A 72,089-nucleotide genomic window follows, 5' to 3' on the forward strand; every position below is an offset into this window, starting at 1 on the left:
CACATGCTAGTAAAGTAATGCTCAAAACTCTCCAAGTCAGGATTCAACACTATGTGAACCATGAACTTCCAGATGGTTTTAGAAAAGGCAGAGGAACATAAATTGCCAACATCTGCTGGATCATCGAAAAAGCAAGAGAGTTCCAGAGAAACATCTATTTCTGCTTTATTGACTATGCTAAAGCCTTTGATTGTGTGGATCACCACAAACTGTGGAAAATTCTGCAAGAGATAAGAATACCAGACCACCTGACCTGCCTCTTGAGAAACCTGTATGCAGGTCAGGAAGCAACAGTTAGAACTAGACATGGAACAACAAACTGGTTCCAAATTAGGAAGGGAGTACATCAAGGCTGTATATTGTCACCCTGCTTATTTAACTTATATGCAGAGTACATCATGAGAAACGCTGGGCTGGAAGAAGCATGAGCTGGAATGAAGATTGCTGGGAGAAATGTCAGTAACCTCAGATAAGCAGATGACACCACCCTTATGGCAGAAAGTGAAGAGGAACTAAAGAGACTCTTGATGAAAGTGAAGGAGGAGAGTGAAAAAGTTGGCTTAAAGCTCAACATTCAGAAAACTAAGATCATGGCATCTGGTCCTATCACTTCATGTCAACTAGATGAGGAAACAGTGTCAGACTTTATTTTTGGGGGCTCCAAAATCACTGCAGATGGTGATTGCAGCCATGAAATTAAAAGACGTTTTCTCCTTGGCAGGAAAGTTATGACAACTCAGGCAGCATATTAAAAAGCAGAGACATTACTTTACCAACAAAGGTCCATCTAGTCCAGGCCATGGCTTTTACAGTAGTCATGTATGGATGTGAGAGTTGGACAATAAAGAAAGCTGAGTGCTGAAGAACTGATGCTTTTGAACTGTGGTGTTGGAGAAGACTCTTGGGAGTTCCTTGGACTTCAAGGAGATCCAACCAGTCCATTCTAAAGGAAATCAATCCTTAATATTCATTGGAAAGACTGATGTTGAAGCTGAAACTCCAACAGTTTGGCCGCCTGATGCAAAAAACTGACGTATTTGAAAGGACTATGGGATAAAGCCCACTTGGTCATGATGTATGATCTTTTTAATATATGGTTGGATTCTGTTTGTTAGAATTTTGTTAAGGATATTTTGCATCTATGTTCATCAGTGATATTGGCCTGTAGTTTTCTTTTTTTGTGGCATCTTTGTCTGGTTTTGGAATTAGGGTGATGGTGGCCTCATAGAATGAGTTTGGAAGTTTACCTTCTTCTGCAATTTTCTGGAAGAGTTTGAGTAAGATAGGTGTTAGCTCTTCTCTAAATTTTCAGTAGAATTCAGTTGTGAAGCCATCTGGCCCTGGGCTTTTGTTTGCTGGAATATTTCTGATCAGAGTTTCGATTTCCATGCTTGTGATGGGTCTGTTAAGATCTTCTATTTCTTCCTGGTTCAGTTTTGGAAAGTTATACTTTTCCAAGAATTTGTCCATTTCTTCCAAGTTGTCCATTTTATTGGCATAGAGCTGCTGGTAGTAGTCTCTTATGATCCTTTGTATTTCAGTGTTGTCTGTTGTGATCTCTCCATTTTCATTTTTAATTTTGTTGATTTGGTTCTTTTCCCTTTGTTTCTTAATGAGTCTGGCTAACAGTTTGTCAGTTTTATCTTTTCAAAAAACCAGTTTTAGGAATGCAAGGATTCTTTAACATCCACCAATCAATCAATGTAATACACTACATTAACAAATTGAAAGGTAAAAACCATATGATTATCTCAATAGATGCAGAAAAAGCCTTTGACAAAATTCAACATCCCTTTATGATAAAAACTCTCCAGAAAGCAGGAATAGAAGGAACATACCTCAACATAATAAAAGCTATATATGACAAACCCAGAGCAAACATTATCCTCAATGGTGAAAAATTGAAAGCATTTCCCCTAAAATCAGGAACAAGACAAGGGTGCCCACTCTCACCACTACTATTCAACACAGTTTTGGAAGTTTTGGTTGCAGCAATCAGAGCAGAAAAAGAAATAAAAGGAATCCAGATAGGAAAAGAAGAAGTGAAACTCTCACTGTTTGCAGATGACATGATCCTCTACATGCTGCTGCTAAGTCACTTCAGTCGTGTCCGACTCTGTGTGACCCCATAGATGGCAGCCCACCAGGCTCCGCTGTCCCTGGGATTCTCCAGGCAAGAACACTAGAGTGGGTTGCCATTTCCTTCTCCAATGCATAAAAGTGAAAAGTGAAAGTGAAGTCACTCAGTCGTGTCTGACTCTTCACGACCCCATGGACTGAAGCCTACAGGCTCCTCCATTTATGGGATTTTTCAGGCAAGAGTACTGGAGTGGGGTGCCATTGCCTTCTGCGTGATCCTCTACATAGAAAACCCTAAAGACTCTACCAGAAAATTACTAGAGCTAATCAATGAATATAGTAAAGTTTCAGGATATAAAATTAACACACAGAAATCCCTTGCATTCTTATACACTAACAATGAGAAAACAGAAAGACAACTTAAGGAAACAATACCATTCACCATTGCAACAAAAAGAACAAAATACTTAGGAGTATATCTACCTAAAGAAACAAAAGACCTATACATAGAAAACTATAAAACACTGATGAAAGAAATCAAAGAGGTCACAAATAGATGGAGAAATATATCGTGTTCATGGATTGGAAGAATCAATATTGTGAAAATGAGTATACTACCCAAAGCAATCTATAGAGTCAATGCAATCCCTATCAAGCTACCAACTGTATTCTTCACAGAACTAGAACAAATAACTTCACAATTTGTATGGAAATACAAAAAACCTCGAATAGCCAAAGCAATCTTGAGAAAGAAGAATGGAACTGGAGGAATCAACCTGCCTGACTTCAGACTGTACTACAAAGCCACAGTCATCAGGACAGTATGGTACTGGCACAAAGACAGAAATATAGATCAATGGAACAAAATAGAAAGCCCAGAGATCAATCCACGAACCTATGGACACCTTATCTTTGACAAAGGAGGCAAGAATATATAATGGAAAAGAGACAACCTCTTTAACAAGTGGTGCTGGGAAAACTGGTCAACCACTTGTAAAAGAATGAAACTAGAACACTTTCTAACACCATACACAAAAATAAACTCAAAATGGATTAAAGATCTAAATGTAAGACCAGAAACTATAAACCTCCTAGAGGAGAACATAGGAAAAACACTCTCCAACATAAATCACAGCAGGATCCTCTATGACCCACCTCCCAGAATATTGGAAATAAAAGCAAAACTAAACAAATGGGATCTAATTAAACTTAAAAGCTTTTGCACAACAAAGGAAACTATAAGCAAGGTGAAAAGACAGCCTTCAGAATGAGAGAAAATAATAGCAAACGAAGAAACAGACAAAGAATTCATCTCAAAAATATACAAGCAACTCCTGCAGCTCAATTCCAGAAAAATAAATGACCCAATCAAAAAATGAGCCAAAGATCTAAACAGACATTTCTCCAAAGAAGACATACAGATGGCTAACAAACACATGAAAAGATGCTCAACATCACTCATTATCAGAGAAATGCAAATCAAAACCTCAATGAGGTGCCATTACACGCCAGTCAGAATGGCTGCTATCCAAAAGTCTACAAGCAAAAAATGCTGGAGAGGGTGTGGAGAAAAGGGAACCCTCTTACCCTGTTGGTGGGAATGCAAACTAGTACAGCCACTGTGGAGATTCCTTAAAAAACTGGAAATAGAACTGCCATATGACCCATCAATCCCACTCCTGGGCATACACATTGAGGAAACCAGAATTGAAAGAGACATGTGTACCCCAATGTTCATTGCAGCACTGTTTATAATAGCCAGGACATGGAAGCAACCTAGATGCCCATCAGCAGACGAATGGATAAGAAAGCTGTGGTACATATACATAATGGAATATTACTCAGCCATTAAAAAGAATCCATTTGAATCAGTTCTAATGAGATGGATGAAACTGGAGCCCATTATACAGAGGGAAGTAAGCCAGAAAGATAAACACCAATGCAGTATACTAACGCATATACATGGAATTTAGAAAGACAGTAACGATAACACTATATACAAGACAGAAAAAGAGACACAGATATATAGAACAAACTTTTGGACTCTATGCGAGAAGGCGAGGGTGGGATGATCTGAGAGAACAGCATCAAAACATGTATATTATCAAGTGTGGAACAGATCACCAGTCCAAGTTGGATGCATGAGACAAGTGCTCGGGGCTTGTGCACTAGGATGACCCAGAGGCATGAGATGGGGAGGGAGATGGGAGGGAGATTCAGGATGGGGAACACATGTAAATCCATGGCTAATTCATGTCAATGTAAGGCAAAAACCACTACAATATTGTAAAGTAATTAAAAGAAAGAAAGAAAGGACTCTGATGCTAGGAAAGATTGAAGGTGGGAGGAGAAGGGGACAACAGAGGATGAGATGGTTGGATGGCATCACCGACACAATGGACATTAGTTTGAGTAAACTCCTGGAGTTGGTGATGAACAGGGAGGCTTGGCGTGCTGCAGTCTGTGGGGTTGCAAAGAGTCAGACACGATTGAGCGACTGAACTGAAGTGAACTGAGGTTTGTCATAACTTTCCTTCCAAGGAGCAAGTGTCTTTTCATTTCATGACTGCAGTCACTGTGCACAGTGATTTTGGAGCCCAAGAAAATGAAAGTTGTCTCTGTTTCCACTTTTCCCCCATCTATCTGCCATGAAGTAATGGGACAAGATGCCATGATCTTAGTTTTCTGAATGTTGAACTTTAAGCCAGCTTTTTCACTCTCCCCTTTCACCTTCATCTAGAGGCTCTTTAGTTCCTCTACCATTAACGTGGTATCATCTGCCTATCTGAGGTTGTTGATATTTCATATTGAATAAGTGTAGATTTTACGAATTTAACTCTTAGATGCCATTTTCTTCCCGAATTTCTAAGTGCTTGGAGTAGCACACATTCTTTCCAAGTTCTACTCAAAAACTTTACAAAAAGGGACAAAAAGGAATACATTTTTCTTATTTAGTTAGTAATTTTGCATTCTACTTCATGAAATGTTGTTGTGTCCCCCAAATCAATATATCAACCTACTGTGAAGTAGTGAAAATGTAAATATTAATGACTGAAGTTGTACCCACCCATGGAATAGATAGTGGAACCATTTCTGACCTACAGAATTCCAGTTAAGCAACAGTTTTGGGGGAAAGAGATTAATTTTTTCTTGAACATGTTATGTTTTGCTTTCCTTTGAGACACCCAAGTATTTTCCAGAAGACAGTTCTGAGCTCAAAGGAGGGAACTGTTAATAGTGACATATGCGCCCCAAGGACTGAGCAAGGATGGAAACTATCCCCTTGTTTTGACACTTTATGTCATGGAATACCACATGAGAATGACTTTTATTGGATATGCAGCAGAAATAAGATTTCAGTGGGTAGAAGAGTAAATGGGACATATCTAAACAGAATATAGAAGAGATTCTTTCAAGAAGTTTGACTGTTAAGGGTAGGGAAAAAAGCAGGTTTTTGCTTGACAGATGCTGACATGGGAAAGGTTACTTTTTGTTGTGTTGTTTTTGTTTTGTGTTCTTTGTGGGAGAGACTTGGGCATGTTCAAATGCTGAATGAAAGCCTAAAGAAAAGATGTTAAAGATACCATAGGCAGTATCTTGAAATATTAATATTTCAAATATTTACACAGAGACTAAACCAATTGATGACATTTTATGCATTACCCAAATCTAAAGCAAAATCATGTGATGTTTTCTAAACAGGATTTTTTTTTCCTTTTTTTTTTTTTTTAAAGACAAAACCAAACCAAACCAGAGCAACAACCATAGTAAATTCAGAAGGGCTGCTCAAGGGCTCCAGGTGTTGTGGCTGGAGCTGTTTTATTGTATCAGGGTGGGTTTACACTGACTGTGGAAGTAGACTGAGCTTCAGCTGCCCAGATAATTTTCACTTACCTTGGGTAGTCATCCAAAGAAGCCTCTGATAATCAACACTGCTGTATGTTACACATGAAAATTGTCAAGAAAGTAAATCTGAAGAGTTCTCATCACAAGGACAAACTTTTTTTCAATTTCTTTGAATATACATCTTAATGAGATGATGGATATTCACTATACTTAATGTTATAATCATGTTAAGAAATGTTGTAAGTCAATCATTGGGCTGTGTATACCTTAAACAGTGCTGTATATCAATTTATCTTTAAAAAATGGGAGAAAAAGAAAAAGAAAGTTAAAGGGAGTGACTGAAATAAAAATACAAGAAGCCTTTTACTTTGACTTTATTCCTTCAGTTTTCTAAAGAACAGAACCCATATTTAAAGTTTGAAATCCAATTATATGAAGATGCAAAAGGCAGCCAAATCCAAGAACAGCTAACTCCAAGTCAGACTATATCTTTAGAAAAAGAAATCATGCAAACTCTTTTTTTTAAAGAAGCACTAATAAAAGACCCTGGAGGAGGAAATGGCAACCGACTCCAGTATTACCTGAAAAATTCCATTGACAGAAAAGCCTATTGGGCTGTGAGGTTGCAAAGAGTCAGACACAACTGAAGCATCTGAGCATTAATAAAAGAGTAGTGAGAGAGTTAATAATATGTAGGAAACCAAAATGACCTTGCTCTGTTTATAAAATTTTGGTTTGAAATCTTCCTAAAAGCTAAGAATGGTTCATATAGGTAAAGCTGATGACTATAAATCTAATTTAATTTAATTTAATTAGTTAATTTAATTAAATTGAAATCTGTCCACTAAAGGAGCCTAAAGCAATGACATCCCCGGGAACCCTTGAATAAATGACTGATTCTGGGGCTGGTATAGGCAGAGTTAAATATGACCCTTAAATATCTTTTGATGCCAGAAAGTAAGGAAGTACTCAGAAAAGGTAAGAGATACTCAAGGACACAGAACACAGCTCGAAGTAAAACCACAGGCCAATTTCGAAACAATCTGATTATCAAATTCAGATTGTGACAAATGAATTTAACTGCATTATAAATGGACATGACCTCTCTGAAGTAGGTGCAGTAGAAGGAACTGACCCAGGTAACTTTGGAAAACCATATTTTAACCAGATATTGTAAGGCTAAAGACAAAAGAACTGGGCATAAACATTGTACTCTGGTTTTCAAATTTGTTTTTCACTGGAGTATGTTTTAACAATTCTGAAAGTATATCTATACTAAGGATTAATAAATAGGTAAATTAATGTTAGATTATGAGAGCCAGGCTTCTTCTCACTATCGTAGAAAGAAATTAAAGTAACTAGAAAAGTCTAGAACAAACCATGTGATAACAGTTTAGAGTTGAGACATCAATATGAACTCATGTGTAGTTTTACTGATAAATTGATCATAGATAAATAAATGATTATAGGTTGTGTGAATACATTACTTAATGTATATTCCCCAGTACTCCTCACTAAAAGCTGCTGCTGCTGATGCTAAGTCGCTTCAGTCGTGTTCGACTCTGTGCGACCCCATAGACGGCAGCCCACCAGGCTACCCTGTCCCTGGGATTCTCCAGGCAAGAACACTGGAGTGGGTTGCCAGTTCCTTCTCCAATGCATGAAAGTGAAAAGTGAAAGTGAAGTCGCTCAGTCGTGTCCGACTCTTAGCGACCCCATGGACTGCAGCCTACCAGGCTCCTCCATTCATAGGATTTTCCAGGCAAGAGTACTGGAGTGGGGTGCCATTGCCTTCTCCGTCACTTAAAGCAAGGCTATGCAAATAACACCCAGGACTCTGACACCCAGTTCTTATTTCTAATATACTCTATAAAAAGAGAAATGGCTTTTCTAGGACTGCGGCAGAGGTAAGCCTCATACAGGATGGACCTGGAGCATCTTTAACAGAAGAAAGTAAATAAATGCTCAAAACACAAGAGGGAAGAGACATGTGAAATGTACACGCGAGTCATTCTGAAAGATCTCGCACTGGCCTAACCTAGAACAATTTGAGCAATACAATAAATATCAAACTATTGGATCGTAATCCAAAGCATAAAATGGGAGTTCATACTAATACAAATAAATAATTGAGGGAATAAATAAAAGAGGGAGTGGACTAATCCTCCTCAAAGGAGAATTAAAAATATGTAGATATCCTCCTCTAGGAGATAGAGGTTAATTCCCTCTCTCCTTGAGTGTGGGCTGGATATAATGACTCACTGCCAAGCAACAGAGTATGGATAGTTATTTTACAGTGAAGAAACCTGTTGTTGTTCAGTTCCTAAGTCATGTCTTACTATTTGTAACCGCATAGACTGCAGCACTCCAGGATCTTCACTGGCTGCCAGAGTTTGCTCAAATTCACGTCTATTGAATCGGCGATGCTATCTAATCATCTCTGATGCCCCCTTCTCCTTCGACCTTCAATCTTTTCCAGTATCAAGGTCTTTTCCAATGAGTCTGCTCTTTGCTGCAAGTGGCCAAAGTGCTGGAGCTTCAGTTTCAGCTTCAGTCTTTCCAATGAATATTCAGGGTTCATTTCCTTTATGATTGACTGGTTTGATCTCCTTTCTGTCCAAGGGACTCTCAAGAGTCTTCTCCAGCACCATAATTCAAAAGCATCAGTTCTTCAGTGCTAGGCCTTCTTTATTGTCCTACTCTCATATCAATACATGACTAGTGAAGAAACCATAGCTTAGACTATATGGACCTTTGTTGGCAAAGTAATGTCTATGCTTTTTAATAAGTTGTCTAAGTTTGTCATAGCTTTCCTTCCAAGGAGCAAGCGTCTTTTAATTTCATGGCTGCAGTCACTGTCTGCAGAGATTTTGGATCCCAAGCAAGTCAAATCTGTCACTGCTTCCACTTTTTGCCCTTCTATTTGCCATGAAGTGATAGAGGTAGATACCATGATCTTAGTTCTTTGAATGTTGAGCTTTAAGCCAACTTTTTCACTTTCCTCTTTCACCTTCATCAAGAGGCTCTTTAGTTCTTCCCTTTCTACCATTAGAGTGGTATCATCTGCATATTAGAGTCTGTTGATATTTCTCCCAGCAATCTTAATTCCAGTTTGTGATTCATCCAGCCCAGCATTTTGCATGATATACCCTGCAAAGAACTTAAATAAGCAGGGTGACAATATACAGCCTGGATATATGTACTCCTTTCCTCATTTTGAAGCAGTCAGCTGTTCAGTGTCTGGTTCTAATTGTTGCTTCTTGACCCACATACATATTTCTGGGGAAAGGAGAAGTGGGGTGGCCTGGTACTCCCATCACTTGAAGAATTTTCTACAGTTTGTTATGATTCACACAGTCAAAAGCTTTCACATAATCAATGAACCAGAAATAGATGTTGTTCTTGAACCCCCTTGGTTTTTCTATGATCCAATGAATGTTGGCAATTTTATCTCTGGACCCTCTGCCTTTTCTAAACCCCCTTTGTACATCTGGAAGTTCTTGGTTCATGTACTACTGAAGCCTAGCTTTAAGGATTTTGAGCATTATCTTGCTAGTATGTGAAATGAGTGCAATTGTACAGTAGTTTGAACATTCTGTGGCATTGCCCTCTTTGGGATTGGAAGGAAAACTGACCTTTTCCAGTCCTGTGGCTACTGCTGAGTTTTCCAAATTTGCTGACATATTGAGTGCAGTACTTTAATATCATCATCTTTTAGGATTTTAAATGGCTCAGCTGGAATTCCATCACCCATTAGCTTTATTCATGGTAATGTTTCCTAAGGCCCACTTGACTTCACACTCCAAAATGTCTGGCTCGAGGTGAATGACCACACCATCATGGTTATCTGAGTCATTAAGAACTTTCTTGTATAGTTCTGTGTATTGTTGCCATCTCTTCTTAGTCTCTTTTGCTTCTGTTATGTCCTTACCGTTTTTGCACTTTATCCTGTCCATCCTTGCATGAAATACTCCCTTGATATTTACAATTTTCATGAAGAGATCTCTAGTCTTTCCCATTCTACTATTTTCCTCTATTTCTTTGCATTTTTCACTTAAGTCTTCTTATCTCTCCTTGCTATTCTTTGGAACTCTGAATTCAGCTTGATATATCTTTTCCTTTCTCCCTTGCCTTTCCCTTCTCCTCTTTCCTCAGCTGTTTGTAAAGCCTCCTCAGACAACAACTTTGTTTTCTTCCATTTCTTTTGCATTTCCTCATAGTCAATAAAAGAATTCAAAATGCAGTACTTAGTTTCCACCTCAAAAATTATAGATTGATCTCAGTTTGTTTCCAAGGCAAACCATTCAACATCACAGAAATCCGAGTCTATGCCCCAACCACTGATGCTGAAGAAGCTGAAGTTGACTGGTACAATGATGATCTACCACAACTCTAGAACTAACACCAAGAAAGATGCTCTATTAATCATAGGGTATTGGAATGCAAAAGTAGAAAGTCAAGTTATACCTAGAATAACAGGCAAGTTTGGCATTAGAGTACAAAATGAAGCAGGGCAAAGGCTAACAGAGGTTTCTCAAGAGAACATGTTGGCCATAGCAAATATCCTTTTCCAACAATCCAAGAGACAGCCTTATACATGTACATCACCACATGGTCAATACCAAAATCAGATTGATTATGTTCTTTGCAGTTGAAGGTGAAGAAGTTCTATAGTCAGCAAAAACAACACCTGAAGCTGACTGTGACTCAGATAATGAACTCTTTATTGCAAAATTCAGGCTTAAATTGAAAAAAGTAAGGAAAACTACTAAGCCAATAAGTTATGACCTAAATCAATGATTGTACAGTGAAGGTGATGAATAGATTCAAGGGATTAGATGTGGTAGACAGAGTGCCTGAAGAACTATGGACAGAGGTTCTTAATATTGTCGAGGTTGCAGTGATCAAAACATCCCTAAGGAAAAGAAATTCAGGAAGGTAAAATGGTTCCCTGAGGAGGAAAGACCTGATAAACATGGTATTAATCGAGTAAATCAAGGTTATCATCATCAATGACAAATTATGCTGATAGCATATACTCCCTGACAGAATGTGATATTGTTGCTCTGTAAGAAATATCCTGGTTTTGTAGGTGGGAGATTAACTTTTTTCTTTAAATATCTGTGTATCATTTCACTTACTATAATTAGTGTGAACTACCATGGAATTTTAAAAAATTATGATAAACTACTAATCTTCTATCACATGGTTCAGAAAAAAATATACAAATACCATATAAATGTGTTTGTATGTGTATGTGTCCTGGAGAAGGAAATGGCAACCAGCTCCATTATTCTTGCCTGGGAAGTCCCATGGACAGAGGAGCCTGGCGAGCTACAGTCCATGGAGCTGTAAGAGTCAGACACAACTCAGTAACTAAGCCACCACCACCACCATGGGTATATATGAACAGAGAGAAAATGATAAACCCAGTTCCTGCCATCAGTAAGTTAACATTCCACTAGAAAAGGTAGGGAACAAAAAAAGAGAGTTACAATATAATATAATGAATGCTATGACAGAGAGGAGTATATGACCATAGAAGCACAGGGTAGAAGTCTTTAACCTAGACTGGAAGGGCTGTCTAGAAAAGAAATGATGATCAAGACAGTTTGTGAAAGATGGCAAAGTGTTAGTTAGGTGAAGAAACACGCTGTAGACAATGTGAATCCCACATGCAGAAACATGGAAATGGGAGAAAGTCTGACATTTTCAGGGCTGTGCTGGCACTCTTAGGATAATTTATTTTCCAGAAGACTCCTTGCTCCCTTTTACCATGTGACCTTTGTCTGGACCTGCATGTTAATCCACCAGACATTCAGGGATGTTTCTTAAACTGAGGGTTAATAGTTAAAATGTACAATGGAATCATGTCTGAGTAAAAATCAATCACATTGTTTAAAAGAGAATATGAAAGGTAAAATAAGAATAAAAGAGATAAAATCTAACTTCCTTGTCTTACAAAATGTCAGGAGGTACCATATTCCAGGTATTTGGTTGGTTCTGGGCCAACAACTAGAGTGGGGAGATAGTTTACCATCCATCATGCCAAGTAGAAGAAATTTGCACTAGTGTATTTGTGATTTGTGAGGGATGCAAATAACTGTCAAATTAAAATATGAGAAAACACAAGCCTTTGGCAGCAATTGACTGAAATAACAGGTGCTAGTTTTCCTAATGTGAGCCAATTCATTGAATTGTCTTTCTTTGCTGCAAAAACGGATCCAGAAAATATCTGATGATCACATGTCTCAGGTTGGTCATCCTGCTGGCCTAATAAGGAGAATGTTTGCCAGGAGTAAAACAGTCAGTTGTATTTTTGAGGTTCATATTTTAGGATCCCACTTTTTGGTATCCTCAGAAAATATACCTAATTTATCTTTAATTGACTTTTCTCCTAGATACAGAGTGTCTTACTTTAAGTTGAGAAATCAGCCAGTTATCCCTAAGCAATTTTGGATGTCAAAATCTAACTGATTTCATCCTACAAACAAGTTAAACAGGTTGCAAAATCTTGAGATTTCATCCTCATAATATGTACATGTAGCAGTATAATGTAGACTTGGCACACCAAGATAGAGGGTAAAATGAAAATAATTGGTCATCTAAATTTCTGTTTGCAGTGGGGTTGGATCTCAAAGAAAATTATTTTTTAGAGTATGAATGAAAAGGCATATGCTTAACCCCTTGCCTTTCATTCTTATTCAACTTCTTGATCAAGACTATTAAATCAGTCAAATGTTTTTAAACTCTTACCTTGATTTCATAAACATTATTATCTCTAGCTTCTCACCTTTTCACTTTTACCCTGGACTCAATTCAGCAGAGAAAAATGTTTTCATCTGTTGCTTAAATCATAGCAAACTGAGTTCTCCCTCGTGGCATTTCTTTTCTTTTGCATTAAGCCCAGTTGGTTTATTAGAGAATAATTTCTTTACTCAATATTACTTTTTGAAATAAATGAAAAAGAAGGTACTGAACAGATATGGTTTCTAGATTTTGTTTCAGAAAATATCTATGCAGAGAAAAATTGAAAATAGATAACTCCAGAAATTACTGGCTTATGTTAATCTTTTAGGTAAGAGCCTGTCACCCAAATCTCTGGATTTAGAAATCCACTTTTTGTTTTCAGAAAGTTTAAGGATCTAGGGTAATATTTGGAAGAACAAATAGGTAAGAACATTTAATAAAAATAGATTGTGAAATAGTAGACTGAGCTCTAAAATGTCCTTCTAGATAATAAAACCTATCTGAAATTAAAATAACTTTTATGACACCATTGTGACATAAGACTAGATACAGTTCAGTAAAACAGATTTGATGGACCAGAACTGACTATATTATATATAAATTATAATATAATACAAGAAGCATCAAATCAATCAGAAATAGATGGACAATTTAAAAATTGTTTGGCAAAAATTTCAATGCCATAGAAAGTTAGGAAGAGACAGCGACTTAAGAAACAAAACAAAATGCAACATATGAACTTTGTTTTGTCTCCCACGCAAAGAAATCAATTGTAAAAAGACAACCTTGAGCTCTAGATTGAGTATTAGCTGATATTAAGAAATTACTGTTAGCTTTGTTACATGTAATAAAGGCATGGTAATTATATTTGGAAAAAGAAGTGTCTTTCTTGAGTAGAGAAACACACTAGATTACTTATAGATGAAATGATCAGATATCTGGGATCTGTTTTTAAATGTTCAAGATAAAAAAAGAAAAATGGAGTGAAGGAAAGATGAAATAAGAAAGGCAAAATAATCATTAGGAAAAGTATGGGAATTCATTATATTATTTTTGCTAATTCAAGTAGTTTTTAAAATTTCTGTAACAAAAAGTTATTTTAAAAAAAACAAACACTGCAATCATTTCTTCAAAGAAATCTCACGTTGAAACAAGAAAAAGAGCAGAGTGCTTTGCTGAAGATAGAGAAGAGAGTTAACAAACTCCGACTTCTTCATCCTTTTCCAAGAGAGTCCCTGGAATGTCTTTGTGGAGCCTGGTATAAGGAAGGGGGCAGCCTTCAAATCCTACCTACAGCTGATGGATGGAAAGCACAACAGGGTCCAAGGTGGCTCTTCCCATCCCACAGCTAACCTGTTTGCGCTGGTCTTAGCTGCAGCATGCAAGATTTGGTTCCATGACCAGGGATTGAACTCTGGCCCCTGCACTAGGAGCGCGAAGCCTTAACCATTGGATCCCAGGGAAGTCCCCCACCAGCCCACCTTTTTATAGGAGTACTCATCTCCAGGCACAACCTCTTCTCACCTGCCCAGGTAGGGATCTCCCTTGTATACACTCTGACTTCAACCCTTGCCTTGCTCTTGGTGCCTGAGAATTTGGTAAATGTGTTAATCACCCTTTGATTTGTTGTTTTTATATGTAAAATATTTTTTATTATAGGAGTAACCTTAGTTTTCATCTTAATAAAGGATGCTTTTTAAAAAGAAAATAGAATAGAGGCAATCAATCGACTATTCAGATAAAAAGCAAAGGATGCCTTAAAACACATTCTACTCCAAAAATACAAGTAGTAAAAAATCATTTGTAAAATAAAAAGTGTAAAATGACCAGCTAAAGTAAAATTGTCATTGACTATCAAGGTAAAAGATATCTGGCGAAAGATAGGGTTTTCTAACCTTGAAAGTAAAGATCAAAATTTTTACTACACAAAATCTGAGAAATTTCATTCCCAAAACAGACAAGTATTTTAAAGACTTAATAATAACACATAATAAGCTAGAAAAATAATCACATAATGAGCTAGAAAAAGAGCCATTGCATAAAAAGACAAGTGGTTAAACTTTTTATTATTAAAAAAAACTCTTAAAAGTGCTAAGATCACAAAAGAGCAAAAGGCAAAGTTCATAAATAGTCATTTCATATGAGAAAAATATCATAGGCATCTCTATATAAAATCTATATTATTCTTGTCACCATTAACTAATATAATGTAAATTGAAATAAAAAAGAGAATTTTCACCTACTGAAACAGCAATAAAAATGTATCAGATATAGTTCATACTCAGTTCAAAAAAAGTCTTTAAAATATTCTAATTTTTTACTCTCTTAGAATTTATCATAAATAAACAAATCTTACTTAAAAAATAAATTTGTTCTTTAAATGTTACTTAGAGCAAAAAGTTGAAAACAAGTTAAATGTTCAACAATAGAATGATTAGCTAAACAATGATTTAAATGCTTAATGACATTTAAAAAGATTCTGTTAATGCAAACATGTTTACATTTTCAGGTTAAGTCTAAAAAAATTGAAGGTTGTAGATTTAATAAAAAAACTATCACAAATATTTTTAAAATAAAGACTAAATTTTTCATAGATTCAGAATATAATCTCCATGTTTAGTCATTTTTTTCCTTTGGATGTTGAAATTAAGTCATTCCTTTCTTTCTTGTTTTTTTTTTTTTTTTGGTTAACTTTTAAATTTCTCTCAAATTTTCTCTAATAAATATCCATTACTTTTGTAAGTTTGTTGAATATTATTTGGAAAAGATGTGTGCTCTATTTGCAACATAAACAACTGGTGTTTATTAGGAAAGAATGACATAGAAGTTTGGCAGTCTGAACTGTTCCTTGATTTTCACAGTGGTATAGTATGTCATACTGAAATTTATCTTGTCCTTTAATTATAGATCTTTGTATCAAAGCAGCTAGCTAGGCAGAAAGTGAAAAAAATTGCTGAGCACAGATGAAATAAAGGTCTCTGGCAGAGTTCTTGATTTTCCCTTAGCAAAATTCTTGGACATTATGAAAGATAATGCTTCTTATTATACTAAACCAAAAATTGCCATCATGATCAAGACATTTTCTATCATGAGCCAAACATATGTCAATAATGTTAACAACCATATACTGACTATGGAGCACAGTGAAATATTTGAGATATGCCATTGAGGGAAAAAAGAATATTCTGCCTACTAAAGTTTCTTCTTTTAATTTTAAAAACATATCTAGGATATGAATACAAGTATTGCAGTAATATCTGTAAAAATGACATATTGGGAAAACACTGAAATGCTCAACAGTACAGGGATAATTATAGTATTGACTACTCATTCTTATGGAATATTATAAGGCCATTAAAAAAGATGTAGGTCCACATGGAAATTTATTATAAAAATAAATCAAATAATTCACAAGTTGTATGTATATCTGTGTGTAGTTTGCTTCTCTTTAGGGAGTGGGTTGGAAGGGGACTTCATTTTTTACATACTTCTGCTTTTTTTTGCATTTGTGATGAGAAGATATAGTTGCTTCTATAAGTAAAAAATGAAGGAGGGGTAAGAAGAGGAGGAAGAGAGGAAGAATCAACAGTAACAGGAGCAGTAGCAAGAAAGGAAGGAAAAAAGAAGGAAAATTTGCAACTGATGCCGCCGTTGGATATAGAGCCATTCTCTAGAGTTGGTCTTGACTATCCACAGAGGGTGTCACACCACAGCAGGGTCTTAGGGAAATTCCTGTAGTCTAGGGTATGGTTCTACGTTTTTTCAGCTCAAATGTCAGTTTACCAAGAGCTGATCTATCTCCTGAATGGAGGACTAAGGTTTTCTCCAAATATGAGGCAATTGTAAAAATTAGGAAATCACTGCACATATTTACAATTAAAAATAGATGTAAATATTGGACCAGAGCCTCACATTCTCTCATCAGCCTGATCCTCTCACTAACAAGGGCATTTGGGAGAGTAGAGTGGGTGAAGATGTAGACACGGTTACAGAACTTAATCGGGTCACTTGCTGCTACTGACTTTGGTCACGTTTCTTAGCCTCAGTTTACACTTCTGTAATATGAAGATAATAATTCTGTCTCAGGTTTGTTGTGCAGAAGAGGGTATATGAGTGTACTGAGGAGGTAGTTTGATGAACATAGAAAATGGGGGAAGAATTTGATGTGGATGGCTAGTTTCATTGTATGTATCTATTTCCCTAATGGAGATATATTTGACTTAGAGCCAGAGAATTGTGTCTGCTACAACTGCATATATTAATTAGTGGTCAATATATTGCTTTGCCAGACAAAACACTAGTCATTATTGATAGAGCAGAGAAAAAGAAAAAAAGGCTCCTGTTTTCACACTGAGTCCCTGACTTACAACAGTTGGAGTTATTTTTTTACTTCATGAAATGCATTCAGTAGAAACCATACTTCAAATTTTGAATTTTGAGCTTTTCCTCAGTGAGTGATATACAGTACAAAGTTCTCTCATGATAATGGGCAGCTGCAGTCAGCTCTGCAATCATGAAAGTAAAGAGCAGATACACTTAAAAACATTTTATACCTGTACAGACGTTCTGTTTTTCACTTTCAGTATTCAAAAAACTACATGAGGTGTTCAACACTTTATCTTAAATTGGCTTTGTGTAAAGATGATTTTGACCAACTCTGGGCTAACAAAAGAGTGCTGAGTATGTTTAAGTTAGGTTAGGTTAAGCTATGATTTTCAGTAGGTTAAGCATATTAAATACATTTTTTACTTACAATGTGTTTATCAAGACATAACCCCATCTTAAGCCAAGGAAAATCTGTATTAGGGAAGCCAAACACTAAACCATTCAGTCCTTGTTGTAAAGAAGAGAGCAAGGTGCCATGGGAGTATAAAATGGGCAGCCCCAGAAAATCAGAAAGAGGTCCCAGGAAGGAGCAAGATTTCAGCTGAGAACTGAAGGGTGAGTAGGAGTTAGTAAAAGATGTAAAAAATTAATAAACAGAAACCTCAATTAAATAGAGTTAGAAGAAGACTCTCACACCTAGCTGTAATAGCAAAGCCCAATAGGAAGAAGAAAGATTCCTCTTCTTTCCTGACAACAACTCAGACAAGGAAAAGCCATGGACTGTTTACTATAGCCCTCCCAACTTCCTTTTCCCCTTTATGAAAGCATTCTCCTTTCCTTGCTGTGTGGGCCTTGCCTGTGACTTGCTGTGGTTGCAGACTTCAAATTGTGATTCTCTGCTGATCCCAAACAAACTTATTTTTGCTGGAGAAATAACTGGCAGTCCATCTGTTTTAGGTCAACAAAGAGAAAAAAGAATGTGACTCACAGGGAACCATTTGTGCAAGGGCCACAGGTGATAGAAACTGAGAGCTTTGGAGGTACTCGGAAAAGTCAAGAACAGTGTGAGTCAGAAGGCTATGAAGAGAGATGAGGTTGCAAAAAAGTCAGATCCAGCTGATGTCATGTCTTAGAGACATACTAAAGGATTGCAGCCATTATTTCCACAAAGACAAAAGGAGTCATTAAAGATTTCTAAACTGGAAATTCATTCTGTCTCCTTTCTCCATTCTTTTCCTTGATAGTAATAGTACTCCTAGTTGCCTTATGGTGGGGATGCATTCTGACCCTTATTCTTTATAAGCTTAATATTTATTCATAAGATTCTCAGAGTTCTGGAAGGGATTACGTGTCCCAATCTACTGTAGGAACTGAATTTATTTAAAGTATTCTCACCTTGTGTCTTTTCGTATTTATAGTGGTCTTTTCTAGTCCTTCTGTGTATTACTAAATGTGGTGTTAGACACTTAGGTTTGTTTCTCAATGGCTTTGTGATCACACCAATTGTCCTATCACTGTTTTACTTATTACAGTTTTTACAGAAGTAGAAAACACAGAGGTATATTTTGACACTCAGAATTTGACTATACTGGATTTTTCTTTTTTCCTGGCAGTACGACTTTTCCCTTTGTTCGTTTTCCTTGGGAGAGATCATAGCCGCTAGTTAATACCACCAATTTATCAAGGACTGTCCTATACAGTTCACTCACATCTCATTTAATCATCACAATAAACTTGAAGGGATGAATTTCTATTTTCTTTAGAGTTGGAGAACTGAGCCTCAGAGGTTATATATTTTGTTCAAGGTCACATGAAGAATAGGTGACAAGTACTTCCCCAAATAGTCAGTTTCAGTTTACCTTTACTTCTAACAACCTCAAAGATCCCTAGAACCATGAATGTAAAAATGTTTTTTCTTCTCTCAAATAATTCATGTTTGAATTTATGGGCACTGAAGAGTGTGAGAGGAAGAGTATTCTACTCCTCAAACCTTTAGTCCACAAACAACTAAAAATATGCAAAATCTGATCATTGATGGAAAATACACATTACTTGCTATAATGGAACTTAATGCTAAAAATAAAAGTAAGTACTCCACATCCAAACCATCAATACAGCTTTGCCCTGACATATGGTTGTGTTTATGGTTTGGGGAGATACTAAAAATAACAAGAAAGGGCATGAGTCTTGTTTAAAGCACCATCTTTTAAAAATGTGTAATGTGTAAGGATGAACATAAGACCAAATCTTATTTAACATGGCAAGAATTTTTTCAGATATCCTTTTCCTGTAAATCTCTCATCTAGCTCCACTTACATCATTTGTGCTTGACATATTATTTCAGCACAGAGCACTGTTTTATTGATTATCTGAGTTTTGTGCACACTTTTTAAGAGGCAACAGAGTTTCTGTCTCACAAATATTGGAAATTCCCCAGAAGTCCTGGGATTTTTGGAAAATGTTAAAACGTGCATGTTTCTAATTCTTGAAAACATTTGCAGCTTTATCGTAATACGGCTTTTAAAAACAGTGCCTGCTTTTTAAAGGTCATCTTGCATTTAACCACAAATTGAGACGACTTTTAAAAATATCTTTTAAATGAAAAACAAAACCCTGTCTAAATACCTGAATCAATCAGCTTATCTTTGTCATCACAAACTATGGGATTAGCACTTTAGTAGACTGACTCATAACAAACTTAAAGAGTGAATTTTTGTTTGTTTCCATGCTTTATTTCCAAAGCGTAAGTGCTGCTGCGAACAAATAAGAAAAGCTGTAAATTTCTTAACTAACTAGCTAACTACACTTTTTTTCCTATTAGAGTTACTGTTTTTTATCTTACAAGGTTAGCGTACTTTTATATGGATATGTTCCCACTCTGAAACCTTTCTCTCATTTGATGTTACTTATGACACATTATAGCTTCTTTAGCTCTTTTTCTGTCATGCATAATAGCTAATCATCGTGTAGAATCATCAGGATAGAGGCAGAGCTTGGCTGTAATGCTAACCAAAAAGACTGGCCAAATGCCAAATGACTCCATGAGTCCCACATTTGCCACGTTTGGAGTTTTGGGTAACCATCACCTACAGCACTGACCCTTTTTAATCACAAAGTGCTTCTAGTCCTCCAGACGAGTGAGGACCAGAGTAAAGATGAAAATTAAACAATTCTTTTGATCGTTTTTGATGATACTTTTTAATTACAAATGTTAACTCCTGCTAGATTATTCCAGAGTTACTATCGAAATGTTTAACTTGGCACTGGCTTGTTAAAAAGTAAATATTTAGGGGAGCAAGATATAAGGTATATATGAGAAAAAAGAAATATTTGATACCACAAATCAACAAACAGAACCCAATAACAAAACTGTTCTAAATGTGTGTAAGAATAAGAAGAAAAGGAATTTGTGAAAATGGAGAAGAAATATGATTGAAAATTCTAAACTGAAAGAAATAACTTTAATCATATTATAATTGTTGTTAAATTATAAATTTAACTTAAAAATTATAAATCATAAATAAAAATTATATAATATTTCAAGTATACAGAAATAATGTGACAGGCAAGTCTATTATAGTTTTATATTTACCTTGAATTACAGATGATACGATGCTGGATATAGTTACATTTAACTTCCAAATTACTCTAGTCACTGAAATTTGGAACTCATGAAGGTAAAGTGGTTCCCCCCAAATATTTTTAAATTACCTGCCCAAGAAAAGGCAGTCATTGACAAGCTTGGCCAACATATGGAAAATTGTCTCAGAGTAAACATTTTCTTTAACTAGCTCTTTGGTTGTGTCTATCTTTGATTATAGTGAGTAGTCTGAATGATTAGAAAGTAATATGCTAGTAAATTATAAATGTCGATTTAATTCCAGTTGCTCTGAGTTGAGAAAAACTTGAATACAAGCCACAGTCACATCAAAAGCAATATCTGATTTATACTCTACGACTCGGTAGAGTTGAGCCTTCAAGTAATGTTTTAAAGAATCTCAACCTTTTACGCTTTACCCTTCAGAGTTCTTTTAGTTAACCTCAGTTGAAGCTTTTTTTCTCACAGTTTAAGCTTAAGGTTAGTTTACATTTTTGCAGGGAAGGGTTTCTAAATTAGTTAACTGTGTTCAAAGTTAATAAATATACCTGAATATATGAAATACAGAACTCTGACCCATTCTGTTCAAAGCAGAAGGCAGTCTTAGATTTCTCTAGATTTACTTTCCAAAATAAAATAACCCTCATGGTTTCTGCTACCATAGTAACTAAAATCTCTCTTACTGTCTATACTAATTCTGATGAACAGTTTTGTAAAAAGCAACTGGGTAAGAGATTCCAGCACAAATGCCCCCCCACCCCCACCCCCCAAGCTGTTTCATTCCATATCTCATAGGGACAGATGGCTTGTTGTATTAAATAAGACTTGAGCCCAGGGTTTGCTTTCTAAAGTGGGTTCCTCTTGAGACAGTTTTTATATTCAACAGGAAAGTGTGTGGGCATTGAAATTACTCTACACGTCACAGCCCAAATAAGCATTTGGTCATTGGAGAGAAACATCCGGAGACCAGAAGAAATCATCTGACTTAAAATTTCAACACTTCTGAAGACCAGGAAACAAACGCAAACTTTTTCCTCCAAATTTGCTTTCTTCTTTACGTGATATTCTTCTTACTCTCTTCTCCTTGAAGCAAAGTTCCACATCTGCTCTTGAGTTCTGAAAATTGCCAGCTGCAAATTCTGACCTGCCAAGGGCTCAGCTATATTTGCCCAACTGAGAAAAGGTAAAAACAGAATCTTGGAGCCAGTAAAGATTATAAACATGTTTCTGCAGCGTTGGTGTGCTGTTTATAAAAATAACTCACTTGAAGACTTTAATAAGCCCCCAAACTTCATTATTTTTCTCTCCCTCAAGTACAAAGCACAGATGTCTTGGCATGCTGGAATTTGAAGTTTGGAATTTTTAGGAGAAGCAGTGTGTAGGCAGGGAACTAGCACCCTGGGCAGGTAGAGCTTCAGCAAGTCTCCTAAAATAAGGTGAAAGAACAATCCGTGGCCTAGAAGCTTCGTGAAGACACACAGGGGCTAGGGTGCAAACGTACTGAACCAAAAAAGGGCACTGAACGTCGATATTTAAAGACTTTAGACAATCTTACCACTTTTAAAAATAGGCAGCACTAATTTGTGTATGAAATTCTGAAGTAAAACAGTGGTAATATAAAATACATGACTATCTAACAAGACTAGAAAATTTCATGTAACAATAGAGGCTTTGCTTAACCTAAGAGTTTTTTCTATGTTTACAGAATAAGACATACTATTATAAGACTATAAAAAGGACCCCAAAATTTCTCTTTCCTCTTTTTATAACATGACCATCCTCTTCCCCATTTCGACCCAATATTTTTTTTCTCCTAGCAGACTCTAGAATTGTACTGCCCAATTTGATAGCAATTAGCCACATCATCTATTTAAAATTAAAATAATCCTTTTCTTCAGACTCACTAGCCATTTCAGTGCTTCAATAGCCACATGTGGCTAGTGGCTACCGTAGTGCACAAAATAGAACATTTCCACAATAGAAAGTTCTGCTACTCTTGGAAGATTCGAAATTTTCCAACTTTGTAAACATGGAATTTTATGCCAAAAATGAGTATCTAATAAATATTTGTAGAATGAAATTTCAGCTTTTTCATAATTTTAAAACATAGCTCAATTCAATTTTTAGTTGTGGAAAATAAGTGACCAATTAAGATATGTAAAATAGCATTTACATTGAAAGGATGGATTTACATTGTAAGTTTCATAGGGCATGGGACTATGGGGTCATTCTAATAATCTCCATTACTTAACAAAGTATCTGATATATGGTTGGTGTCTGAAACTTTAACAGTGCTTTCCAATGGAATTAGAACTTCTATGATGTCTATGTTGGAGAATGAGGAGGGGTGAGATTTGATTTTCCATTTCATATACGTTTTCAGTTTTAAACTGTGCATTTATAATATGCTTGGACTTTTTTTTTTAAACAGTGACAAGCTTTATAGTTTGGGAAAAGTTTAAAATAGATTATTTTTTAAAGCCCTGTTTGTATTTGAATATACACACACATTCAAAGAAACCATGTTTCTCTATTTTCCACAGTAAATGCAGACACAAACATGCACAGAGAAAATTTGCCTCTCCCTTCAGATTCTCAGCCAGCTGAATGGTAACACTTGAAGAAACGTTGATACTACCAATTATATTGACTCTGAGACTGATTAGATAATCCTTTGACTTTAGGCATATCTAGCCACCAAATTTAACCAGGTTATATCTAAACTAGTAATATTTTTATGCTCAGAAATCTACTAGTTTGCTTTGCGGTGAGTATTCAGGTAAACAACTTTAGTAAGTTAAAAAGCTTTTAGGACTTCCCTGGTGGTCCAGTGGTTAAGACTCTGTACTTCCATGGCAGGGGACACAGGTTTTATTACTGTCAGGGAACTAAGATCACACATGCTATGCGGTGTGGCCAAAAAATAAAAATAACTTTCTTGGAATGTGACTTAGAAGTGCTAACACATTTTATATTTTAAATTACAGCAATACTTTCAGTTGCCCAGAATTGATCTTGTCCCTCTGAATGGTTTAATTTTCCTTGGGTGTTAAGAATTTTTAAAATCAATTTTTCTGTGTTTTCACAATGTTTTGGGATAATAGAATCTGTTTCATTCTTTTGTCACAGAGCATAACCATACTCAAACGAACCCTGCTCTTTTTTACCTGGAAGGCCCTATAGTTTTAAAGTTTCAGCACCCTCTTTCTAGTCTTACTTCTGTCATATATAGACCTACTAAATTACTATTATCTTACTTTAAACACATCTCATTAATTTTGGGGGGCTTCCCTGATAGCTCAGTAAAGAATCTGCCTGCAACGCAGGAAACCCTGGTTCAATTCCTGGGTTGGAAAGATCTACTGGAGACAGGATAGGCTACCCACTCCAATATTCTTGGGCTTCTCTTGTGGCTCAGCTGGTAAAGAATCTGCCTGCAATGAGGGAGACCTGGGTTCAATCCCTGGGTTGGGAAGACCCCCTGGAGAAGGGAAAGGCTACCCACTCCAGTATTCTGGCCTAGAGAATTCCATGGACTATATAATATAGCCCATGGATCACAAAGAGTCAGACATGACTTTCACTTTCATTAATTTTATATTAGAAATTCATCATTCTTACCCTTTATCTTCTCTGTTGAATAAATACTCAAAAATGTTAATCAATGTTGCACTGAATCTAGTTAACAATAAAAACTATTCTTTTAAAGGGGCTTCCCTGGTGGCTTACACAAGAAGATTCTGGAATCTTGTGAATCTTTTTTGTCCAAATCCTCCTAATCCATGGAACTGTCTTTGATAATTGTGAATAGATGCAATAGAAGTTTTAAAAATCACACGGGCTAGAAAGGCTATCTTTATACTAAATTAAAACTTTATTGAATAAAGAACACTCTCCAGAACACATGATTGATGGACTAGGTCTACATTACATGCAATGAAGCTGAACATGACAGTAGTTTAACATGGAATGTCAAACAAATTAGTATTTCTCATTGTACAAAACTCTTTATGTAGCTGACATGCAACAAGAAAAGTATGATATTTTGTATTTTCCCTAATCATCTGTGATGAATTTTTAGAAAGCATTTGAAGAAACTGGTAGATTTCTTTAGGATAGACTTCAAATAAATTAGTTACATGTGCATTACTGAAACCTCTTTCAACCTCTCTTGCATTCCAAATAAAATCTTAGTGCAAACATCAAAGTTGATGGTTACTCCAAAAGACTGTCAAACTCAAAATAGAATACAAGTTCTGAATTAATGTGTATTAAGTAGGACAAAACCAAGAATACCAGTTACTGCAAAATTCATTTAGGCACACTTAATAGTCCACTCTAAGCATTTCTTCTAAGTCTCTCACATTAATTACTAAAGCCTGTTTACAGTACTAAAATTCTATCATTCAAGCATCAATGATTATATTTCAGGAAAAGAAAATCACTCATTTCAGCAATAGCATTACTGCTATATTCTAAAAAAAAAGAAAAAAGAAAAAAAAAAGAATCTAAATTAAAAAAAAAAAAACAGCATCCTTAATAGGATACATGGAGAAAAAACATTTTAGGGAAAAAAAAAATGTGCTTTATTTGCACAGCAGGAATTATAAAATGTAAACACCATATTGGCCCACACCACAAAATCCATGAGAAAGGTTCAAATTTGAACACCATGTGTGCATTATTTTCAAATCTGTGTTTGTGAGTTTATACTGCATCTGTTTGTACCAATACATGACAAATAAAACACACTCTTCCACACACATTCACAGACAAGTGACTGTTAAATATTGAGCATGGCTTGCTTCCCTGACTCTAACTCAAAAAATGTTAAGTGATATCCCAACTGCTTTTAAAATGTTTACAGAAATCATTAAACGAATATGAATAGTAGTTGAGGAATGATGCAAAGTGATGGTAATACTATATGCAAGTGAATGTAAAAAAAGAATGTACAGATAACCAGCTGAGATTTGCAATTGCATGGAAAGTCTTCTTTTGTGGGCCTTATCTGAACTCTTAACTGATACCACGAAGAAAAAATCTAGTAGCGCAAGTTCATTGACACCTGGAGGGTCAGGCCTACAAAGCTTACCTTCAAAGTGCAAATTTTAACAATGGAATGTTTTTAGCAGGGACAGAAAGACAATCATCTGTCTTTTTCTTGATAAAGTTAAATGTTCAGAAAGTATTTTCTCCTGGTCAAACTTATTTCAGTTTCTTGGTAGAACAAAAAAATATTTAGCCAAAAATATCACTGACTCTTTCACATACACAGAACTATTCTTAGGGGTGTGTGGGAAAGAAAAAGGCCTTACCTATGGATCACCTAATGCAACTTTTACTTAGAACTTAAGCTTTTTGAATCAACTACATTAAATACCGACATGTACCTCCCTCAGCCCCTCCCTCTCCACCCGCCTATCCCTAACACCCCCGATGAACCAGGTATTCTAATATCTTCCTGTTTTCTAAGCCTCATGACAAGGCTGTTGAGTACCACCTCCAATGGAACAAAATGAACACCTAAGGTGCATTTTTTATAGCACCTGTTTCTTCTCCACAACTGAGTGGGATCTCAATTGGACCTAGATCTCCAGGTCATCAGGCCGGGGTCGGCTGCTGGCGCGACTGCTGGCTCTGCTGGAAGGCCGCTGGTCCACAATGGCTAGAGGCTGTAGTTCGTGGCCAGCATCAAGTTTTTTAGAATTCTGGTGGTCATCTGGGAAATCAAAAGGCTGTGCGTGGGAGTTAGAGATGGTGCTGCCTGCCTGCCCCATTCGATTTTGTTCTGCGCTGTAATTGGCCCAGTTTTGCTCACTTGCTTGTTTGTTGTAATTGCGGCAAGAAGAATTGTTTCTGTCTCCGGTGACTAGCTTGTACCCGGGAGGAGACATGGGCGAGAGAGGAGCGGTTGGGGAAGAGCAGCCATTGAAATAAGCATATTTTGGAGATCCACAGTCTTTGGAGGGGCTCAGTGGGCCAGTGGTAGCGTGGTAAGGATCGCTCTTTCCCTTCACACGATCCTTAACACCCTTGAAGAAGACATAGAAGAGTTCGATGATGTTCAAGGCAAGCGACACCAACGACACGACCAGCATGAAGATGATGAAGATGGTTTTCTCCGTGGGCCGAGAGAGGAAACAGTCCACCTGATGCGGGCAGGGATCTCTTTTGCAAGTGTAAACAGCACTCAAGCTGAATCCGTAGATGTACCACTGGATCAGCAAGAAGGCCACCTCGAAGACAGACTTGAAGAGAATGCTGATGATGTAGGTTCTCAGTAAGCCCCCTCGCATCTTCACTTTGCCATGCTCTTCAATGCCATACTTGAACTTCTTAATTTCAATCTGCTTCAAGTGCATGTCCACATTGGCACCATCAGTTTGGGCAACTTTGAGTTCCTCCTCTTTCTTGTTCAGTTTCTCTTCCTTTCGCATCACATAGAACACATGAGCCAGGTATAAGAGTGTGGGAACAGACACAAATATGATCTGCAGGACCCAGAAGCGCACATGAGAGATTGGGAAGGATTTGTCATAGCAGACATTTTCACAACCAGGTTGTTGAGTGTTACAACGAAAGGCGGACTGCTCATCACCCCAGGCTGACTCAACTGCTGTCCCCAATAGCAGGATTCGGAAAATGAAAAGGACGGACAGCCACACCTTCCCTCCAGCGGTGGAATAGGCTTGAACCTTGTCAAGGAGTTTGCCTAAGGCACTCCAGTCACCCATGTTGCCTGGGTACCGCCTGAAAAGAAACCAAAGGACAACTAAATAATCACAGATCCAAATTATTAGTTTCATATGCAGTTTCTTTAAGCCAACAATCAAAATATTATAAAATATTTCCTATCGTTCTAGCATCCTTCCAAACACAAAAGCAAAAAAAAATAGCCCACAAGTGCAAATAATTCCATTTTCCCCTGAAAAGAGGTCTCAGATTTTCTTGATATATGCTAAGTTTTAGAAACAGCAGAGCCTATGTGCCAAGTAAAGTGAGATCTTAACCTTGTGAAGAGGTATTACTTGCTCAACCACTGTCTCACCTTGTTGCTTGAGAAGCTGTCAGTGCTAAATGTCTCTGCTTATTTCATTGCCTGAAAAATAAGGATCTTTCTTGCCTGATAGGCCTGTATCTGCATGCTTACCTAAGCAAAATGCTGATGTGTGATATTCAAAACCTATGGGTACCTAAGAATTGAGGTAAAAACTCCCATACCCTTGCACATGTACATAATCTGTTAACCTCAATACTATTACATATAGCACGTTATTCCTAATTGTAAACTGAAATGTTTCTCCTTGTTATTTCAAGTGTTTTTGTGCATACTCTATATTGTGGTTATTTATACTTCTGTTTTTTCTTAAGCACTGACTTATATGGTTTGGATATCTGTCTTCCACCCAGAGGCAAATATGTTGCACTCAAAGGTACCATCGTGACATACTGTGTCCCTAGATGCAGGAACCTACTTGGAAAAACAAATACTAAATGCACATCACATTTCAAGTAAGAGTTCAACTGACCTCAATACTAATTATGGCCTGCGAAATAAAAAGTAATCTGTTATCTGTAGTAAAAATGGTTGTTTTTCATCTTTGGATTGCTGTATACTTTCAAGTTCCTTTACTGGATTTTGAACCCTCAGCCCCACACTCTTCTTAACTTTCTATCACTACCTTGATATCTTAAGCCTAGGACTTTCCCATTACTGGGGATGAGAAATAGCCTCAAGTGTATACAGATGACAGGAATCCCCAAAGTTATTAGTTCAATTTATACTTTTAATTGCCAGTAGTCCATTCAACTGATGAAAACTGAGGTCCTTAAAAGTGTTAGTGACTCAGTCATATCTGACTCTTTGTGACCTCATGGACTGTAGCTGGCCAGGCTTCTCTGTCCATAGAATTCTCCAGGAAAGAATACTGGAGCCAATAGCCATTCTCTTCTCCACGGGATCTTCTCAACTCAGGGATTGGACCCAGGTCTCCTATACTGCAGGCAGTTCTTTACCATCTGGGCCACTAGGGAAGTTTTGGAAATATTCACCTATCAGTAAGGCCAGAAAAAGACTTTCAATCCCAAGACCAAGGCTTTCCAATGCACAACACTGGTCTTAAAATTAAAGTTAAGCTGAGTCAAAGTTAGAAACATTCTCATGCTTTGATATATACAATCTTAGCAGGGGCTGAAATCTGGGAAGAAATGAATTAATACTGCATGAGGCAGTCATAGAGAATACAGTCTAATTTTCAGCAGAGAGTTATTGGAGGGTTCAGAACAGGATGAAACAGTCAAAAATTATTTTATAATTAAAAACAAGCAAAGCAAAGACTTCCCAGGAACTTACTGAATTTTAAAGAGTATAACTAAAAGTAGGATTAAATAGGTTTCCTAGAAATAAGTTTGCTATCTTAATAAAAAGAAGTTTTTCAGCTGGAATTAAACTGTGAGCCTGTTCTCCTTATGTGAAGTAAATGAAATCCAGGGGACTCTTCTTCCCCACTAAGCAATATTATACTTCTGTCTGCTGCTTGTACCTCCTGGCTATAAAGGCCAGAAAAAATGAATTGGAAACCTGGCCTGGGATTTCCTGGATGGAACAAAGAGGAGATGGCTGATCCATAAAGTGAAACTCTTATTAGCTATCTAAATTAGCAGTCAGTGTGTATTTTTTTATGACAATCCAGAGACTGGTGCCAAAGACTGACTGGGGAGGTGGGGGGTGTAATGAGTGGAGATGAGTGGGCAGGTTATAGGAAATAACGCCCTTCTGTCAGTGGTCATAAAGAAAAGGAGCTTCCCCACTAGGAAGGGCCATTTTAGATGGTGAAGTGACAGTGAAATTGATGTATGGAATGAGCAGTTAAGCAAGAAAAAAGGCTTGTAGGATTGACAAAGAGTTAAATAGCCAGGGAAAGGCTTGAAGTGAGAGGGAGTAATTTAGCTTTGACAGACAGTTTGATGTGAGAGAAGGTAAAAGAAAAAAACCTACAATTTAGCAGAAGACACTGCACTGGGAATGAAGAAATACAGTCCGTGAGGGTCAAACAAATACAGCAGAATTTTTGGAGCTCTATCAATAGACAGTTTCGATGTGATGATGTGTAAACTGGCCCTGATTCTGTTTGTAGAGAATTTCACTATTTTGCCAGTGTCATCTGCTTTTGCTCAATACTCCAGTTGTGGAGGGTAGGGAAGATGAACAACAAAAACAATCAAGTATAAAATGATAAACTGCACAATCTCAACACATTCACACGATTGAGCTCAAGAAAAAATAAAAAGTGTTTCAGGCATAATGAGAAGTTATTTTTAGTCAATGTTTCATTACTATTTCAAACAAAATATACTGATGCTTGTGGCAAATAATTACTAAGTTTCTTTACATACTCTATGGAAAATAAAACCTGACTACCATATAGTTCTGAGATTCCACAAAAATAACCTATACTGCCACCAGTGTGTGAAGTGGTTACTGGGCAGCTCTTCAAGTAGTAGCAAAGTTGTCTTTTATTTAAGGAGCCATACAGTTGTCATTTACATTAATTAAGTGAGTTACACTCTTTCATCTGTTGATATGAATTATCCAGTTGGACAACTTGTATCCTGTAACATGTAGATACCTGTTATTAGCACTATCTTAGAGACTGTCAGATAGTGGTTAATGTGATGGCTTATAATGCTTCTGATTTTCAAAGAGAGGTAACAGAACCTTTTTGGTACTTATTCACTTTGCTGTGAATTAGAAATTCTACTAACTGTTTATCCCCTCATCCCCATTATTGGTTTAATTTTTCCAAGTCATAGTTGAAAAATTAATGCCTTTTTATAAGCAGTCATGAAAAAAAAAAGAAGCAGTCATGATTATGTTTACAGAATCCCCTAGCATTGATTTACAGACTATATACCTTACATTCAACAGTATGAGATAAGTATACTCATTTGATACTTTAGAAAATCACGGCAGTTGAGCATATATCCTGTATACTCATTTCTTCACTGCTATGTTCCCAAGGTGGAAGTTTATATATAGATTAAGGTCTAGGTTAAGAAGCTGTACAAAGTTCTCGTTAGAAGCAAATGCTTGACAGCAGTTGGACCATGTCCTCTACGTACCATGTTAGATCACATTTTTCATGGCTCTTCACGGCCCTCTAGACTAGAAGCCAAAACCTCAGTCACCCTAAGGGTGACCTGCCCAAGCACCTTTTGGACTCTGCAGTGTGGGAAGGGTTCAGTGTGAGGAGCAGAACTCTCTGGGCACCTGGGAACAGAGCTTACCTGTTACTCTACAGCCCCTGACCCTCTACCTCCATTGGCTGCTCCCCGTGAACACAAAGCCTCAAATACTTCATTCAAAATGGAAAATAAACCTTCAATTTTACTTTTGACTGTCCCTGTTTTCAGAGACATAGTAACATATCACTGTGCCAAAGCTATAATCAAGATACTATGTCATTAATGTCCTAATAATGATTAGGAGAATTAGAATACATTTTACTTTCAATTTTAAAGATTTTTCCTAAGAAGAGATACTGTAACCAGTTGAGTGAGTGAAATATAATAAACAGGATTGTTTCCTGATAAAATCATTCAATGGATTTGGGTTGGGGGGGGGCAGGAATCAGGGAGGAGGAAGTGTCATGTGTTTCTAATATCCTAAGCCAAAAATTATAAGCCTCTTGGGACTTCCCTGGTGCTTCCACTGAAGCAGGGGCCAAGGGTTCCATTCCTGGTTGGGCAACTAGGATCTGGCATGCCAGCTTGCCATGATGGAGGAGGGCCCCCTCCTCCAAATTACAAACTTCAAAACTGAACAGTAAATTCTAATGTTTTTCTTTAACTTTTGTAAGAACCCCCTCTCCCCTGTGGTGAATGACTTTGAGTGGGCTCAGTTGTGACCATTCCTCTATAATTACAACAGCTAGATGTGCTTTGGGTAGTATTCACACCCACATTCAATTAACACAACCCATGTTCAATCTGTCAGCAAATGCTATAGGCTTTGTCTTCCCCCCAAAACAGATTGGGAGTCTCACCACCACCCCAGCTCTTAGCCTTCTCTCAACCATCACCAGGTTACACGTCACCTCTCTTCAGGTTACACATCGAGAGCCTGTTACCCTGCTTGCCAATCTACTCCCCTCAAACAACCTGGAAAAAACAAACAAGCTGATCTGCCTTGATCAACTCTGTCCCATCCCCATGGCTCATTCTGGTCTCGCCTCTTCAGCCAGTACTCCAGGCCTGTCACTGGCTACTCCCCCTGTTCTTTTTTTGTTTTTTAATGGTCTTTAGCTCTACTTGACATATTATATATATTTATCTGTTTATTGTTTGTCTGCCTCCATGACAAGGACTTATATCTGCTTTTCTCAACTAGAATGTGAATTCTATATGGGAGTTTCTTGTGTCCACTGCTGCATCTCCAGTGCTTAAGAGAGTTGAGAGATACCGAACATCTATTGAGTGAATTAAAAGGGGCCTGTAACAAAAAAGTCACCAGGTTTCACCAGTTTTGTTTGTTTGTTTACTACCTCCTTGGGACTCTCTTAATTACAGTTACCTATCCCAAACTTCTGACGTTTCAAATTAATTAAAAAGGGACACACACAGTTAAAAAAAGTATTGTCAGTATCTCATATGACAAAAACTATTCAATTTTCAAGTGATAATTGCTGTAACAGAGAACTGTCTGTTGAAGCAATATATTTTAAATGATTCCTGAGCAAGTAATATGATTAAATTAAGAAAGCAGGCTCTTTAACAAAGAATTTGTTAAACAGGGTCTTGAATTTATTAGACAAGATCATAGTGATTTGGAATTCTTGCAAAATGTATCAGGTATCATAGATATTTATGCAGTTTCACTATTATGCTGTTTTACAGGTCAAGCTTTCAAAGAGACAACAAAAAACTTGTGTTTTTGTCCAATTCCGCAGGATTTTAATTCTGACTGGACTACACAGTTCAACTGTTGCCGAGAGAGATCCCACGGTGTCTTGCAGTGCAAGAGATAACCTGTTAAAACTTGTGTTTATTTCAAGAATGATACATCTTGGGGAAAGATTGGGGCTCTTAGCAGAAGAGTAACAGCTGGTATCAATCCCAGTTAATGTAACATCTCTACACAGGTTGAGGGTGTGTTAGGCAGTTCAGTGATTTGAATCAGGTACTACGAAAAATATATATTCATCAGATAATAAACAACCTTTGCTTCCTTATATGTGGGGAGTCAGCCTAAATCTGAGGTGTGCTAGTTGTTCACGTCCAACTCTTTGCAACCCCATAGACTGTAGCCCTCCGGGTTCCTCTTGTCCATGGAATTCTCCAGGCAAGAATACTGGAGCTGTTAGCCACTCCCTTTGCCAGGGGAACCTTTCCGACCCAGGGATCAGACGCAGTTCTCCTGCATTGCAGGCAGATTTTTTTACAGTCTGAGCCACCAGGGAAGCCGTGGTGTATCAAACCTATTTCGTGTAAACATCTATTCTATTTAAAATTCTGCCCATGGCTCCATGATTAGCCTTAGATTCTTTTGTAAAGAATGAAATACCGCTACATTTCCTCGGGTGGGGTGGGGAACACATGTGCCTTTTTGCCTTGGCTCTCACCTTTTTTCATCACATAGTCAATCTATATCAGCCTCCACAGAACAGTGACATGAGATGGGAGTTGAGGAGTGAGGAACTCCATCCAAAGAGACGATGACACCTACAAAATAGATTTTCCTCTCCCTAGTCCAACAGCTATCACTCAACTCCCCACTAGCAGAAGTTTCTCATGGTCACTCATGGTGATAGAAGAAAGAGCCTAAGTCAGAGCTGTGGGCTAAAAGCTGTGTTCTTAGAATGCCATCGGATGGAGGTGAAGCCCTCACAAGTGGATTAAATCTTCTTTCCTCAATGAACACTGAATGAGTAACTCATGAACATGAAGCTCTTAGTAAAAGCTCAAAAAAGTTTCATTCCTCTTTAAATGAGTTTTAGATATAGCTATAGCCCTTTTATTTTCTAACTTTAGTATTCTTTCCTTTAGCAAAATAATAACTAAGAAGTGATTAACATTTTCCTAATGGTAACCAAAAGCTCCTGAAATGAGTACAATAGCAACCTCAAAGAGACTGAAACAAATTTACCCTTTATCAATTATTGGAGAGAAAAGACCATGAGAAAGGTCTGCCTGTCTTTGTGTTTCTATTTGGAGACATCTTCTCTAAATCATGGAAAAAGTCATACACTAGAGAATGCATCTGCCTTACAGAAATTGCTAAAATAAAAACACTACGTATTTTCTACATTACTGTGAATTTTAGACATCCCATAAAACACTTTCTTTTTTTGACAGTGCCACGTGGCATGAGGGATCTTAGTTCCCCCACCAGGGATTGAACTTGCACCGCCTGCAGGGGAAGAGAGGCATTTTCACCACTGGACCACCAGGGAAGTCCCAAAACACATACCTTAAAGAAAGTATTTAGACAGCTAGGAAAACTTGGATGTGAAGGTTACCGAAAATTAAGAAACTCTTATGGAAAAATTTATATACATAAAACTTCTATATAAATGGCTTAGCATGGTCTGTGTTTTACCTTTGGCAAAAGACAGTATGTACATACACAGGCAAATGGTGAACCTAGACAGGCAATGTGGAGACAAAGTAGAGAATTTAGGTGGTTATCTGAAGCGGGTGGGGGGTGGGAGAACTCCCACTGAGGGATTTTTTTTGAAACCTGACTTATCTATATTGAATACTGGCATTAATGGTAAACACTAGATAATAACTTGTCTCTCCAGAACTGAACTAACGTGTGTAAATACGCTTCAACAATCTCAACAACTGAGAATCTTGAAGGGAAGTCAGAACCGGAAAGGTGGAGTAGGAGGTATTAATCACTGGTGACTTTCCTATCATTCCCTTCCCTCGGGTATCATATATTTAGAGGCGTTGAGGCTCATACCCAGCTGCATCTCTGGACATCACCAGAGAAACGAAGGAATGCACTTCATTGTGAGTTCCCATTCTCCTCTAGGTAGGAATGGAAGACATCTAAGTAACAAAACAACTCTCAATATGTGAAAACACACCCTTTCAGATGCTTGCTTTGATACTGTGTTTTCAGGAGGGGTGAGCAATGTAAGAACTACACTGTAAAAGGCCAGGAACTGAGTGGATAGGGCAGCAGTGATCGACTATAAAAGGTAGCAGAAAAATATGGAACATGGTAGGATCAAAGCTACTGCAGTAGGATCACTGCATTTTGCAGGCAAAGGACAGGTGAAAACTGTACTGACTTTGGAAACTAAAAGGCACCACAGACACACGTTGCCAGGACAGGGGAAATTTCAGGCGACCTGGCCTACATAGAGGAATTAATTACTCTTTTCCATGAAGTGTTTTTTTCCCTGAATTTTTTCATTCTTTGAGATGTAGTTAATTTAATGAGATCTCTGCATTACTAGAGGCTTTTATTCTCAGCAATTCCTGGACAAGTTAGGCCTTTAAAATTTTTTTCATAATCTATTCTTCAAAGTGCCCAAGGAATTTTAGACTAACTTCATATGTGTCCAGTTTTCAGAGGGGGAAATTAAGCATCTTTTCATTACCAACTTGGTTTGGGAAGCAAAAGAAATTAAACCCACCTCCAAGTAAAGCCATGTCTGTTTTTCCAACAGTTTATATAGCTCTCCTCTTCCCAACCCCACTTTGTACCCCTAGAGAGAAAAATAGGCACGCCCTAGGGTGAGGATGAGGTTGGTTTAAGGAGAACTTTTGATAAGCTTTATCAGAGATGCTCTGTAAATATTTGGATGACTAGCCAAACGGATAGGGTGGGCGAGCCGCTGCTAGGAACCGAGGAAGATTTGAGTTCCCGAATTCTGGAACGGATTTGCCTCTGGACACGTCATTAGCGCTTTACTCATTTCATGATGGGGCTTCCTCCGCTGTCCCCACTCCACCCCCATTCCTGAGAAGTTTCGAGAACTTACAGAAGAGTTAGAAGTGCCATTTAGGTACGGTAGGTAATTCCCAAGGCACTCAGGTTTCCTTACGGTTTATACAGTAGGATTCAGCAAGTTCAAAAGAAAAAAAAAAAAAAAAAAAGGACACTGCGGGAGGGGGTGTTGGAAGGGAAATTAGATTGATACAGTTAATTCAATTAATCATTTGCTCATCTTTTTACTATTTGGCACAGTCCGTCTCGCTCCCCCCCACCCCCCGGCCGCCCCCTGCCGCTCTCCCCCTCCCTCTTCCTTCGCAGTGGCGGAACTCGGACCTGCGCCGAGTTAGACTAGAGAGGATCGGAAGAACTCCTCTGAGCAAACCTTTCCAAGTCGCCAAGGCTCAGACGGCGCAGGAGCCCCGGGCGAGCCGGGCGGATGCTAAGATGGCAGGAGGCACCCCGCGCCCGCCGGGCCCCAGGCCCCCGTCCTCCTTCCGCAAAGCTTTCATTTTTCTTTGCTTTTCAACCTTCTAGGGTGCAAATACTTCAAACTGCAGAGTCACATCAGAAATTTAAACTAAATAGTCTGTGGAGTTAGATCAGACAAAACCCCTAACGGACACGAAAACGCAAGGTTGTATTTCTAGCTAACAGAAGGTGTGTTACCCATAAGAGCATGTGAGACATTGAACCCTTTTAAATAACAAATCCGCGTTATCTTTGCCTACTGGCAGCACTCAGCGACTCAAAAAAGTTGCCCCAGAGGTCTGAAGTTTGTTACAGGTTCGGACAAGTGGAAGGTGGGGTGGCGTGGGGTGGGGGGAGCTCCCTCCAAGGGGCTGTTTTAAGAAATTTCGATTCCTATTCTTTCTAGGAGCCCCTGCCTTACGAGACCTTTAGGAAAGCACCCAAGCATACACTCTTGTCTAGATTTCTGTTCTCCCTCTGTTCATGCTTTGTAAGTGACCATCACCCATTCAAGGGATTTCACCTCCTGAACTGCCAGCGTGGTCGAGCCAGTGGTGGCTCTCTTGCGAGTCTCAAGATTTTTCCATAGTGCAGCTAACATAAAGTAACCCTTTACTGTGGCTTTAAGAACCTCAATATCACAACTCTGATTTTTATACCTTTTGTTTACTGGGTAAAATTCTAGGAAGGAACCACGTGGAAGTCAAGTAACCGCAGGATCTTAACAAAGCACTTTGTTAAGAAGTTTGCTTTGCAAGGCTATAGAACATCAATCAAGATTTCCATATGAAAAAGCACAAAGCGTAGAATTCTATATCAAGCACGCTAAGCAAATTTGCACTTTGATTTTTGTATTGTTGTCAGTCAAACCCCCAACCTAGGCCCCTAACCTCGCCCCCCCCCCCCTAGAAATTACAAAGCACCTAGACTGTTACTGATCACCCCCAAAAGTAAAATTATAGTCTAAAATGGAAAACGAAATATCCAGTAAATTAGTTCTTTATTCTCATCAGATAGATCTGAATCTTATTTACCTGTTGCATTATTAAAAGAAAAACTTTTCAGCAGTCAAAAAGTAAATACCGTAAGTTTAATTTTAACTTTAAAACTAACAGACATTTTCAAGTTCATCATTCCCTTTATTGTGTCATATGAAAGCTACATTTAACACATTTACAAACTTTAGAAAAGTTTTACTGCTAGAAAAAGACACGGTTAGGTAAAGTTCTTTTAAAAACTTACTCTTTCTCTTAAAAGAAGTGAAGTAGGCAAGCCAAGTGATTGAACTCCTCAGAGGATGAAGTAAGATGAAAAAGCAAGCCCAGGCACTCAGACCTGTCTATTTAAAGTTTAAAAGTCTGCTGCTCTTTAGCACTTCCCTCACTCCTTCCCCCTAATGAAAGAAAAGTGCTGATACCTCGTAAAAGCTTTTTTCTTACTTGGAGCACAGAGCTTTTAAAAGTTTCAAGCCACGGACTCAACAGGGAGGAGGGGCTAGAAGAAAGGGGAGGAGAAGAGGAAAGGCGGGCAGGGGGTGGAGAGCCGGCCGGAGAACGTGGCCGGGTGGGGGGAAGGAGGTCCAGACAAAGTTGTGCTGGAAATGTGCTGACGAGACGAAGTAGCAATAGAGACGTGAGTGCCACTTCTTAAGTCACTGCTTACAGATGCAATTATGGGTTTCAGTTAGTGCTTTTCTCACCAAAAGTTCGGGGATTAAAAAAAATAATAATAAAAGTAGTGTGTTTTAGAATCATACACCCTTTTCTCAAATTTTACTTCCTGTAATGTATGTATGCTGTAGTAAGTTAAAGTGGTGGAAAAGAATAGAGCCAGGGCAAACTTTGCTTCCTACTGGACAAAGGTGTGTGAAGTTAAAGGTTGGGTGGGTGTGAGTGAGTACTTTCACGAGCGAATTCCTTTCTTCTTAGTTTAAGTAGGGACAATGAACAAAGGAAATGGTGATGGGAGAGAAATTTCAAAAAGGAACATTTCATGCTCATATACCCATCCCAAATCCGCCCTCCAGCCTCTTGACAGCTTTGAATTTTATTGTTTTCTGCAGTTTAACGTTTTATAAAACGTTAGATATAACTACTTTATATGTAATACATTTTGACTATGAAGATCTAGATAGCTGACCTCTACCAGATTTCCAGGGAACTGAAAATTTATACTCTCTCAGCCCCATTTGTGCCAACTCACAAAAAATGAAATCTCTTTTGTAGTGAGATGGCAGGTTATTTTTTGTGAAATACACACATGTTAAGTTGACATTGAGTTGGTCCCGAAACTTTCAACTTTTCTTGAGACCATCTGCCTTTTTTAAAACCCACTGGATAGTTCTCTGCGTGATGACAGCAGAGCTCCACATAGAGTTTTTATGTGCTTTCCCACCACTTCCACGGTCCTCCCTCTTCAGCCCTCTGGCTTAGGATTTATAATAGCCTGAGTCATGTGGCCTCAGAGTGGGTAGATTCTTTGAGGACTCTCCAGATGCCATGCTAGAAGGCTGCGGTAGGACACTTCCCATAAACTGGCTTCACTGATGCTCCTGAGACTGGGCAGGGAATTCTCTGGAAATTATTGGCCATTATTTTCTGGAAACAAAGCAAGCTGATCCAGCTTTAATACTCTTTACTCTTTTGTCACTAGTACAAATATCAGAATAGAAGATGATCACAAGTCTTTTCTGATAGATACCCTCCCCTAAATTTCATTTCATTAAAATAAGACACCTTAATAGGTGTTACTAAAACACCTTCTGAAATGTTGTAGTATTAAGACACAAGTTTGCTCTTATTTGCTGACTATGCTATTTCTAAGGGTACATTTTTCTTTATGTTAAATAAAGGGAACAAAGAAGTAGAAATAATAATCTGATTTTCAGGTCTTCGAGATCAGTAGTCCATGACTATTGCTTCAGTCTTATATTTATATTGTCCTTTCTTTCAAATGAGTCTGTTTTGTCCTAACTAAAAATTACTTCCCTTGATTCAGAACACATTCATGAAAATATGATTTACTCTCTTTATTTTAAGAAAATATGCTTTCCCTCCCTCTTAAAAAAAAGAGAAGAAATCTGTGCTTCTTTTAATTTATGTAACTATTTAGCTTATTTTTGTAAGAGGACTTATCAAGTCCAGTTATTACTGAAATCATCCACTTTATGTTTTAAAATTTCCTAAAATGCTAATTCAGAATTAGTTACATTATAGAAAAGTTGCAATTGGCTATTTTACAGCAGGGTTTTTTTTTTTTTTAATGAAAAATTGTGTCTGTTTCCAATTCTGTTTTGTTAGATGTATAAAAGGATATTGTTATCTAAGTGTTTTGGTTCCTTTTCTTTTCAGTCTATTGCTTATGTGACCAACTGCAGAGAAAGAAAGAACCTCTTTATACCAAATTAAGTTATTCATGAGAATCACTTGAACTGTTTTCTAAGCCCAAGAGATTAGCTATAGCGTTAGCCAGTAATTAAATAAGTTCTCTTAACATATGGGCTGTATTGTATCTTTTATTTCTGGAGTGATTTCCACAAAAATCATTCATAAAAGAGAAGAAGACATCCTCTGTGATCCTCTCTTCTTTTGAAATAATACCACCAAGATTTGATCCTATGAGTAATAGTATTCAGGAAGAGCTAGGCCACTGAATGGCTTCTCTGTTAGAACCTTGACCACAGTTATCTTTCATGGTCACCTGGAAGCTTCTCCAAATGTCTAGTAGCAATTCCTATTATATTTCATAGTGTAGCAGTGCTGGTAAGTTATATTTTGACCGATAATATGTTTTCTATAAAGTATCCCATTTATCTGACCTTAGACGTTTATCTCCATTGGCATCTTTTGCAAAAATTGTGGATAATTTTTTTAAACATGTTTTCCTCAAATTCTCAGAAATACCATTTCATTAATATAAATACTGGCTTTACAGAACTATATATTCTCTGATTTTCCTGCCTTGTCAATGCAGAAGAAATGGATGTGGCCTGATTTGCTGGCTCTGCTGCCTTATGAGGGATGAGAGGCATTCTCAATGTCTTTGAGAATTCTGTCATCAGCAGAGTTCTTTAGGCACCACAATGAGCCAGAATCCACAGTGGATTCTTGTTTTATCCATGTTGCACAATGATGAGCACACTATTTTTTAGAATCCTGAGAAGTATTTCTTAATGTGAAAACCAACTGCATTTTTTAAATTTTTACCATTGTTTCGAAATAGCAATTTTTGAAATGTTAAGAGATGAATGGATTAATTTTTAAGGCTTTTAAGTGCTTATCTCACACCAACTCTCCCACTTCAATGAGTAGCATGAACATTAAAAAACAACTGATGGCCATAGATTGAAGACTAGTAAGGAGAATATTGTAATAGTACAGGAGTGAGTTGTAAGAACCTGAGGAACCTGAATTAGGGGACTAGGAGTAAAAAAGGACCAGAAAGTACTCTAGAAAGTACTTTCTAGCCCTAGAACTTGATGACAGATTGAATGGGGAGGACAAGGGAGAGAAATGTGAAAACTCATTTTGGAGTTTTGATTGGGAAAATATTACTAACACAAAAAAGTAAGTTGGTAGGAAGAACTGATTTGCTGAAAGAGATTTAATGATTTCAGTTTGGAAAATTTAGTTCGAAGAACTGAAACATCTTGGTGAAGATACCTGACTGGCAGTTTAAAACATGGGTTGTGAAGTTCAGGTTAAAATTGTTGTAAGATTTGGGATTATATTCATAGAATTGATATTTGAAACCACAGGTACGGGTAATATAACTAAGAGATAGGTAGGGTATAGGCAGTCGACCAAAAAGAGCACACACACAGACTCAGTGGATTTCCTCATTTAATAAGACAAAGAAAAAGAATGAAAGAAGAGGCAAGGTGGAATCAGGTAAAGGAAAGTGGGCTTATTTGTAAGGAAAATATCACCCTGGTACTTGGGGGAGCCTTAATTTTGCAAAGGGAATGGGTTTAGTTGCTAAGTCATGTCCAACCCTTGTGACCTCATGGACTGTAGCCTGCCAGGCTCCTCTGTCCATGGAATTCTCCAGGCAAGAGTACTGGTGTGGGTTGCCATTTCCTTCTCCAGGGGATCAAACCCTGGTCTCCTGCATTGCAGGCAGATCCTTTACCGACTGAGCTACCAGGGACTGCTTGAAAAAGGCAATTACTTCTTTAAATCGAGAGTGAATGCAGACCATAAAGGGAAAAAAAAAGTTTTAAAGTGGAGAGTATGTGCTTTAGGAAGCTAGAGTTTGAAGGTAACTTCTCAAATAAAGTAGGTGAGGTTATCAGCTGACTCAGAATAGAACAGATTGATCAGAGTTGAAGTTTGCAGTACCTCTGCAGGAATACAAAGTCATCTTTAGAAGAATAAAAAGATTATCTAAAACCGGGGTTTGCCGAGGGGCGGGGGCAGCGGGGGGGGGGGGGGGGAGGGATGGTCTGGGATGATTTTGTATTGGATTAAGATAGCATTGTCTTATGGGTTTCCTTTCATTAACATCAGTAATTCTATCCAGGCACCAAATTTCCATTTTATCTAACATTTATTGAACTGAAAGGGAAAAGTTAATTTGCAACCTCAAAAGTATGTATATTCAGAAATACTCTACCTAAACTGATAAAACTAGCTAGAAAATGTGTTCTTAAAGTGACAGTTGGTCAATCATATTTCCCTTGGAATAGTGTAGATTTCCCAGCATTTTACTGACTTGTGCTAGCATCCTTTTTCAATATATAAATATTTCTGGGGTCTGATAATGTACTTCAGAATATTCACTTACCTGAAACTTGGTTACCATTTAGTTATCTATCATCCGTGTGAGTGATTTACAGATAAAAGACTATCTCTACCTGGGTAAAATCTGAACTTATTCTGTAGCCTACAATTGTTTCCAAGTCAATTCTACTGTGAGACTGCACACAGAAAAAGTATTTGTCAAAAAAAAGACTTATTTGTTTTGTTTTGTTTAACAGGAAAGAATCCCAGCCAGTAGATGAATATGTCTTTGGCTCCACCTTCTGTACAGAGTGAAAATCAGCATCTAATTCTTTCACTTTAAATTTCTTCACCTTTTTTTTTATTAAGCTTGGCTAATTTTTATGATCATTTGTGAATGTTTACATTCATTTATTCAGCAAATATTTATTTTGTCTCAAGAACCATTCTAGTGAGGGTGTTTTAGTTATGCAAGAAAGACAAAAACAGTATCAGGTTGAACTTTATTCAGCTTCAGGCTTTGGCTTTGCTTTAACTGAACTTTGAAAAAGTAAGCACATAATGGTAAGAAAAATAATACTTGTTTAAGACTTTTTTCCAAAAGGACATGTTCTTTTTCTCTATGTTGACCATGAAGGGAGCTTGCATTTTTAAACACCCTGTTAATGGTGTGCCCACTTAAAAAAAATAAAAAACAAACAACGAAAATATTACCAGAAGCAAAGCTGGAGGTTTTGGATCTGAAAGTCTTGATTTTGCACATAGGTTAGTTCTGATTATGTTAGAAAAGACAATGTGGCTTTTGTATGGACTGACAATTAATTGTTTGCTCTAACAATTTAAGTCAGCTAAATATTATCTTTCAAATGAGAAAATATTATAATATTTTAGGATGAGTAGAATAAACATTTATTTTAGGACAAGTAGAATAAAAATTAATTGCAAATCATTCAATAAAGTAGTTATCTTATTAGTATAATCATTCGCCATGATTATACTATGTTTATATTATGTTTGGCCTTGTAGTAGATGCAGTGGAAATTTGGAGAACATAGAGAACATTTTATAAGTCCATGTGATTTCTTTATGTGCAAAATGTTTGCAAACAATCGAGAACATGAACAAACATATAATTATAATAACAAATGTATGAACCTACATAGTTGTTGAATTGATGCCAAAGAAAAAGAAAAGACTTAACATTGCTTCAAAAGTCAGCCAAGATAAAAATTCTCAAATAAAAAAAATATTTATATGCTTAGTTAAAGCACCACTTACCAAAGTCGTTAAAATGCCTTTCTGTTGTATGTCTAAGTCCCTTGGTGCAGAAGAAAAAGTACCTATGGACAGCTTTATACATCTCCTTTTAGCCATCACAAAATTTCATAGAATTTTATTTAAAATAGCATGAAACAGCACAGTTATCTTTAAGGCATCATGCTTCCTAGTAATTATAAAGTTTATATGTATTACAAAGTAATATAGTACACATAGCTCTAAGAATGATGAAATTAAAAAACCCCAGTTGATTTTTAAGAGAGACTCCTATTTTCTTAATAATTATTTGCTACTGGAAATGAGTAGTAGGTGTCAAGTGATGACTGATATAAAAACAAGATCCAGATCTGTCATAGCAGACTTAATATGTTTGGAAGGTTTATGTGACTTTTTTAATTCTTGGAGATTGATGTGGTCACCTATAACAAAACTCTTGAGGTCAGGGTCAGCCCAATATAAAGTCAGAATATTATCACCCAGTGAAGTATAGCTTAAAGACATCCAAACTTCTTTCGGATCCAAAGCATCTGACCTAGTCATTCTGTTTGGAGGCTGGATTTTCCATCATTAAGTTTGATTTTTAGGCTAAGACATTGGAGTTTTTAAGAAGGTGAAAATGGAAATGAAAGTGTTTTTTTGGAGAAGGTAAAAGAAAAATGAACAAAAATTAGTTTACCATTGTGACTTACAAAGATAATTTTAGAAGACTGAAAATATAAATTCTTACAGAATACACAGAAATAGATCAAGGGGCCTAGGAACTCACCTAAATTTGATCTAACTGACCTCTAGTTCTTTTTGGCATATATTAGTGATCATCACAATAACCTGAGTTGTATTAAAGTTATTCCCTCATGACACTAGTACCAGCTCAAAATAAAACAAGCCTTAGATCATGTTTGACTTCATATTTAAATATTTATTTAATAAACACTTATTAGTAAGCAGACCCTAAACTTTTCATACAAGTTGCTTTGCATTCTCTACAAAGTCCCAGCTCTCTGTTCTTTTTAGGTGCTGAGACCACCACCTTGCATGAAAAGTTCTCTTAAAGCAGAAGTGACAATATTCCAGAAACTGCACTTGATTGTTATAGAAAGACTCAGCCACCAGGTATCCTCCCAACCAGTAACTGGGTACAGGGCCATTTGGGGGTCAAGTAACTTGTTTCTTAAACCCTATTCATGCCAAGGTCTCTAAATTAAGCCAACCTACAAAAATTGAATACCACTCATTTTACCAAAGAGAGCCTGTTTCTACCATTCATTATGCTAATTAACAAATCATTAATTTTGTCAGTAAAAATCTATATCTGGCATTCAGGATGCTAATTAGAAAATAACGTGTTTTTCAAAGACATGAATACAGAAGCGCTTGTAGTCTCTGAGCTTGCCTTTTTGATGTATGTTTGCCACCCATGCCAAACCATGACTTCTTTATTTATTTTTTAAAATTTATTTTAACTGGAGGCTAATTACCTTACAATATTGTAGTGGTTTTTCCCGTACATTCACATGAATCAGCCATGGGTGTACAGGTGTTCCCCATCCTGAACTCCCCTCCCACCTCCCTCCCCATCCCATCCCTCAGGGTCATCCCAGTGCACCAGCCCTGAGCACCCTGTCTCATGCATCAAACCTGGACTGGTGATCTAGTTCACATATGATAATATACATGTTTCAATGCTATTCTCTCAAATCATCCCACCCTTACCTTCTCCCACCGAGTCCAAAAGTCTGTTCTTTACATCTGTGTCTCTTTTGCTGTCTCGAATATAGGGTCATTGTTACCATCTTTCTAAACTCCATATTATTCCATATATTCCACATTAATATACTGTATTGGTGTTTTTCTTTCTGACTTACTTCGCTCTGTATAATGGGCTCCACTTTGATCCACCTCATTAGGACTGATTCAAATACATTCTTTTTAATAGCTGAGTAATATTCCATGGTGTATATGTACCACAGCTTCCTTATCCATTCGTCTGCTGATGGGCATCTAGGTTGCTTCCATGTCCTGGCAATTATAAACAGTGCTGCGGTGAACATTGTGGTACACATGTCCCTTTCAATTCTGGTTTCCTCGGTGTGTATGCCCAGAAGTGGGATTGCTGGGTCGTATGGCAGTTCTATTTCCAGTTTTTTAAGGCATCTCCACACTGTTCTCCATAGTGGCTGTACTAGTTTGCATTGCCACCAACAGTGTAAGAGGGTTCCTTTTTCTCCACACCCTCTCCAGCATTTATTGCTTGTAGACTTTTTGATGATGGCCATTCTGACCAGCATGAGAGGGTACCTCATTGTGGTTTTGATTTGCATTTCTCTGATAATGAGTGATGTTGATCATTTTTTCATGTGTTCCTGATTAAGTATCCGGACTGTGTATGTAACAACCAACCAACACACACATTTATAGTACTGCATCTTTGGTGAAATTTTTAAAAGTAAATTACAGACATAAAACAGGGAAACTGTACTGCTTATATAGTGCAATTTAGTACATTGGAAAATGGAATTAGCTCCTGGATTCCTGATGTTAAGAGATACAAGCAAAAGTCGTGAGTTGAAAGAAGATGCCAGAAGAATTGGCATCTATAAAAAAACAGCATATTGTGTATTTAGACTAAATTCTAAAATATAGTCAGCTTTAATAGACATTTTCAATGAATTGACTGCTAAACCAGATAGGACATAAAATCAATCTTTATTTTAGACCTTAATTAGGCATTGAAAACTAATTTTGGATTCAGATTCAATAAACATTTATGTAAAGCCTATTATTTCTTTAGTATTTCTTTGGTTTTATGTACAGGTAATTCTAATATAAGCCCTCTGTTTGGTGGGGGGGGGGGCGGGTTTTCCAATGTTCTTAACAATGAAGACATGCCAAAACCATATTATAAAATGCTTGATAAACTTTAAAATTTAAATTAGTTAATAATTTTAATATAAGCCCCCAAAAGATATATAATTTTGCTATTCATATCATAAGTTATAGGATCTACTAAAACAATATAAAATTGTCCAATAGTCTATCATGAGCAGGATGAGCTGGTAATGTTTAAAGATATTTGATGAACATACTCTTCAAACTGTCAGTTTATCTCCTATCTGTATATATAATCTTATTTGGAAATGATATAAAAAATTCTCATTTGAGACCCTTCCTGAACAGGAGACCCTTCATAATAATGGCCTTTTTGTCCAGCCCTCACTGTGTTCCCAGTCTCTGAGTGAAAGAGTCTGGATTCCAGGCTAGAAGTTAGAACTCTTCCTTTGCCACTGACTTGCTCTTTAATTTTTCTTTGGATAATTCCTTCTGTCTCTTGTTTTATACCAACTTCTTAATATATAGCATACTTAAAGAAGAAGGAACAAATATCAAATGTGCAGTTTGATATATTTTTTCAAATAAAATACACTTGTTCAACCAGCGATTTTATCAAGAAATAAAAAATTACCTCAATAGCATCCCTGTAGCTTTCCTTGAAGACACTTCCTTTCATTAATACATCCCCCATAAGAGTACTCACTATCCATTCTTTCCTATTTTTCTCCTTTCTTTAATTAAATTCAATCTTAAAGAATGTAATTTAAAAAAAAAAAAGAATGATTTTTTGTGTGTCTGGCTTCTTTCATTTTCATCCATATTCTTGCAGGCAGCCATAGACCATTCATTATTATTGTTATGTAATATTCCTCTGTGGGGAAACAGTGTCAGACTTTATTTTTGGGGGGCTCCAAAATCACTGCAGATGGTGCTTGCAGCCATGAAATTAAAAGACACTTACTCCTTGGAAGGAAAGTTATGACCAACCTAGATAGCATATTAAAAAGCAGAGACATCACTTTGCCAACAAAGGTCCACCTAGTCAAGGCTATGGTTTTTCCAGTGGTCATGTATGGGTGTGAGAGTTGGACTGTGAAGAAAGCTGAGTGCCGAAGAGTTGATACTTTTGAACTGTGGTGTTGGAGAAGACTCTTGAGAGTCCCTTGGACTGCAAGGAGATCCAACCAGTCCATCTTAAAGGAGATCAGTCCTGGGTGTTCATTGGAAGGACTGATGCTGAAGCTGAAACTCCAATAATTTGGCCACCTGATGTGAAGAGTTGACTCATTGGAAAAGACCCTGATGCTGGGAGGGATTGGGGGCAGGATAAGAAGGGGCCGACAGAGGATGAGATGGCTGGATGGCATCACTGACTCGACGGACATGAGTTTGAGTAAACTCTGGAAGTTGGTGATGGACAGGGAGGCCTGGCATGCTGCAATTCACGGGGTCGCAAAGAGTTGGACACGACTGAGCAACTGAACTGAATTGAACTGAACTGAATATTCCTCTGTATGTCACAATTTCTTTTCTACTGTTAATGGACCTTTGGGTGATTTCTACTTTGATGATCCTCTGAACATGCTAGTACAGGTCTTTTGGGTTGTCTGTCATTTTGTAGGAATTCTTTATTTATTCTATGAGTACTTTGCTAGATAAGTGTATTGTGAATAGCTTTTATTTTTCTGGGTTGCCTATTCACTTGCTTAGTTGTTTCTTTTGATGTAAAAAAAATAGATGTAATATAGTCTAAATTATCAATTTTTCTCCATAATTAGCACTTTTTAGAATCTTTTAAGAAATGTTTGCCTACCTAACCAAAATCAAGAAGCTATTCTCTCCTGTTTCCTTCTAAAAGTTTTACTTACTTTTAGTTTTACTTTTACCGCCTAAAACTTTTGCCCACACAAAACCCTGAAAATCATTATTTATAGACTTATTCATAATTGCCCCAAACCTGAGACAACCAAGATGCCCTTCAATAGGTGAGTCAACATATATACACAGTGGTTCACCCATACAATTGAATATTAACTAGTGATAAGAGAAATGAACTATCAGGTCACCACAAGAAATAGAGAAACCTTAAATGATTACTACTAAATGAAAGAAGCCATCTGAAAAGGCTACATCTTTGTGATTCCAGCCATATCACATTCTAGAAAAGGCAAAACTATAAAGATATTAAGGAGATCAGTGGTTTCCAGGGATTTGGGGGAGGGAAGAAGGATGATTAGTTGAAGCACAGGGGATTTTTAAGGCAGTGAAACTATTATATATGAAACTGCAAAGTTAGATAAAGGATATTATGTCTTCTTTAAACTCCGTGGAACTGTACTATGCAAAGAATTAATCTTGATTTAAATTATGTCTTTTAGCTAATAATACTAAATCAATATTGGTTCATTCATTGTAACAAATTTACCATACTAAAGTGATGTTGATAATAAGGGGAAATGTGTGAGGGAGTTGGGAGTACATGGTGATGCTCTGTACTACCTCTTTAATTCTCATGTAAATTTTTTATCAAAATGTTCTAAAATAAACATTTATTCATTAAAAAATATTTTATTGGCTGGACTTGACTCTGCACTTCCATATGATTTTTAAGAATCATCATCTCCATTTTCCTGTATACACAAAAGGTTAACAATGAAAAAGAATTTAGGACTTTGATTGAGATGACATTGGGATAATTCTATAGATTTTATTCTTTGTTTGCCTTTAGTTTCAAGAATATCTTTTAGTGCATATAGTCTAGAGTTGACACTTTTTTTCTTTAAGCATTTTTTCCCCAAAAGCTTATATTTATATAAATTTGTATTCATTTATTTTTGGCTATGCTGGATCTTTGTTGCTGCTCAGAGGCTCCTCTCTAGTTGCAGTGCACAGGCTCTCATTTGGTGGCTTCTCTTGTTGAAGAGCCCAGGCTCTAGATGCACGGGCTTCAGTAGTTGTGTTTCATGGGCTCTAGAACACAGGCTCAATAGTTGGGGCACACAGACTTAGTTGCTCCATGGTATGTAGGACCTTCCCAGAACAGGGATAAAACACTTGTCTCCTGTGTTGTATCTCAGAATTGCTCATAACTGATTTCTTTTCTATTGGCAATGTTTTCCATTTAGCTGGTTTCTCATATGTCAGGCAAATTTTAATTATACTCTAGGAATTATAAATGTTAAGTTGTTGAGATTCTGGATTCTATTACTTTCCCCTGATGTGTGCTATTTCTTTTGTTTCAGAAGGCAATTCTCTCATTGGAATTTGTGAGGATAAAATTGTTTTAGAGCTGGACTAGACCAGCTCTATGTTTATCTCCAGGGACATCTGGCAGTCTGGCACCTTATCTTGGCCAAGAAAAGGTCAGTGAGCTAACTAATGATTTATAATATTCCAAGTTCAAAGCCTCCCTGGAGGCACCCAAGACTGGCTTGTTTATTGATAAATTACACCTGCCATGACCAGTTAAACTTTTGGGCTTGGCTTTCATACCCAGAAGAACAGAAAAGGACTTTCTGGAAACTTTTGGGCCGCTCTCCTGAAACTAAGACTTATCAGAGAAATCTTGGCAATTCAACCCCAAGATGAAATACATATTCATTTGTGAATGTAACAGACCCTGGGGAGCTGTGCCTGGAGGTTTCAAGCACCCTCAGGGCTCTCTCTCTCTCTCTTTTTTTTTTTTTTTACCTTTTTTCCTCTTACTGTACTATATCTTTGCCTTTAATAAAAGTTGTATATGAGGACAATCATTCGTTAGTGTCCTTGGAGGACTGGCCCAACAGATACCAAAATCCAATGATACTCATGGACTTTATATAAAGTGATATAGTATTTGCATATAACTTACCTATATTCTCCCCTATACTTTAAATCATTTGTACATTATTCTAATACTTGATATAATGTGAACACTATGTAAATAGTTATAAATAACATGTAAATGCTATGCGGATAGTTGCTGAAAGTGAAAGCGAAGTCGCTCAGTCTTGTCCGACTCTTTGCGACCCCGTGGACTGTAGCACACCAGGCTCCTCTGTCCATGGGATTCTCCAAGTAAGAATACTGGAGTGGGTTGCCATTTCCTTCTACAGGGGATCTCCCTGACCCAGGGATCGAACCCAGGTCTCCCACGTTGCAGGCAGACACTTTACCCTCTGAGCCACCAGGGAAGCCAGATAGTTGCTAGTGCAAGACAAATTCAAGTTTTGCTATTTGGACTCACTGGAATTTCTCTTTTTCTGAATACTTTTGATCCATGATTGGTTGATTCCACACATGTGGAGCTCACAGATACAGAGGCCAACTGTGACTTCTGTGGAGTCTTGTAAATCCTTTCAATTATCAATCTATGCAAAATTGAATTACAAACTTTATTTCTTGGGTGGCAGCTCTAGTCTCCTTTCACATGTATTACTATTGGCCAAGATGCTTTCTGTTTCACACATATGTGATTAATGGGTCAAAGATATGTGTGGGAACAATTTCAGAGCCCCCTTTCTGATTTTTTTTTTCCTTCCAAAATTTACCTGTTCTCTTTCATGAGCAGACAGAAGAGCTTCAGTTTCATGACCTTCAGTTTTCTGGTTTACCTGACTATTTTCAATCTTGTCTTCACTGTTTTCAGCACCATTTGCCCTTGGCCTTGGGATGAAAGTTTCAAAAAATGAGAACTCCACTTTTCCAGAGGAGTATGCTCCATCATAATCTCTCCTTCTCTTTACTTTCTAGTGCTTTTGTTGTTGTTCAGTCACGTCCAGCCCTTTGCAACCCCATGAACTGCAGCACACCAGGCTTCCCTGTCCTTCACCACCTCCCAGAGCTTGCCCGAGCTCATGTTTATTGAGTTGGTAATGCCATCCAACCATCTCATCCTCTGTCGACCTCTTCTCTTCCTGCCTTCTATCTTTCCAGCATCAGGGTCTTTTCCAATGAGTTGGCTCTTTGCATCGGGTGATCAAAGTACTGGAGCTTAAGCTTGAGCATCAGTCCTTCCAATGAATATTCAGGATTGATTCCCTTTAGTTAGGATTGACTGGTTTGATCTCCTTGCAGTCCAAGATACTCTTAAGAGTCTTCAACACCACAGTTCGAAAGCATCAATTCTTTGGTGCTCAGCTTTCTTTATGGTCCAGTTCTCACATGCATACATGACTACTGGAAAAACCATAGCTTTGACTAGACAGACCTTTGTCAGCAAACTAATGTCTCTGCTATTTAGTATGCTGTTTAGGTCTGTCATAGCTTTTCTTCCAAGGAGCAAGCATCTTTTAATTTCCTTGCTAGTTACTATTTGTATTAGGTTCATTTTTATTATTGTTTTCTGTGGAGGATTCAGTCTTGTTTGACCTTTTCCATCATCATTAGAAGTAGAACTGCTTCCATGAAATTTAAAAAATATTGCCTTTTCCCATTAAAAGCTGTTTTAAAACTAAAAAAGTTACATTTGTTTGTTTGGTATACAACATCTATTACATATCTTGAGCTAATGGAATATTTAGAACCAGAGCATTTAAAAGAGAGGCTGTCTCGTGTTAAGAATAATCATGAATCTTTTTTTTAAGACCAGGATGGTCATAAAAAATATTTTTATTAAAAAAATAAATAGAAGTTTCCCCTCACCACCACAAATCTTTATCAGTTGATTGTTAATTATAACTTAGTGGTCTGATCATGTATTTGATGCTCTCACTGAAGTCCTGGCATTATTGAACAATGACAAGTTGATGTCAATGAAATCTAGAAAGATTGCTGTGTAATACATGACCATGATCCCTTTTTCCTTTCACCATGTTAATATGCTGTCTTATTTAATCATATTAATTCAGTTTGGCAAGCATTATGTATCTATTTGTGCACCACAACTATGGATTTCCCCAGGGGCTCAAGTAGTAAGGAATTTGCCTATCAATGCAGCAGACACAGGTTCCATCTTTGGTCTGGGAAGATCCCACATGCAACTAAGCGAGTGCACCAGTCCTACTGAGCCTGTGCTCTAAAAGCCTGGGGGTTGCGACTGCTGAGCCCATGTGCCGTGACTGCTGAAGCCCGTGCACCTAGAGCCTGAGCTCTACAAGAGGAGAAGCCACTACAATGAGAAGCCCGTCCACTGCAACTGGAGAGGAGCTCCTGCTCACCACAACTAGAGAAAACCTGAAGAGCAGTGAAGACCCAGCACAGCCAAAAATAAATAAAATTATATAAAAAAGAAATAAAAGATGCAGATTTGCATCAGTATTTATTACAGCTTTAGTTATATATAAAGAAAGCTGAGTGCCAAAGAATTGATGCTTTTGATCCGTGTTGTTGGAGAAGACTCTCGAGAGACCCTTGGATGGCAAGGAGATCCAATCAGTCAATCCTAAAGGAAATCAGTCCTGAATTTTCATTGGAAGGACTGATGCTGAAGCTGAAGCTCCAGTACTTTGGCCACCTGATGCAAAGAATGGATTCATTGGAAAAGACCTTAATGCTGGGAAAGATTGAAGGCAGGAGAAGGGAATGACAGAGGATAAGACGGTTGGATGGCATCACTGACTCGATGGACATGAGTTTGAGCAAGCTCTGGGAGTTGGTGATGGACAGGGAAGCCTGGCATGTTGCAGTCCATGGGGTCACAAAGAGTCAGACATGACTGAGCAATTGAACTGAACTGATAATGTTAAAAAACAGGAAACAAACAAACAATAAAAAACAGACTTATTGCCCAAGAACAGGGAAATTGTAAATGAAAGAACTTCAGTGCTTTAGGGAGCTATTAAAATTATATTTTTAAATGTTTTTTAGTGCTTATAAGAAAAGAATATTTTATAATAGAAAGCCATAGTGGCAGAATAAGATAATTTAGAATATGATCTCACCTCTGTAAGAAATTGTGCAGAAAAAATGAGGAAAAACTTATTAAAATAATAATTAGCTCTAAGAAACTTTTGAAATTCACTTATTCAAAAAATATTTTTAGAATAATTTATGCAAGAATTTTTATTCTGACTATGATTGTCTCTATAATTTCTGTATTTTTATATATGTTAAAATAAGCAACTGAGAGGTGCATTACATTTAGATTGAAATTCTAATGACTTTGCTTAAATCCTTATTATGTTCCAAACATCATTCTAAGGTGCTTTTAGTTACACTGTTTCAATTGGTGTGTTCCTTATGAAATTAGTTGTCAGGTCTATTTGCTCCACAGGAGTATTTTCCTTCTAAAGGAGTCATAAATCTGTTGAGTGGCAGAGTGATTCATTTGTTCACTTATCCAGTCACCACCTATAAGTTGTTGAAGGGATTAGAAAATAACCCCTGAAGAAATTTCTCAAAATTGGAAAGGTAAGAAAGCCTTTAAATTATCATAGGTCAGTGAACAGATTTTTGCTGTGATTACAAGATGTTAATTATTCTTTGCTTTAAGTAAATAGTTACATGAATGTCAGCAATTTTGTCAAAGTTACTGTGTGTAAAGAGATTATGATTATGCATAGTAGCATTCAGTTGCAATCATAGAATTCATTTATTGTGTAAATGGTCTTTCTGCAAGATTTTGGAGTTATTATATTGTATTATTAATGTTTAAATGTATTACTAATGCATATATACATTATATGTTAAATATATTCAGAGTTAATTTATTTTCTACACACGAAGTTAAAAGACTCTTGCTCCTTGGAAGAAAAGCTATGACAAACCTAGACAGTGTATTAAAATGCAGAGACATTACTTTGCTGACAAAGGTACAGCTAGTCAAAGCTATAGTTCTAGTAGTCATGTACGGATATGAGAGTTGGACCATAAAGAAGGCTGAGTGCCAAAGAAATGATGCTTTCAAATTATGGTACTGAAGAAGACTCTTCACAGTCCCTTGGACTGCAAGAAGATCAAACCAGTCAGTCCTAAAGGAAATCAAGTCTGAATATTCATTGGAAGGACTGTTGCTGAAGCTGGAACTCCAATATTTTGGCCACCTGATGCAAAGAGCTGACTCATTAGAAAATACCTTGATGCTGGGAAAGATTGAGGGCAGGAGAGAAGGTGGCAACAGAGGATGAGATGATTGGACAGCATCACCGAATCAATGGACATGAGCTTGAGCAAACTCTGGAAGAGAGTAAAGAACATGGAAGTCTGGCCTGCTGCAGTCCTCATTGATGTCACAAAGAGTTGGACACGACTTGGTGACTGAACAACAACAACACATTTACTTATGAATAATTTTCATTCCACCTGCTGGCTCAAAGGTAATAAAAGGTTACAAAGTTGTCTGACTAAAGGATCTTCTGGTCAGATTTTACGGCTTGCACACCCGGAAATTTCAGATCATGAGAGGACATTATCTGGGGAGGCTGTGCATCCAAAACCTCCAAGGAGACTGCTGTGGCCAACTCTCACAAGAAAAAGATATAGGCAGAGGTTTCCAGCTTGAGACCTCCAATGGGATTGCTAACAGTAACCGCGGGATGTTTCTATAATGTCACAACCAGGCACCTTTGTGTTACAATGGCCTGGGGTAGTTTTTGAGCAGGCCAGAGGGGAGGCACTGTATACGTCTTATTTTTCCCACATAATGCAAAGCAAGAAAGTGACAAATGCTGCCTGTCCAAATAACTTAATGTGCATTATATCTGCCATTTATTGAATGCCAAACACCATTCTTAGTGATTCACACACAACAGTTCACTCACTTGTAACTAAACCATATAGGATAGGTACTATTACACAGGAAAAGGAACTTTTTTCTTTCTTTCTTTTTTTTAACAAATGAAGAAACTGAGGCTTTGAAAAGTTACTTGACCAAGATCATACAGTTACTAAATGTCTGAGCTCATATTCGTGCTCTGAATCCAAGGGTTTCATCATAAAAAATGAACAATTTTTACACTGTAACTGAATAAATAATTTTTTTTTCAAGCTGATCTCATGGTGGTTTTTTTTTTTTTTTTTTTTAAGTTCTGGTGTGTTTTTAAAATATATATTCTTGGGACTTCCCTGTCAGTTCAGTGGTTAAGATTCCATTCTCCCAATGCAGGGGGGCACAGCTTGGATCCCTGATTGGAGAACTTAACATCTCACATGCCACTCCGTGAGGCCTAAAAAAATTTGTTTGTTTTTGGAAGCTGAAGGCATGGGGATTCCAGTCTATTAAATGTGCACACTAAGTCTCTTTAGTCGTGTCCGACTCTTCACAACACTATGGACTGTAGCCCGCCAGGCTCCTCTGTCCATGGGATTCTCCAGACAAGAATACTGGAGTGGGTTGCTATGCCCTCTTCCAAGGAATCTTCATGACCCAGGGATCGAACCCATGTCTCTTATGTCTCCAGCATTGGCAGGCAGATTCTTTACCACTAGCGCCACAATCTATTAAAATATCTTAAACTAATTCCCAATACCACTCTTCTTGCATTGATGCCAGCAACTGGGGAATTCTGTCCTTCCAGCTGAAGAAAAGTTATGACCAACCTAGACAGCATATTAAAAAGCAGAGACATTACTTTGCCAACAAAGGCCCATCTAGTCAAAACTATGGGTTTTCCAGTAGTCACATATGCATGTGAGAGTTGGACCACAAAGAAAGCTGAGTGCCAAAGAATTGATGCTTTTGAACTGTGGTGTTGGAGAAGACTCTTGAGAGTCCCTTGGACTGCAAGGAGATCCAAGGAGTCCATCCTAAAGGAGATCAGTCCTGAATATTCATTGGAAGGACTGACGCTGAAGCTGAAACTCCAGTACTTTGGCCAGCTGATGAGAAGAGCTGACTCATTTGAAAAGACCCTGATGCTGGGGAAGATGGAAGGTGGGAGGAGAAGGGGACGACAGAGGATGAGATGGTTGGATGGCATCACCGACTCAATGGACATGAGTTTGAGTAAACTCTGGGAGTTGCTGATGAACAGGAAGACCTGGCGTGTGCAGTCTGTGGGGTTCCAGAGTCGGTCCGACGCGATTGAACTGAACTGAGCTGCATTTTCAATGCTTACCGCTAGAGGGAGGGATCAGACCATGGAGAGCAGCAGAAAGGCCACTAAGGAACTCCTCGGCCACCTCCTGCATGGGCAGCTGAAGTAGCCTCAGCAAGAAACTGGGGGGCCCTTTGTTGATAAAAACAGATGTCTTCTTGTTATCTGCAAGAGATGATTTTGCAATTCCAGTAAAGAGAAGAGCCAAGTTGTGGAACCTTGAAGTGAGAGAGGCTAATATGCTTAGTATTCTAGATTTGATCTTCTGTACTGTTAACAGTTTAGACTAGACAATTCTTCATTCTTAGGGCTTGTCCTGTGCGTCATAAGATGCTTCGCAGCATCCCTGGCCTCTTCCTGTTGTTGTTTAGTCGCTTAAGTCGTTGCCGACTCTTGCGACCCCATGGACTATAGCCCACCAGTCCCCTCATTCAAGGGATTTCCCAGGCATTTGTTATTTCCTTCTCTAGGGGATCATCCTGACCCAGGGATTGAACTCGTGTTTCCTGCATTGCAGGAAGATTCTTTACTGCTGAGTCCCCAGGGAGACCCAGCCTCTACCTGCTAGACGCCAGTAGCACTCTTTTCCCAACTGTGAAAATCAAAAATGTACAGACATTGCCAGATGTCCCTGGGGCAAAATTGCCCCTAATTGAGAACCACTGTCTTAGAGATCCAAAATTTCCTGAAGACTTGAGTCCTCAAAGATAAAATATTTCTTCTCCCTGGTGACTGGGAAATCTGGGCTTCTTCTTGGTTGGGGTTCCTCAATTCAAGGCTATGCATGGAAAAATGAGGTTAGTCTCTGTTCTTAAAAGACATATGGATAAAGGACAGCACATATTGTAACACCCATCAGAGTGGCTGAGAATGCAAGAAACAGTTTGAAACTTTGCAATTAGGGAGAAAAGAGTAAGAGTTGAATCCAGAGGAGTTACAGAGATGATGTTAGGCAAGAAGGAGTTATCAGATTCAAGAAGCAAAGCCAAAGCAAACAACAACAAAAAAGAGGCAAAGCCTTCCACAAGGGGAGAACTCTTAAGAGACATCTGTATGCACAGTTAAGGACTAAGTTCTTTGAACAAATTCAAATGCTTGTCCTACGAGCTTTCTTTTCCAGTATTTTCTGTCTCACTTGCTAGTACTATTCTCCAGGGCTAGAAGCCCTGGAGTCATCCTTTGCAGGCTGTCTCTTTCAGGAAGGAGGTGATTTAAATAGGACTTTGCCTATTAGACACATTCTTGACACACAGGACCTAGCTTATATTGACAGTTGTAGTGAACACTCTGCACATCCCAGTAGGCTGGCAATAACTTCTTTACTTGCAAGCATGCAAGTGAAAGTGAAAGTCGCTTAGTCGTGTCTGACTTTTTGTGACCCCATGGACTATACAGTCCTTGGAATTCTCCAGTCCAAAAATAACCCGAGAAGTTTAGTCAAGAGGAAAAAAACATTACGCAGGAGGAAGTACCAAACTTGTAGAGCAAATGAATCCAAAGCCCCGTGTGTTCTTTTCTGTTATATAGAGGTTCATATACTGCCAAGAGCTCTGTTTTTATCAAAGGTATTATCCGTGTGTCCTGGGCCTTGACATCAACAGGTCAGTTATTGTTTCTCCTGGTAGGCTTAGGCCCTCCCTTTGGTGGACAGCTATCCATTCAGTTCTCCCTTTGCAGAAAGAATAACTTAGATTTAAAGGAATTTAATCATAGGATGGTGCCTGTGGTTGCCTAGATTACTTTTGTTAGATGAAGTACCTATCCTCCAGGGGCTCTGAGTTTTAACTACTAAGAAATAAAAAATCTACCCCCCACCCCCTCACCTTCTGAGAACACTCCTCCAGCAAGTCATTTGAACAGGAATCTCCATTTCTGGCTCTTCTTCTAGGAAACATGATCTAAGGTTCATGGATTGCATGCTCAGAGCTATCAAGACCACATGTCAGCATTGATATCTTTCCCACATTTTTTCAGAAAAATAAAAAAAGAATGTCACAGCATCCTAATCACAGATAACTCTTCTTTTTTGGCTGCACCATGATCTTAATTCCCTGGCCAGGGATGAAACACGTGTCCCCTACAGTGGAAGCGTGGAGTCTTAACCTCTGGACTGCCAAGAAGTCCCACAGCTAAGTACTGTCCCGTTGTTTTGAAGTCACAACCCTCATCTTGTTTTAAACTTTTATTTAAATTCAGTATTATCAATAAGTCCTTGGGTGAAAGCAATGTAATGAAAGACCTCAGGACTGGTATTTGTAGAATGGTAGAATATGGCAGCTGCAAAGGATCTTAGAAATCATCTAGCTTAACTTCTTACTTTACAAATGAATTGCTTGTGGCCCGAAGACATGATCTTCTCAGGGCGATACAGTTAGCGAGTGGCAAAGTGGGAATGGAACCAGGTTAACCAGGTTTCCAATCTTCCATTTCAGTGCTCTCTCCACACATCTGTGTATCTTGTTAGTGACTTTGCCTACATGAAGCAATCTTAAAAAGTGGGTGCTATGCAGGCAAAGTGGAATAAATACCTTTTAAGCACTCAACATCCATAAAATATCACTTGAATAAATTTAAGAACAATGTGACTATAGGATGCTTACTATAATACATAGATCTTTACTTTTTATTCTTCTATAAAAATTAACTGAATTTTCTTGCTAAGGATAAATACATTAATAAGACAAGATCCCATCTTCAGGAAGTGTTGGGGCTACTCTAGTGTTATAAACAAGCTGTGGAACCAGAGAGAAGTGGTAATTAATCTCACCCGGCATAACCAGGGAACGGTTCCCAGAGGAGGTAACATTTGAGATAGTTCTGGAAGAGTGAGTAGAATTTTGATAGGTAGAGAAGAGAGATCAAAAGCACAGAGACTAGAAAGTCTGGGGTATGGAAAGCCTTCCCACATGGCTGAAGTAGGTATATCTCAGGAAGAGAGGCTAGGAGCTTGACAGTTCGGAAACGATTGCTGTGAAGGCTCTGGGATACCGGACATAATGTTTTGTCACTTGATTATAAAGCCTCTCCATCCGGCAATTTTCCTCTCCCCATAAATTGTTCTATTCTTTGTTTAGTTCTCATAGGATGTGGCACCATGCTGAATGCTTTGTAATATACACTTAAATGAGAGAAGGGAAAAAAGGAAACCAGCACCCGTCATCTTCTCTCTCTCTGAAAACGTTTTATTTTGTATTGGAGCATAGCTGGCTAACAATGTCGTGAGAGTTTCAGATTCACCGGAGAGTGACTCAGTCTTACAAACATACACTTACCCATCTCCAAACTCCCCTACCACCTGATGCTGCCATCTTGATCTCCTTTCTTGGGTGTTAATGAAGAGAAATGAGACCAAATCAGGAGATAAAACTGTTGCTTCGACAAAAAGACTAAATTGTCAGTTCCTTAATTAATGAAGAAAAGAAACTGACACATTGACTTTGTACTCCTACTATTAATTATTGCTATCACTACCAAGTATGTAATCACTTTGTGCTCAGATGCTCAGTTGTGTCTGATTTGTTGTGACCTCATGTACTGTAGCCTGCCAGGCTCCTCTGTTCCTGGATTTCCCAGGCAAGAATACTGGAGTGGGTTGCCATTTTCTCCTCCAGGCAACCCAGGGATTGAACCTGAGTCTCTTGCATCTCCTTCAGCGACAGGAGGATCCTTTACCACTAGTGGCCCCTGGGAAGCCCCACATAAGCACCTTCAGTTCAGTTCAGTTCAGTCGCTCAGTCGTGTCTGACTCTTTGCCACCCCATGAACCGCAGTACGCCAGGCTTCCCTGTCTATCACCAACTCCCGGAGTCCACCCAAACCCATGTCCATTGAGTCGGTGATGCCATCCAACCGTCTCATCCTCTGTCATCCCCTTCTCCTCCTGCCCTCAATCTTTCCCAGCATCAGGGTCTTTTCCAATGAGTCAGCTCTTCGAATCTGGTGGCCACTGTATTGGAGTTTCAGCTTCAGCAGCAGTCCTTCCAAAGAATACCCAGGACTGTTCTCCTTTAGGATGGACTGGTTGGATATTCTTGCAGACCAATGGACTCTCAGGAGTCTTCTCCAACACCACAGTTCAAAAGCATCAATTCTTTGGCACTCAGCTTTCTCTTTAGTTCAACTCTCCCATCCATACATGACCACTGGAAAAACCATAGCCTTGACTAGACAGACCTTTGTTGACAAAGTAAGGTCTCTGATTTTTAATATGCTGTCTAGGTTGGTCATAACTTTCCTTCCAAGGAGTAAGCGTCTTTTAATTTCATGGCTGCAGTCACCATCTCCAGTGATTTTGGAGCCTCAAAAAATAAAGTCAGCCACTGTTTCCACTGTTTCCCCATCTATCTGCCATGAAGTGATGGGACCGGATGCCCTGATCTTAGTTTTCTGAATGTTGAGCTTTAAGCCAACATTTTCACTCTCCTCTTTCACTTTCATCAAGAGGCTCTTTAGTTCCTCTTCACATTCTGCCATAAGTGTGGTGTCATCTGCATATCTGAGGTTATTGATATTTCTCCCGGCAATCTTGATTCCAGCTTGTGCTTCCTCCAGCCCTGCATTTCTCATGATGTACTCTGCATGTAAGTTGAATAAGCAGGGTGACAACATGCAGCCTTGACGTACTCCTTTTCCTATTTGGAACCAGTCTGTTGTTCCATGTCCAGTTCTAACTGTTGCTTCCTGACCTGCATACAGGTTTCTCAAGAGGCATGTCAGGTGGTCTGGTATTCCCATCTCTTTCAGAATTTTCCACAGTTTGTTGTGATCCACACAGTCAAAGCCTTTGGCATAGTCAATAAAGCTGAAATAGATGTTTTTCTGGAACTCTCTTGCTTTTTCAGTGAACCAACGGATGTTGGCAGTTTGATCTCTAGTTCCTCTGCCTTTTCTAAAACCAGCTTGAACATCTGGAAGTTCACGGTTCAAGTATTGCTGAAGCCTGGCTTGGAGAATTTTGAGCATCACTTTATTAGCATGTGAGATGAGTGCAATTGTGTGGTAGTTTGAGCATTCTTTGGGATTGCCTTTCTTTGGTATTGCAATGAAAACTGACCTTTTCCAGTCCTGTGGCCACTGCTGAGTTTTCCAAATTTGCTGACATATTGAGTGCAGCACTTTCACAGCATCATCTTTAAGGATTTGAAATAGCTCAACTGGAATTCTGTCACCTCCACTAGCTTTTTTTGTAGTGATGCTTCCTAAGGCCCACTTGACTTCACATTCCAGGATGTCTGGCTCTAGGTGAGTGTGAGTGATCACACCATCGGGATTATCTGGGTTGTGAAGATCTTTTTTGTAGAGTTCTTCTGTGTGTTCTTGCCACCCCTTCTTAATATCCTCTGCTTCTGTTAGGTCCCTACCATTTCTGTCCTTTATCGAGCCCATCTTTGCATGAAATATTCCCTTGGTATCTCTAATTTTCTTGAAGTGATCTCTAGTCTTTCCCACTCTATTGTTTTCCTCTATTTCTTTGCCTCGATCGCTGAGGAAGGCTTTCTTATCTCTCCTTGGTATTCTTTGGAACTCTGCATTCAAATGGGTATATCTTTCCTTTTCTCCTTTGCTTGTTGCTTCCCTTCTTTTCACAGCTATTTGTAAGGCCTCCTCAGACAGTCATTTTGCTTTTTTGCATTTCTTTTTCTTGGGGATGATCTTGATTCCTGTCTCCTGTACAATGTCATGAATCTCCATCCGTAGTTCATCGGGCACTCTGTCTATCAGATCTTGTCCCTTAAATCTATTTCTCACTTCCACTGTATAATCATATGGGATTTGATTTAGGTCATACCTGAATGGTCTAGTGGTTTTCCCCACTTTCTTCAATTTAACCTTAGAATTGCCTAATTTAATTCTCACAAATCACTCCAAGAGATATATGACTGTAATTATCTCAGGTATAAAAATAAGAAATCTCAGGTTTAGGAATCCAGTCACATGTCCAACGTCACAGAACTACCTTGACATGGAGCACTCTGAACAGTTTCATCTTTGGCTTTAGGCTTCCCAGGAAGCAGCTGCTGAGAGTCAAGTACTGGAATCCTAAGGGTTCCTTTTCTTCCCGCCTTCCTTTCTTCCTTCCTTTCTACCTTCCTTCCTTCCTTTCTTTCTCTCTTTACTTCCTTTCCCTTCTTTCTTTCTAAAATTTTTTGCTGTGCTGAGTCTGCACACAGGCTTTCTCTAGTTGCAACCAGAGGGGTCTGCTCTTCGTTGTGGTACATGGGCTTCTCATTGCCATGGATTGGCTTTTCTTTTTGCAGAGAGCAGACTCTAGGGCATGGGCTTCAGAAGTTGCGACTCTCAGGATTAATTGGTCTAAGACATGTGGAATCTTCCCCGACTAGTGATTGAACTCTTGTCCCCTGCATCGGCAGGCAGATTCTTATCCCTATATCATCAGGGAAGTCCCTTTCTTTCTTCTTCTTTTTTTTTTTTTTAACTGAAGCCTGTAACTCAAATGGTAAAGAATCTGCCTGTGATGCAGGAGACCAGGGTTCAGTCCCTGGGTCGGGAAGACCCTCTGGAGAAGGGAATGGCAATCCGATCCAGTATTCTTGCCTGGAGAATTTGATGGACAGAGAAGCCTAGTAGGCTACAGTTCATGGGGTTGCAAAGAGTTGGACACAACTAATCAACTAACAGACACACACACAGACAAAATGGATTTATAATGTGTTAGTTTCAGGCCTACAGCACAGTGATTCAGTTACACAAACACATGCACACAAACACACACACAAAGTTTTTTTTCAGGTTCTTTCCCTTATAGGTTATTACAAAATATCGAGTATAGTTCCCTGTGCTACGAAGTAGGTCTTTATTGGTTACCCACTTTATATATAGTAGTGTGTATATGTTAATCCCAACCTTCTAATTCATCCCTCCGTTCTTCACCTTTGGTAACCCTAAGTTTGCTTTCTATGTCTGTGTGTCTATTTCTGTCATGTAAATAAGTTCACTTGTATTTTTTCTTTTTTTCTCTTTAGATTCCACATATGAGCCATACATATATGATTTCCTCTGTCTGGCTTATTTCACTGAGTATGATAATCTCTAGGTACATCCATGTTACACGAGTGTTACCAAACACAAGCTCAGTTCATGTGCCAAATGTACAGTGAGACGAAACAAACCAAAACATCAGAGTTTGGAGCAAAGAAAGGTTTATTACAGGGACAAGCAGGGAGAACAGGCGGCTCATGCTCAAAAACCCCAAACTCCCCAACGGTTCGGGGGGAGAAGAAGTTTTGTTGTTGTTGTTGTGGTGCTGGGCCTTTTGTTGCTGTTCTCCAACGGGGGCGGTGGGGGGGATGCTTGGACTGTGATACGTGGGCCGGTTGCCATGGCTTCTCCAGATGCAGAGCACAGGCTATAGGTGCACGGGCTTCAGTAGTTGAAGCAAACAGGCTCAGTAGTTTTGGCTCGTGGGCTCTAGTGCTTGGACTCAGTAGTTGTAGCATATGGACTTAATTGCTTTGTGGCATGTGGAATCTTCCTGGACCAGGGATTGAACCCATGTCTCCCGTGCCCCAGGAATGCTGTACTCAACCTGAAGCTACCATTTTCCACCTGGGTGGGGGCCAGAGTTCCTACAGAAGAACTCAAAGATAGTGTAACACATATTTCCTGTTACGTATATTCCTTTATGTCCTTGGGCTCTAAAATTACTGCAGGTGGTGACTGCAGCCATGAAATAAAATGACACTTGCTCCTTGGAAGAAAAGCTATATACCAACCTAGACAGCCTACTAAATAGCAGAGACATTACTTTGCCAACAAAGGTCCATCCAGTCGAGACTATGGTTTTTCCAGTGGTCATGTATGGATGTGAGAGTTGGACTATAAAGAAAGCTGAGCACCAAAGAATTGATGCTTTTGAACTGTGGTGTTAGAGAAGACTCTTGAGAGTCCCTTGGACTGCAAGGAGATCAAACCAGTCAATCCTAACAGAAATCAATCCTGAATATTCATTGGAAGGATTGATATGAAGCTGAAGCTCCAATACTTTGCTCATACTTTCTGATTCGAAGAACTGACTCATTAGAAAAGACCCTGATGCTGGGAAAGATTGAAGGCAGGAGGAGAAGGGGATGACAGAGGATGAGATGGGTGGATGGCAACACTGACTCAAAGGACATGAGTTTGAGCAAGCTCCGGCAGTTGGTGACGGACAGTGAAATCTTGTGTGCTGCAGTCCATGGGGTCGTAAAGAGTCAGACATGACTGAGTGACTGATATTCCTTGAAGAGGAAGCAGGATCCTGCCCCAAGCTTGCACTATTAATTCTTGATGACTCCTCCCTTCTTTCTGCATTCCCTCCCTTCCCTGATTAGAAACCATCTCAACCTGCCTTTTGGAACTCAGGGAAGGTCAAGGAGGTTAAATGAAGCCTATTTCCTACAAACAAGAAATGGGAGATACACAAAGATGTTTGTGCCTGGGAGCCCCACAGGGTCCTTCTCAGTTTCACGGCTTCTCTTTGTAAAAGAAAGCATGGGGCATGGGGAGGGGAAGAGAGGAAAGCAAGATAGAAAAAGAAATGGAGATAAGAAGGAGAGAAACATTAAAAAGGGGCCCTGTTACCTCACCACCAACCAAGCAGAAGAAGTCATGTACCCTGCAGCCTTCACCCCAAATCTTGCCCATAAAAACCTCCCCTCAAACCATCGGGAAATTTGGGGGTTTTGAGCATGACCCACTTGTTCTCCTTTCTTGGTCCTCATGATAAACCTTATTCTGCTCCAGACTCTGATGTTTTGGTTTATTTGGCCTCACTGTGTATTGGACAGGATTCCCAGGTGGGTCAGTGGTAAACAATTTACCTGCCACGAAGAAGACACAGGTTTGATCCTTGGGTCAGGAAGATCCACTAGCAGAGGAAATGTCAACTCCAGAATTCTTGTCTGGAAAATCCCATGGACAGAGGAGCTTGGTGGACTGTAGTCCATAGAGTTTCAAAGAGTCAGGCATGACTGAGCAACTGAGCACACACAAGCACATGTATCAGACACATTAACTTATGTTCAGTAACAAAGACAGTAAAGATATGCTTTAAAAGCATTGGGTTAATTATAAGTTATTATTCTACCAAGATATACAAATATACAAATGTTACATCTCTCAATATATAATGAAAAAAAGAAACTCTGAAGAACACACTTCGCAGTTTATTTTGATCTTTGTTGTTGTTTTTTTTTTTTTATTAGTTGGAGGCTAATTACTTCACAACATTTCAGTGGGTTTTGTCATACATTGATATGAATCAGCCATAGATTTACACGTATTCCCCAGAACACACTTCGCAGTTTATTTTGATCTTTGTTTTATATAGACTTAAATTATAAAGTAAAACTCAGGACTTCCCTGTCATTTCAGTGGTTAAGACTCCAAATTTCCACTGCAGAGGGCACAGGTTCAATCCCTGATTGGGGTGGTATGATTCCACATACTAAAAAATAAAAAGATTATAAAGTAAAACTAAACAGATCAGATGACCTTCAAAGAAACGATCACAATCTTTGGTAAACACATTTTAAGAATTCACCGTCTAAAATGATGCAAGAATATTCTTGATAAAATATCATTTACATTTCAAATCTATTAAAATTCTTTATTTTTTCTGAAAATAATATGTTGAATTATTTTGAAATTCTCTCATCCATATGTATAATGATAATAATAAATCAATTCCAAAAACAAATTATGTTTTCCCCTGTGGATTAGCATTGGTAAGTTAAACTTGGCTCAGGAATGAAATGGGAAATATTAGATTTCAGACAGAGGAAGTTTTCTGCCTACACAGAGTGGATAAACACACATTACATTATTTATATATATTGTGTTTCTTCTCTCTCCCATTTGGGAAAACAAAGCCTATAAACTGTCTTTACTCTGTTACCATGGGGTCTTTGTTCAGTGAACCTTACAGAGCATCAGGTGTTTTTCTCCTTGGGTCCTTAGACTGAAACTTAATTGCGCCATGTCACATCTGTTCATATTAATCACACTGCATTATTTTCTTTACAATGTGTTCTTCAAGATGGTAAGATTGATGTAACTAAATGTGATGGATCAAAAAGGTCTATCAGACATTACAGAAAATTTCAGAATCTCAGGCCTATAGGCCATGGGAGCTGTGTCTGAATCATTTGGAATGGAGTGAAATTTAGGAGGACAATGTAGTTCACCAGATTAAGAATTTTTGACAGTGATTCTTGACAAACTACTTTCTGGTGATGAAGAAGGAGTATGAATAATTTGCTAGGTCAGAGTTAAGGTTAGGGAGTCACTGTCCTGCTGGAAATCAGATAAATTTGGGAAGGAATACAAGTGGAAAGGAATTTTCAGTTGGAAGACTCAGCTTTGAATTCCTGCTCCTTATGTTACAGTTATACGACCTTAGAGAAATAACTTTAATTCTTTGAACCACAGTTCCTTGTCTGTATCATCTATCACACAGATCATTGTGAGAAGGATGAGGAAAGAATATACCTAACAGGTTCTAAACTACAAAGTATTAATAACAAGACCCCACAGCTTTGTTGACGGCCTGCACTGAATAGAAATCAAATTACTTGAAAGCACGCAGAGAGAATAATGGTTAAAATAATTAACTTCCTCTTTTTTTTTTGCAATTAAAAATTTATTTATTTTTGGCTCTGCTAGGGCTTCGTTGCTGCATTTGGGCTTTCTCTAGCTGTGGTGCACGAGTTTCTCACTGTAGTGCCTTCTCTTATTTCAGAGCACGGGCTGGGGTCATAGGCTTCAATAGTTGTGGTACATAGGTTCAGTAATTGCAGTTTCTGGGCTCAGTAGTTGTGGCTCACAGGCTTTGTTGCTCTGTGGCATGTGGGATCTTTTTGGACCAAGGATCAAACCAGTGTTCCTTGTATTGGCAGGTGGATTTTTAACCACCAGACCACCAGGGAAGTCCTCCCCCATTATTAACATCTTTCCATTAGTATGATGCATGTGTTACAACTAATGAAACAGTATTGATATATTACTATTTAAAAAGTCTATGCTGTGCTATGCTTAGTCACTCAGTCATGTCCGACTCTTTGTGACCCCAAGGACTGTAGCCTGCTAGGCTCCTCTGTCAATGGGGATTCTCCAGGCAAGAATACTGGAGTGGGTTGCCATGCCCTCCTCCAGAGGATGTTCCCAACGCAGAGATGGAACCCAGGCCTCCTGCATTGCAGGCAGATTCTTTACTAGCTAAAAGTCTATATATACGTGTAAAATCTTCATTCAAATTTTCTTTGTTTTTATCAAATATCCCTCTATTGTTCCAGGGTCTCACTCAGGGTACCACATTACATTTAGTTGTCAGATTTAATTAAGCTCTTCTTGGCTGTGGCATTTTCTCAGATTTGTTTCTGATGACCCTGACAGTTTTAAAGAGTACTGTTTAGGTATTTTGTAGAATGTTCCTCAATTATGGCCTCTCTCATGTTTTTCTCACTATTAGACAGATATGTAGTTTTTGAGAGGAAGACCACTGAGTTAAAGTGTTGTTTTCATAACAGCGTTTCAAGATTACGTACCATCGACGTGACAAACTATGGATGTTGACCTTGATTACCCAGCTGAGTCAGTGTCTATCAGGTTTCGACACAGTAAAGTCACTCTTTTCTTTCTCTTTCTGTACTATAATTTTTGGAAGGATGTCGCTATGCACAGTCACACTCGGGTGGCAGTCATGTTCTCCCTCCTTGAGCGCAGAGGATCTATATGAATTATTTGGAATTCTGCCTGAGAGGTTTGTCTTTTGTCCCCCGTGTATTTATTTATTCAATCATTAATTTATATTATTATGGACCCACAAACATTTATTTATTTTACATTGGATTATAATCCGTTATTTTATGTTGTTGTTCATATTGCGCCAGTTTTGACCATTAGGATCTCTTATCGTTGGCTTCTGTGTTCCTTTGACATACCCCCATTATTGCAGATTTTTGTTTCATTTTGATCACTTCCTTACTTCCTGACACTACAAGAAATCCACTCCATGTTTTATATTGCCTGAGCCAGTCCTAGAATTAGCCATTTATCCAACAATCTCTTGTTACTGTTACTGGAAAATGGTCTTAGAAACCAGATCCGAGCACTGGTTGTGCTCTTTTGAGGTGTCATTGCCTGCAGGCCTTCTCAGCTGATAAAGCAAGGAAATATCTGTGTGTATATTGACCTATAAATGTACACATATCTACAAATATTTGCCTGGAGAATCCCATGGACAGAAGAACCTGGTGGGCTACAGTCCATGGAGTCACAAAGAGTTGGACATGACTGAGCAACTAGGCGCACGCGTGCACACACACACACACAAATATTTCTGTGTGCAACCATCTGTATCTATATTAAGCTTAAGCTAAACATGAGTTCATACTGGTATCTCCAACTTTATAATCCACTACCACATGGCCTCCTCTACTTGTTTATCCATAAAGTCTCACTCCTACAGTGAGACTACCTAGCTCCTACCACGTGCCATCTATTTACTTAGATTTTCAATTCCAACATACATGAATAGCAGTATTAAAATTGTCACCCTAAACCATTGTGAAGAAAAAAATATTACCAACTAAAGTACTTATGCACAGTTTTTTGGGGTTTTTTTGCCTTTAGTCTTAAAAATTCCACACACTTCCAAAGTCATCAGGTTAGCACATTTTCCCCTAATCCTCTATACTTGTTTCTATAATTATTAAATATTTGTTTGTCACATTATTTCAGATCTGCATGTACATGGGTTCAATATTTGGAGAATTTCAGTCAAAAATTGGGTGGCTTCTGTATTGTTTTTTGTTGTTGTTCAGTTGCTAAGTCGTTTCCAGCTCTTTGCAACCTCATGGTCTGCAGCACACCAAGCTTCCCTGTTCTTTACTGTGTCCCAGAGTTTTCTCAGATTTATGTTCATTGAGTTGGTGATGCTATCTAACTATCTGATGCTCTGCCACCCTCTTCTTTTGCCTTCAATCGTTCCCAGCATCAGACAAAGTGGTTGTCTGAGGAGGCTTTATACATAACCAAGGAGAGAAGTGAAGCAAAAAACAAGGGAGAAAGGGAAAGATATACCCAACTCTGAATTCAGAGTTCCAGAAAATAGCAAGGAGAGATAAGAAGGCCTTCTTAAATGAAAAATGCAAAGTAGAGGAAAGCAAAAGAATGGATATGACTAGAGATCTCTTCAAGAAAACTGGAGATAGCAAGGGAACATAGTTCTAGGGCTTGTCAAAAATAGAGATACTTCCCACTTGGGGTTAGTCTGCTTGTTGAAACTGCTATATCACGAAGAGAAAAATAGTAAGTCCTCAAGACATAAACATCAGCGTTTCATTGTCCCTTTATTCCATCTCAACCACAGTGATAAGCAATGTCCGGATATTACCTGTACTATCCTGCCCTCTGCTCGAAGTGGGATTCTTTAATCTTCCAGATGGTTTGGAGTCCCAGAAGTAAGTGGGACTGAATGGTAAATGACTTGCTGAGCACCTACGGCAGAGTTTTCTACCAGCAGGATTGGGTTAATGTCAGAAGGAATTAAGGTGTTTCAACTCCTTTTATTACTTCCCTTAGGGAAAAAAATTGAGGGCCCATGATTAGACCCACTCACAATCCTCACACCTCATTTGGGGCACTGAGGGCAAGTTTCTCCTTATCCCTTCACAGAAACACAAAAAAACAAGGCTGATACCTAAACCAAGCTGCTATGAGCTGAGGATTTACACACCACAAGAAATTCTCTTTCCCAGCAGAGATAGCAGCGTATTTTTTAGGAAAGTATCTTGATACTTCTTTAAGTAAGAACAATAGACAAAAATCATGGCCAATCAATCTTACCTTTTCCCGCGTGCAGGAAAAAACCATTACAAGGTGGTGGTGGATATTTCAAATTTCCCAAATGAGATTTTTTTGAGGTCCTCCTATAAGGCATTCATGTCTCTGCACCAATAAAATCACTCATACATGCACACACAAGTATCATAAAATATTTTCATAATCAACTAAATAATCTTGTGAATGGACACATCTACACTTTGAAAAGTTTCTGAGTTTTAAATCCCACATTTACAGAGTCCTGTGGAACAACACAAAAGGATGGTTTGGAACTCAGCCTAGTCTAAGTGATCCTGGGAACACTCTCTTAGAATGCTAGTAATGCTCTCACCTTTCTCAAAACAGTCCCTTAAGTATTATATTTTGAAGTGACTCAAGTTGTTCTATGAGAAAGTCGTTTTCTAGGCAATTTCCTATGGAAGTGGCAATTTTCTTTCAAGCACAGAGGTGATCCTGTTAAAGCCTCAATATAGGTCATCCTTAGGAAAATTATCTATTGAGATGGTGAAGGAAATGTTTCTACATAGCTACCTCATCACGATTGTTACCATGGTGATCATTAGATATATTTGTTCAAAGATTGACCAGATTGACCATTTTAGTGCCTTTCTCCGACTATTTCCACATTTCTGTTATATACATTACTTTTTAAGGTGACCATGAATTTTAACTGATATGTCTGTGTCTCCTATTATGCCCCTAGAACAACAATAGTTTCAACAATAGGATTTTTATCTATTAATTTTACCAGTTACATATTGTATAAATGAAATAAATTACAGCATATAACATAATTATCAATCTGATTCAACAATACGATTTATCTCTATTAATGTTGCCAAATATATATGCTGCTGCTGCTACTGCTACAGCTATCTAGTCGCCAAGTTGTGTCTGACTCTTTTATGAGCCCCCCTGTAACCCGCCAGGCTCCACTGTCCATGGAGTTTTCCAGGCAAGAACACTGGAGTGGGTTGCCATTTCGTTCTCTAGGCCATCTTCCTGACCCAGGATCGAACGCACATGTCCTGCATTGCAAGTGGATTCTTTACTGCTCAGCCACTGGGGAAGCCCAAGGTATATATACGATATATATTAAATAATTTACAATATATAATTATTTATCTATCAATCTGTTTATCATCACTCTCTGCAGGCAGCCTCCATTCTTTTCTAATATACATGAGTAGAAATTATGTGTTCTTAGACACCCTTAGTCAAATTTTCCCTTTATAAGTCTGAAACAACCTGACACATTGTATTTTTCCTCACTTAAAAGGAAATACAGAAAAAAGTGACTTTGCTACTTTTTTCTCAAATAAATTGCATGAAGATTGATGTGTGCCTTACTCAGTAGTTGTAATAATGACAGGTCTAGCCAGAAAGCAAGGTGAATAGATGGATTAGTTAGAACATAAACAAAATACAGTACAAAGATACTATTTGTATTATTGAGAATAAGATTGTTTTGAAATTCATACTGTGAAAATAGATTTCCCTATATATATGTTTTGTTATTAATTATCAAATGTTATTATATGTTTTTCTATTTGGGTAAGTACCAGTAATATAATGTTTTATACTTTAGAGATTAAATATAAGCCTTGATTAAAGAGATGGTATAATCTAGAAGACAGGCTCTGCAACCTGACTATATTGCTGCTCAGTTCCCTCTTTGGAAACAGGGCAAAACCCAGTTCTACATCATGGAATTATGGTGAGCATATCAAATTAATTAGTACAACCTTTTTTTTAAAAAATAATTTTAGCACTTCCCTGGTGGTCCAGTGATTAAGACTCTGAGCTTCCAATGCAACGTGTGGGTTCAATCCCTGGTTGGGGAATTAAGATCCCATATGTTGAGGGAGGCCAAATAAATAAACCCCTTGCTTCACTGAACCTTTAAAAAAAAGATAATCCAGAAAATTTTAATTATATTGGAATACAGCTGATTTGCAATGTTATGTTAGTTTCAGGTATACAGCAAAGTGATTCAGTTATGCATATACATATATTTATTCTTTTTAAGATTCATTTCTCATACAAGTCATCACAGAATATTGGGTAGAGCTCCCTGTGCTATACAGTAGGTCCCCATCTGTCATCTAGCTTATATATTTTAGTGTGTGTGTGTTCATCCCAAGTTCCTGATTTATCCTTCCTACCACATTTCCCTATTGGTAACCAGAAGTTTGTTTTTAATATCTATAATTCTACTCCTGTTTTGCAAATAAGTTCTTTTGTATGTTTTAAAAAATATAGATTTCACATATGAGTGATATCATATATTTGTTTTTCTCTATCTGACTTATTTCACTTAGTATAATAATCTCCAGGTCCATCCCTCATGCTGCAAACAGCATTATTTTATTCTTTTTTATGGCTGAGTAATATTCCATTGCATATATATATATATAAAATGACTTCATTATCCATTCTTCTGT

At 38.0% G+C, this 72,089-nt stretch overlaps 1 protein-coding gene across 1 annotated transcript; it reads right to left on the reverse strand.

The window, feature by feature from the left end:
- Positions 1 to 24,450: 24,450 nt before the first annotated feature.
- On the reverse strand, positions 24,451 to 37,487 carry GJA1 (gap junction protein alpha 1). The gene is made up of 2 exons (XM_061131958.1): positions 37,263 to 37,487; positions 24,451 to 27,352 (listed from the first exon to the last, which is right to left on the reverse strand). Exon 2 carries the CDS (start codon positions 27,334 to 27,336, stop codon positions 26,188 to 26,190), a length of 1,149 nt encoding a protein of 382 aa, XP_060987941.1. The 5' UTR covers positions 27,337 to 27,352; positions 37,263 to 37,487; the 3' UTR covers positions 24,451 to 26,187.
- Between the last annotated feature and the right edge of the window lie 34,602 nt (positions 37,488 to 72,089).

The sequence above is a fragment of the Dama dama genome, chromosome 28 (assembly GCF_033118175.1).
Source record: "Dama dama isolate Ldn47 chromosome 28, ASM3311817v1, whole genome shotgun sequence".
Taxonomy (NCBI): Eukaryota; Metazoa; Chordata; class Mammalia; order Artiodactyla; family Cervidae; genus Dama; species Dama dama.

Coding starts and splice junctions, on each gene's coding strand:
- GJA1 (XM_061131958.1), bottom strand. CDS start 27,336: ATGGGTGACTGGAGTGCCTTAGGCAAACTCCTTGACAAGGTTCAAGCC.